The sequence below is a fragment of the Helianthus annuus genome, chromosome 14 (genome assembly GCF_002127325.2).
Source record: "Helianthus annuus cultivar XRQ/B chromosome 14, HanXRQr2.0-SUNRISE, whole genome shotgun sequence".
NCBI lineage: Eukaryota > Viridiplantae > Streptophyta > Magnoliopsida > Asterales > Asteraceae > Helianthus > Helianthus annuus.
Window position 1 is genome coordinate 111856659 of NC_035446.2, and position 60948 is coordinate 111917606.

Sequence of the window (60948 nt, forward strand, 5' to 3'; positions counted from 1 at the left end):
CCTCACTTTCGTGTATTTTCCGCTTCGTATGATCCATGATCTATCCGTTTAGGGTTATAAACACCACGTAGGGTTATTATGGAGTCTATTTATCCATTGTTGACACTTTGGACCCTTACGTTCCATAGTTTTCACTGTTTGTCAACTTTAGTCCCTTTAAAGTTTGTTTTCGCATATGCAAAGTCTATGACACGTGTCAATGCATTATTGGACGTAAATTTTCGAGGTGTTACAGTTTGTAACAGTGTATGTGTGTGCTACGGTGCTGAAACTCTGCCAAAATTTCATCAAAAAGCAATAGAAAGATTAGGAATTGAAAGGATAAGCTGTTGTAACTTCATATATGTTGATTCCGCCTTCATACATGAAGATGAACTACTTCGACTGACTTTTAGGGTCATAGATCGGTTCAACAAGTGGTATCAGAGCTCAGGACGAGGAGTTCATACTACGACAGCATAGATCTGCAGAAATCTCTCTTTTCTACTCACTTTCTCTCATACTTTTTCAGTTTCTAGTGGTTCCAACGGTCAAAATTGTCTGAAATTCGAGTATAACATGTAAAACCCACTATTAACAAACCCTAGAAAGAATCAGGTGAAAATACGGACTAAAAATGGTAAAAACTGGTTAAAAATAGTCGATCGCTTTTTCGGACATTAGGACCGCTTATCCGGACGTTTCTTGGATCGCTCGAAATTTATCCTTTGGATCGCTCATAGAAACCAATTTGGATCGCTTTTTCAGACAATATTCGGGTTGGATCGCTCGAACGGACGTATCTTGGACCGCTCGAACGATCATATTCTGAACCGCTCGGACGATCACACTTTGGATCGCTCATTTGACATTGCTAAACCGCTCGAACGGACACATTCTTGGCTCGCTTTTCTGACATTTGTGAACCGCTCGAGAGGTTATAGTTGGGTTCGCTTATTTGAACCTAACCTGATTCGCTTTTCTGTCAGTTGCACAGATAGGCTCGCTTTTGTGGTTCTGTGTTTCAAAATCAAAATTTTTCTAAGTGTTGTCTGATTTTGCAGGTACGTTCACGATGGATGATATGTTCTTGAATCCATTTAGTGATATGTACGCATTCACGGGAAGTTCAGGAAACAACGATTCGACATCGAACAATACAAACGAGAATCAACCAAAAGAGAAAAAGAAGGAAGCTTGGGAGTCTGAAAGTGCATTTGGAACGTTTAACAAACCTCCTAAGTTGATGGCTATAGAAGACTACAGCAGGTGGGCAACAAAGTTCGAAGATTGGTTGATGGCATTCGCCTTTCCAAGCTGGAAAAGTATGAAAACTGGATATGCTAATGGAAAGAAGAATGGCGAAGCATTGAGATCAGCTGAAGAAATTGAAGGTTTTGTCGCCGAGCAAAAGTGTGTGGCATTATTTTTTCAATCGGTGCGGGAAGATATCATTTCGTTGATAGACTACTCCAATGCTAAAGATTTATGGGATAAACTCAAGAAAAAGTGTATAGGGAGTAATGAGATTATAAAAAATAAGACGAAACTGCTTAAAAAAGAGTTTGACATGTTTAGTTGTCTTAAGAATGAATCGGTGAGCAAAATGATTGAACGGTTTGGTCATCTAAAGCTGGAGCTTGCACGACATGACATCACTTATTCTCCAGAAGAACTTGTTGATAAACTGTTTGATTCATTACCAGACGAGATGGATTGGAGATATTATGCGTTGATGTTGAAGAACACTATTGCTCCTGAAAATTTGAAACCAGATGTGGTGATTGAAAGACTTGAAAGCCATGAGCTAGAGTTGAAGAAAACATACAAAGTTAATCACTCATCTTATCAGCAAACTCTGGATTTGTACTATCCGAAGAGCTTGATGCCAAAAGCTACTTCTCCGAAAACTGCATTTTCTGCTGAGAATGTTTCTACAACAAACAAAGAGAGTCAAAGCAGTTCAAGCAGTGGAAACCACAGTGGATATCACAGTGGATCTACGTCTTCTACAAATCGTTCTGATGCGAAGTTTTCATGCAACATTGCTATAGATCTGAAGAACGCACAAAATTTTGATGAAGAGTCGGCCAAGCAACAAATGGTTTTTCTGGCGTCTGTGCTAGAATCTTATGAAGGGTTGGTGGCTGGTAAGAGCGGGAACACAAATCTGACAAAGGAAGACTATGATCAGATAGACCCCGAGGAAATGGAGCTTATTGACATTCGTTGGGCAATGGCAAGTGCTGTTCGACGTGCTCAACGTTTCATGGAAATTACTGGGAGAAAAACGATTGGTGGTCCATCCACAAAGTTGGGGTTCGACAAATCAAAGGTAACATGCTTCAAATGTAAGCAGAAGGGTTACTTCAAACGGGAATGTAGAAATGCGTATGCTGATGAGTCAGAGAATCCATTTCGAGACGACTACTACAAAAAGGCAATCTACCATCAGAATAAATCCGAGCCGCCTAGATTGAAGCAGTCTGATGATAACAGAGATAAATCAAGGGCGTTGGCAGTGATTTATGATGACGAGGGGTATGATTGGAGTAAAGAAGTGTTACCGGAAGAAGATGCGGTTGGTTACGCATTCATGGCAAATGATGATGAACCAATTCCATGGAAAGAAGATAGAACAGAAGAGCAACAGTATTGTTATCGAAAGATGATTGCTGAAAACAGAATTTTGAGGATCTCTCGTGTTTATCTGGAAGCAAGACGAGCAAATAGATGGGATCCAGATAGGGAATGTTATCTTGATTGTTATGGAAACATTGCGATTGATGACAGCACACTTGATATGGAAGCTATAATCAAGGAGATTAAAGAAGATGATGAGTATTGGCAGCACAAGTGGTGGGGAACACCAACGTCAAAGATGATTGAAGAAGAAAAAGAGAAAGAGAGAAAGGAGAAAGAAGAGAAAGAGAGGAAAGAAAAAGAAGAGATTGAGAAAGTAAAGAAGGTTGATACTGGTTTGATCGATACTACACAGGAATTGATAGCTGAGAACCTGGGAAATATGGCTGACAAGGTGCTAGCTGCAAAAGCACTCGAGGTAGATCCTGTTTCTGTTACTGAGTCAAAGGATCAGGTCAGTCAAAATGTGTCAATGAATGTGTCAGGTAACAAAATAGATGGAAATGCTGATTGCAAAAATTGCACTAAACAATGCAATTTTTGTAGCACTGTCACGTATCTGAACAGTGAGAAAATTAAGAATCTGACAACAAAGGTTAGAAATGTTGAGGATCAGATTCTCAGTCGTGACAGAACAGTAAAAGCTTCAACTGAACGAATCAAAGAATTAACAACTCAAATTGAAAATGATAAAACTGAACGAGAGAAAATTAAATGTGAAAATGAAAAGTTAATTCTTGAGAATCGACAAATTTCTGAAAAGTTTGAAAAATTAAAAAGCATTGTCAAAGATAGTGATGATCGAAATGGTAAAACGTATAAAGAAAATGAACATCTGAGAGCTGTTTTGAGATTAAAAGAAGAATCAATTAACAAACAACTGGATGAAATTGCTAAACTAAAACTTAAAGTTCAGGAAATTAAAATTGAAAATGAAAGAATTCAGTTAAAATTAAACAGCTATAGCTCAGCTAGCTTTGTTTTGCAGCATATTGTTCCCAAACCTATAGGGAAAAACAAAGCTGGTAAGGATGTGTTTTCTGATGGAACGGGTGTAGGGTTTCACAAAGTTCCACCGCCAATTTTAGACAACTACACGAAAAAGCAGTCTAGTTTGGTGGAAATTGAGGAAGAAAGTGATGTTACACTTCCTGAGAACATTGATGTCACGTTCATGTCTTCCAATGAAGAGGGTGTCCAAAATGATGTGGTGAAAAGTGTGATAGACAAAGTGCTTAAGCCGGATTGTGACACTTCTGAGGAGGATGAGTGTTTTCTAGATAAATACATTCCGAAGCAAAAGTCGAAAAACAACTTACATGATGAGTCTGATCTTGTCATGTACAAGATGTCGGGATCGGATAAGTTGTTTTCGGATTCTGAGTTTCCATTAGAGAATGTTAATTTGAACAAATTGACAAATGTTTTCAAACTGGTCGAAGTCGAGTTGTCAGCAGTGAACAATCTGAGGGTTTACAACAAGAAAACTGTTTATCCACCACGTTTTTACAATAACAACAGAAACAACTGGTCGGGTGGTTATCAAGGGGTAAACCATATCAGAAAAGAAATGTTCCAAACAAGAGGTTTGTCGAAAAGAAAAAGTTTGTGAACAGTTCAAGTTCACTTGCTGATGAAGAAAAAGTAATTTTTTCAAAATCGAACAAAGAATTTTTTGAAAAGAGAGCTTCACAGGCTCAGTCTGACGGCACGAGTAGGGTAGCTGATACTCGTACTTGTTTTAGATGTGAACAGGTTGGTCATATTGCACGAAAGTGTACATATGTGAAGCCTAAGACTGAAGCTGTGAAGGTTCAACAAAAGAAAGTTGATGTGAAGGGTAAAACACCGATGTATGTTGAGAAAAAAGTTGTTGGGAAGAAAAATGTTCAAATTGACAGTAAAAACTGAACCCGTAAAGAAGTTGGTAAATCAAAATGATAAATTTTATAAGAGGGTTGCAGTAGCTCAACAGGTGTGGAAACCTAAAATTGAACCTAAAGTTGAGAAGAAAGTTTCAACTTCTGAGGTGAAAAAGGCTGAAGAATCAATTACGGTTGATTATGATGCACAATTTCCACCTCTTAAGTCTAAGAATTTCAAAATTCAAATTGCTAAAGTCACGGTTACACCTAAGGCGGATGAGGCCTGGGTGGACACCATGTTTGACTAAACAGTTTGAATTGCCGGAGCTTCCTGGATCGCGAAGCATGTATCGGCATCTTTCTTGAAGTTGTTTTAAATGATGATTTGCTATGTGCAGGATCTTCCAAAACTTGTATCCAGGTGGATAATGGATAGTGGAGCGTCAAGGCATATGACAGGGAAGACCGCATTGATGTATGATGTGAATAACATTAATGGTGGTTATGTGGGTTTTGCGGGTAATCAAGGAGGAAGGATCATAGGTGAAGGAACGCTTTCAAATGACGTTATAATGTTTGAGAGAGTTAACTACATCGCTGAGCTGGAGAACAACCTGCTGAGTATCTCCCAGATCTGTGACAGGATGTATACTACTCATTTCACCGACAAAGAATGTTTGATCTTGAAACCGGGATTTGTGATACCTGAAGAGTGGATCATCATGAGGGCACCAAGAGTCAACAATCTGTACGTGTTGGACATGAGCGTTGCTACTACAACCACGGGTCAGGCTCATTGTTTTGTGTCCAGAGCAACGGAGAAAGAGTCAAGGTTATGGCACCGAAAGATGGGGCATATTCACCTAAGGAAAATGAATCACTTAGTGCATAACGACTTGGTCACTGGAGTGAATATTAAAGGTTTTCATCTGGAAGGGGAGTGCATAAGCTGTGTCAGAGGCAAACAGAAGAAAAAGTCACACCCTACAAAACAGGTCAATTCAGTTTCAAGACCTTTGGAAAGACTTCATATGGATTTATTTGGTCCAGTGAACGTCAAAAGTATAACAGGAGATTCCTATTGTCTGGTCGTGACTGATGACTACTCCAGATTTTCGTGGGTCATGTTTTTGAAAACAAAAGACGAAACCTTTGATAGTTTGATAGTATTGTTTAAGAAAATTTAGAATCTGTACTAGAGACCGATTTGTAGAATTCGAAGTGACAATGGTACTGAGTTCAAAAACAGTAAGATGGAGGAATACTGTGATGAAAGAGGTATACTGCATGAGTTTAGTGCTCCGTACACTCCTCAGCAAAATGGAGTTGCAGAACGCAAGAACCGGACGCTAATCGAGACAGCCAGAACGATGCTTGCAGATTCCAAGTTACCAATTAATTTCTGGGCTGAAGCTGTTTCTGCTGCATGCTATACTCTCAATAGAGTTCTTACTATGAAGAAGTTCAACAAGACGTGTTTTGAGCTAATCAATAAAGGCAAGCCGAATTTGAAGTATCTAGAACCGTTTGGGTCACCCTGTACGGTGATAGAGCCTAATGGCAAGTTTGGTTCAAAGAACTTTGAAGGAATATTTGTTGGATATTCGGGTCCTACACGGCGTGTCTTTGTTCCAAGTGAAAAGCGTATTATTGAAGCAGCGAATGTTGAATGTCAGGGGTACACTATGCCGCCACAGAATCCTGGTGATTCATGGCGTTGTCGTTATGACAAACTTTGGGAATCGTTTGATATGAGAGAAGAATCAGAGGGAGAGGAAGATTTCTTTGATGAGCTGGATATTTTACGAGAGTATGAATCGTCGCTCAGGTTTCCAGCAGAGTATTTTAGAAGACCTCGGGAGACTTCAAATGATGATGAAGCAGGTCCTAGTAATGCTGGTGAAAATAATGATGAAGTTGCTCCTGGTAATCAGTCGGAGGTGAATGATGATCAAGAAGCTGAACATATGACAGTTTTTGACCATGGTGATTCAGATCTTGAGGGGGAGCAGATCCAGTTGTCCAGTCAAACAAACCAAGTTGGTGAACAAGATGCAGAGCAGAATGTTACTAATCTGGAGGGAAATGTAGAAGTTCCAAGCGAAGTGATGCCGCGAACTCTTTCTTATCATCCAGAGGAGTTGATAATAGGAGAATTGCAATCGGGCGTTCGAACGAGACGTCAAATTGACCAAGGCTTAACATGTTTTTATTCTACAGTAGCACCTTTACAAACTGAATTTTCATTAAGTTATTTTATCTCACAGGTCGAACCGAGAACTTACAAAGAGGCACTTACTGAAGACTCTTGGGTCATCGCGATGCAAGAAGAGTTAGGACAGTTTGAGAAGTTAGGTGTGTGGAAGCTAGTTGATTTGCCGGATGGTCAAAGGAAAATCAATACAAAATGGGTGTTCAAATGTAAGAGGGACGACAGAGGAGTGGTTGTAAGGAACAAAGCTCGACTCGTTGTTCAGGGCTTTAGTCAACAGGAGGGGATTGATTTTACCGAAGTCTATGCTCCTGTCGCACGACTAGAGGCTATCAGAATTTTCCTAGCATTTGCGTCTTGGAAGAATTTCAAAGTATTTCAGTTAGATGTTAAATCAGCGTTTCTTTATGGGAAGGTCAAACAGGAGGTTTATGTTGGTCAGCCGCCGGGCTTTACTGACCCAATCCACAAAAACAAAGTTTATCTGCTAGACAAAGCGTTGTATGGTCTACATCAGGCGCCGAGAGCCTGGTACGAGACTTTGTCTCAACACCTACTCGCTAACCAGTTCATACGTGGAAAAGTGGATGCCACTCTCTTCACTAAAGTCGTTGATGGTCATCTTCTGATAGTACAAATTTATGTAGACGATATTATTTTTGGGTCAACAAATGAGAAATTATGCAAAGATTTCGAACAGGTGATGAAGCAGAAATTTGAAATGTCTTTAATGGGGGAGATGAAATTCTTTTTGGCATTACAAGTTGAACAACTTCCTGAAGGGATTTTCATTCATCAAACGAAGTACGTGCAAGATATTCTGGAGAAATTTGGAATGTCAAGTTCTACTCCAGCTGCTACCCCACTTGCGACTAATCATGGGATTCACCCAGATCTCACCGGAGACAGGGTTGATGAGACACTTTATCGATCCATGATAGGTTCTTTGATGTACCTAACTGCTTCACGTCCTGACATCATGTACCCAACGTGCCTCGCAGCAAGATTTCAGTCTAACCCGAGAGAATCGCACATGATTATTGTGAAGAGGATTTTATGTTACCTGAAAGGCACACCCACATTGGGGTTGTGGTATCCTCGCAAAGGCGATTTTACACTCGAAGGGTTTTCCGATTCAGATTTCGGATGCTGCAAAATCAACGCGAAATCAACAACTGCAGGATGCCAGTTTTTTGGTCCGAGATTGATCACTTGGCAGTGTAAGAAACAAACATCTGTGGCGCTATCTACATGTGAAGCAGAGTATGTTTCTGCTAGCAGTTGCTGCTCTCAGATCCTGTGGATACAGCAACAGATGCGCGACTACGGTTTGCAGTTTCTTAACACACCTCTGTTTGTTGATAATGAGGCTGCAATTAATATTACTAAAAATCCAGTACATCACGCTAAAACTAAACATATTGAGATTCGTCCTCACTTTATTCGCGATTGCTTCGAGAAAAAGTTGATACGAATTGAAAAAATCCACACTGACGAACAAAAAGCTGATTTGCATACCAAAGCTTTTGATAAAAATCGGTTTCAATATTTGTTAAAACTTAATGGTATGAAATTGCTTTCGGTGTCGGATGGGGTTGTGAGCGTTGATGAGAGTACTGTTGCGGATGAAGATGAGAATCAATCTGCGATGGTTTGTCGGTTTTTTACGTGTTTTGGTATTTAGGGGGAGATAGATAGTTGTACATATTTTATTTTCAGAAAAATACAAAAACAGTAAAAAAATGCAAAAATACAAAAACATGATAAAATTGAAAAAGAGCTTGTGTATATAGGGAAAATGATAGTACATCAGCTAGACAATTACAGTATGCTAAAGATTTGGAAAGACAAAATGAGTTAAACAGTCTCACTAACGATGTGTCGATAGGTTTTCATACATTTAGTAGATTTATTCGGGATATAAACCTAAAATTTCAAACTTGTGAAATTCGTGGGGAACACTACTTGGATATATAGGTAACCCCTGAAATCTCGTTTGAAAGGTCTCGTATTCTGATATACTAGGTGGTTATACTCTATGATGTCTGGGGTATTATTCCGGGACTTCTGCTGAACGGTAGTTCTGACCTAGTCCTTGGCTAATACTTTATCCAAAAATGCTTGAAACATAGCATAAAGCCCTCAGCTGATTAGACAATAAAATTGATAATCAGTTGTTGTAGCTGAAAAGATTCTCTAAAGGGAACACACTGCAAAGTCGAAGCTGATATCTCTCTGTTGAACGGAAGTTCTGACCTGAGATCCCTCAGTTCTCGCATACCCTAATTTATGTACAGACATCATTGTAGTATTCTTGCCTGTAAGACTGAATATTGGGATTCTGGATACGGGAGTATATTCAAGAGGTGGGACACATGAATTGATCTAAGTTCTTAAAACACTTAAACAGTATCCTGAATAGATTGAAGTTTGTATGAGAATTTAAGATGGATCAGTATATCGACAATCGAGGTGAATTGTTTAAGTCTGAGTATGTAATATAGCTTAACGATACTTGTAATTTGTCTGAAAAGCTGATATGATTCCCTGACACGCTCACCAAAAATAATATTTTGTAAATAGTTTACTTTCTGCAATTTAAGTTTTCTGTTATTTCATTTCTTAGTTTAGATCATCTTAAAATCCAAAAAGATTTTATTTCTGCTTTATTTTAGACAAACCAGAGTGGAAAGTTGATTGTCGGATTCTAGAAAGATGAAGCAGATGCAGGAGGTTCTGAGCTGAAGATTGAGGAGAGCTTATATTGTTGAAAATGTGGTTGTTTTCAAAGTCACAAACAAGTTCATTAAGTTGATACTTGTTATTTTTAAGAAAATTGGAAAATTGTTTTACTAAATCAGTTTGATTCGTCAAAAGATCAACCAGGGTCATTAAGTTGAACTTGGTAGATTAATCAAGTATTCAGGGTCATTAACTTGAACTTGTAAACTTGAGTGGATTTATAAAGCTGATTGAATTAGTGTTTATTGATTAAAAAGTTAGATTGTAATGTTATTGGTTGAGTAACAGGTTTGGATGTTATTTTCAAACGGAGGCAAATTGCAAAAAGCTTGAACCAGATATCTCAAGATCCCAGCAAACTGAGAGGGGGAGTCTGTGAGAGGGGGAGTCTGGATCAACTACTATTGGGAAGTTGAAGTTAGAGCAAGGTGATGCTAAAACCTGTGAAGAATGCTTGAGATGATAGACAGAGTTGGTGAAAAGACAAAGACTGAAGACTATGGATCTGAAGATGCTAAAAGACTACGTCAACATCCAAGGGGGGGTCTGTTGATGCACGGAATGTCTGTTGACTGCGTCTATAAAAAGTCTGAAGTCAAGATTAGTCTATAGGGGGTCAAAGTGTAAATATTGTGTAATATAGTCTTAGGATCGCTTATATGGCAGTGTATTGTCTTGGACCGCTTTTATGTCATCACCCTGGATCGCTTTTAGGACATTACTCTGGATCGCTTATGTGACAAAGTGATCTGGATCGCTTATTTGGACTGTCACATAAGCGGCCCTGGATCTCTATATATAGGTGTGAGCGGTTCATCATTTGTAACAGTGTATGTGTGTGCTACGGTGCTGAAACTCTGCCAAAATTTCATCAAAAAGCAATAGAAAGATAAGGAATTGAAAGGATAAGCTGTTGTAACTTCATATATGTTGATTCCGCCTTCATACATGAAGATGAACTACTTCGACTGACTTTTAGGGTCATAGATCGGTCCAACAGAAACACAAAACGTCGGAGCCAATCGATCGAGTGACTGCTCGATCGGATGGTTATCCGATCGGATTGCCACCCGATCGGATTGCCACCCGATCGGACAGCCATCCGATCAGTGACCCACTCGATCCTTGCACACTTTCCTTTTTGGGAAACCCTATAAATACCCTCAAACTGTCACATCACTTGATGTGACAGCCTCTCACTCGACCCAGCCGCTCTCAAGCCCTATTTCTCTCGATTTCTCACGATTCATGTAAGTTTTCAACCTAAATCTTGTACTTTCATGATCTACACACACTCCTTCATCTTTTTCTCTTTTGAATCTTAACTTTTAACCGTGAAATCACTAGATTTAAGGTGTTCTAGGATGATGTCATCATGGGGTTCTTTTGAACTTCATGTTTTGGCTTCAATCCACCAAGAACAACTTAGATCTAAACGATTTCTGATGTATTGCAAAATACATCTTTTATTCGTGTAAAGTTTGTATAGTTTCCGTTATGTTTAGTTTTGTTTTTCGTTAGAATATGCATGCTATTAGTTAAATCGTGTTTCGCAGGTCTTGATGTTTAAATATGCGAGAAACCGAGTAAAACGAGTAAAAATATTGAAGTGTCAAGTCTTGGAGCATGTTGGAAAGGTCGAGGAGTTGAAATAGAGTTAAAGAGCTGAAAAATCACTCTCTGGCACCCCATCACCCACTAAGCAAGTCTGTGGCACCAGGCGAGAGTCTGAAGTTAGTACATGAGCTGAAAAACAAGGTGGCACCCCACCACCTAATCCCTGATTTTCTGGCGCCCAGCCAGAACGTTCTGGCTGGCAATTATTACGAAAATTAAAAGGGTTTGTTATGAAAAGATATATATAAACATCTTAAACTTGGGAAAAAACCCTAATTCGACTTTGGGGACTTCTTGGGCAATCGTTGAGCATTCTTGGAGCTTTTTCGGAGATCTTGAAGCCTAGGAATCATCAGTACGAGTTCGGGGAAGAAGACTTGAAGATCTAATCGGGTTTTCTAGTTCTTTATTCTTGACTTTTCTACGAAACTTGTTATGATGAATTCATGTTTTGACATCTTTGAATTGTTTTCATGTTTTAGTATGCTTGGCTAAACTTATAAACCGCCTAGACTTGATGAATGGATTAATTTAGAGTTTTTACCGTTTATGTTATTTGCACGATTGTTATGGATTAATTGTGTTTTGTAAAAAGTTTGATTTAATGATTTGATGTGTATGCATGCTTTGAGTTGGTTTATTGTTATTATTTGCTTCGTATGATTCTTAGTGACGGTCTATATCACAACATAGAGTCATATTAGGGTTTAGGATTTCGGTGAGTGTCTATATCACATAAGAAAACCTTAACTCTTTAGGGAGAATTGGCCAATAACCCCTAGAAGTAATTAGTAATAATTTGCTAAGTCTTAGTGTTCTGCTAGTCCTAATACCTGGAAAGTGAGGGGCTATTGGTAGGTCTTACCCGGCGAATTGCTTTAGATAGTCCTTGGAAAAGGTCATGTCTTGGTTTACCTGTCGGTCTTATTAGTCTATCAAGTCAAATTAATTACTTCAAACTACCTTAGACCTAGTATTGGAAAAGAATAGGTCAACATTAGGGTACTTACACAATAATTAGACAACTGGAAAGGCGTCTAATAACCGGTAGGATTAACGGCCTAGGTAGTTCCACAGGTTTCTCCTTGAGAAGGGTCGAGGGGCCTCGTTGGTTCTTAATAGGTTTAGTACTTTAAGATCCCGGTTCCATAACTCGTGCATTTAACTTAATCGGTAATCTCTTAAAAACAATCCAGGATTCTTGTTTAGGTGGTCTCGTTCTCATATAAGAAAGGTCCTCAGTCTTTATTCGTCTTTAGTCTAGTTCTAGTTTAATTTAGTAGTTTAATATAGATTTTCTAGATTTTCCGTAACTCCCCCCCCCCAAACAATTAAAACAAGTTAAGTCGTGTCTGTCAGTGTCGATTAGAGTCTAATTTACGTGATACATAGAGTCCTGTGGTTCGATATCCGGACTTCCTAGGTTATACTACATTGATCGGTACGCTTGCCGACTGTGTGGTTTTAGGTCGAGTCTAGAATTAAAGCTTTTTAGTGTCTAGCTTAGAGAGTCTAATTTAATTAATTTTTATAGTCTGTTTAGCACACATCAAGTTTTTGGCGCCGTTGTCAGGGACTCTTGGCAATCGCGTTTATTAGCTTTGATAGACCTTATTTGACATATATGTGCTACGTGTTTAGTTTGTTTGAGTCTTTTATTTTCGTTTGAGTCGTAGTGACTACTGTTGCTTTTCTCACATTCAGGTTTTTGCGGATAGTGGATGCCACATCTGCGCTCGCATGGACCGCCACCGAAGCCACCAGTCACCGAGTCATCATCATCGTCTCGTTTGGGCCAAGGCCCATAGGTTAGTATTTCATCCACGTCTCAGTTTCCCAATTTCGATTCCACTCCATTACCCACCCCACTTCAATCACCCAAAACATCACCTAAGATTTCCCCACCCGATAGCCCTACTTTTAGCACCTCTAGCATCCCAGAGAACCTAGAACACATGGCCAACGCTAGGCAGACCGTTCACCAACAAGCCACCCAAGGCTTCACTGGTCTTGCGTCACCCATTACTGTTCCACCTATAGTTAGCGAGAACTCATGGCAGATTCCATCTTATGCTATGCAAGCCATCACCAATAGCATCCAGTTCCACGGTCGCGAGGACGAGGACGCACCGGCCCACATAAACCGGTTCTCCCGTATTCTCGCCACTTTTAGCCTTCATGGAGCCCCAAATGATGCCACTTACCTTCAGCTCTTCCCGTTTTCATTAGCCGGTCGTGCGGCTACTTGGTTGGACTCTCAACCAACCGGTACCTTTACCACTTGGGCGGGGCTTCGTCAAGCCTTTTTGAACAAATATTTCCCGCCCGCTAAAGCCTCACGTCTTAGAGACCAAATCCACTCCTTTCGCATGGAACCCGACGAGCCTTACTACCTTGCGTTTGAGCATTTCCAAAACATGTGTGCTCGTTGCTCCCAGCATGGTCTTTCCGACTGGGCTTTATGTGAGAAATTTTATAACGGTCTCACCCAAGAGACTCGTGATAGGTTCGATACTAATGCGGGAGGGCATATGATGGGTATTCTTACTGTTGCTGAGTGTTTAGAGCGTTTCGAGGCATTTGCTCAGTCTCAATCTCAATCGCGAGCCGATCAGTGGTATCAAAGTGGTAATTCAAATACCACTACTAGTGCACCCGCCCGTGGGGTGAACCATGTCGCCATGGACCCTAGTTTGGCTGCTGTATTGGAAAACATGACTCGAGAGCTTAAGGAGATTAGAGCTAAGGTTGATAAGTGTGAGTTTTGCCGAGGGGGTCACGACACGAGTGCGTGTCCGTTGCTAGTTGGTGAGGAGCAAGTTGATTTCGTAGGAGGAGGTTTCGGTAGAGGTCAACCTAGCGGTTTTGGTAATAATAATTTTGGTTCGGGTTGGCGTAATAAAAATAATAATTTTGATAATAATAATAATAATTTTCGATCAAATGGACCCCCTGGTTTTCAAATAGCTCAAAATCCAAATAGGGGTCTAGGTTCACTCTTTGGTGGGGGTTCAAATGGGCAGGTCAAGGATGGGGGGTCAAGTAGTCAGGTTCAAACAGGTCAAGGTTAAGCTATGATCTTGGGGGTAGTCTAGAAAGGATGGAGTCCATGATGAGTCAATTAATTGTTAGGGATCAAACGACCCAAAAGAAGCTTAGCGAACATGACCTTATGTCACACCCCGACCACGTAGGACAACAAACATCGGGGAGTGTTGTAACAGAAGCAATCGTTTCACAACCATGGATACAAAAAGTGTTTCGTTTTATTGATAATATTAAGCATTGCATTGTCTTAACATAGAATAAACCAGTTTTATATTGTCTATCATAGTTATTATGTCACTAAGGCCTCGTCCAGATCCTATGTGACGCATGCATCCTAGCAGTCATTCAAGCATCAACACCTGAAACATATGTAAAAACTTAGTCAGCAAAGAAATGCTGGCGAGTACATAGGTTTTAAAGGAGTGTCGAATTCATGGCTAGTTTAAATGTTGCAATACTTTATTAAAAACTTTGTTTTGAAAAGAGTATAATATTGCAACTTAATTAACCAACTCGAATCAAGCGGGTTATAGTTTATAAAACCTCGTAGCCATGATTCTTAACCCAAAAACATTTGCTTTTGAAAATCAACTTGTAAAAATATATCTCGTAAAAACTCGTATAATTTATATCTCTTAGAAAAACATCGTTGTGTGATATTGTTCAAAAATCGTTTCCTCGGTGAGCTAAATAACGACACGCAATGTAATATGATAGGAGCACTTATATATATAAGATGAACCAGCGGCGCATCTACCATGATACTATCATACTACACCCGCCCCATTAGCTAATTATTGCCCAAAACCAATCGTTTAATTCGTTTACTCGTTTCACCTCGTGTATCTCGTTTCAAATTGTTTAACTTGTCTCAAAATCGTATTCGTTTTAATAGTGAAACTACTTTTGGTCGTCTCGCTAACAACATTCAAACCTGTGTGACTCGTTTATTGTTCAACTCGTTTCGTATTAACAAACCACCAAAGGGTAAGTTAACAATCATCAGATTCAGTCGTTATCCACAACCCCCACACATAACCATGGGTGCAGTGCAATAACGGGATTTGTCAGATCCTATGGTACCATAACCTAATACTGGTCGGCTTGATCAATGCTAATGAATGTCATTCGTTATGTAATTACAACCAACAAGTCGTGTACACCTTATCGAAATCGTTATTAGTTTTGCATAAACCACCTTAATCGTTTTTGAAATCATCGTTTAAACTTTGAAATTCGTTTGGTACATATGAATCACCCCAAAACAATTGAAAATAGTAAAATAGGGGAACTATGTACTCACCTTCGGGTGCGTTTTTAAATGTTAACACAATCCCTCAATTGTTTATCCACCCTAAATTAAATAAGAATGATTTTAATAATCAAAACCACACTTTGACATGCAAAATATCACTTATGTCATTTCTGTTTTAATGTAATCGAAACTGGACTGTATTCGGACATTTAAATAAAATAGTTAACTTATTCTAAAAATTCACAAATTTTTACAGGATGTCTTAAACGATCCAAATTTTATTGTGTAAATATATCGGGGCCTAGTTCATTACCAATATTTTATAAAAAATCATTTTCCCGACTGCAATCAGATTTGTTACATTCTGATCGCAGTCTACGGAATAATTCACTAAAAATTAATCGTAAGTCCGTTTAACGTAATTCCAGTTGGAGGATCACGGCGACAACGGTGACCATCTACAGTATAAATTTCATGATCTAACCCTACACAGATTTTAAGTTGTGACTGAAAACGTATGACCCATTTTACTGCAGTTAAAATCAGCCTTAGCTGCTGTCACGAAAACAGACTTTTAAAATAGTAACCGACCTCAGAAAAATACAATTCCAGCGCCATTTTCTTCTTTCGAAAAGACACGATTTAGGCTTCAGAAATTCCATTTTTCGATTTATTAAAGTCCGTTTACAGCCTGTTGAAGGCGGCTGAAAAAGTAACTCAGCATGTTATTTCACGGTTTAAACATTACTAAATCGCATCAACGAGTGTCCGAACAATGGATTTAGCAAGAAAACAACTTTTAAACATCAAGTATGATTTAACCAACCCTCAAACCAACAAGATTCCGCTTCATGAATCAGACATAAGTAAACTTTTATGTAGCTTTTATGTTCATAACTCTTGTTTCACATTTTCTAGCATTCTTGTAATTTAGTGATTTAAACCACAACACATCATACTACAAAACATAATTTTGAACAAGATGAACCAAGGTAAAATGGGACTTACTACTAGCCTCTAGCTAGGGGCGAAATCTAGTGAAGAAATGTGAAGAAAAGATGGCGAAAAAGACTAGAACAATGCTCCTTTGAGAGTCCTTCAAGATGCAACCTCTATCTATTCTTTGAAGCTTTGTATGGCACTAGCAAATGAAGAAGATGAAGAATGTTGGAAGGTGGTGGTGGGTTCGGTTATGAAGGACCGAAAATGAGAGAGAGAGTGAGGATGTTGTGTAGTGTAAGAAATAGGGTGATATTTATAAGCAAGATCTAAAACAAATCCTTCAAGATCATAAGATCTCTACATGTATCCAAGAAAGATTGTGAAAATATATTGCAAGATCTTACCAAAAATTTGGTGGGTGTTTACAAAAGAAGCAAAAAGACAACTAATTCTACCATAAAATACAAGAAAAGGAACAAAAGTGGACTGCCCGGACCCTCAACGGCACCTCCCAAGGCAAAGGAGAAGAAACAGAGTCTGAACACGCCCCGTGTCCAGCGAACACGGGGGCGTGCCCAGGAAGCAGTAGAAAAGACAAACCAGTAGAAGCTTCCATTGCCCACCACGGGGCCGTGTCCAGCGAGCACGGGGGTGTGGTGAAAGTACAGCAGGCGCATTAATTGTAATTCGCAATTACAATTAATGAAGTGAGAGAATGTCAGACGGGCACGGGGCCGTGTCCAGCGGACACGGGGCCGTGTCCAGCCTTCTGTTCAGCCTATAAATAGAGGAGCTTGGCTTCATTCTCTCTCATCCCTTGGCACACCACCTCTCTCACACCTCATCCACCACCCATCACCACCATAACACCATCATCCACCACCATCATCCATTGTCCATCGTAGAGTGTGTGAGTCGTCTCGGGATCCAAGATTGATCGTAAGAGTTCTTGACAATCAAGGCCATGTTTGCCTAAGTCTCTTACATCACTTGGTGAAGACAAGTGTTTAGTATAATACTTTTTATTTTTAATCTTTTGCACTTTTTATTTGGTTTTGTATTAATGACTTTAATAACTAGTTACTTATGTTGAAGGTGATCTTTCCTTATCGTTTGTCCGTGGTGTCTTGGCATTATTTTACTGTCTATATAAAATAAAAGATTTTCACCATTCATATCTCCACGGTCTATATGGAGGTATGTTGGCTACCTGGTCGGGGGTTAAGGGAACGGTTTGGTAAGAGTCTTGCCCTTGTTCAGCGTTTAGAGGTCCTGCTTGGGACCTGGGTCAAATTTAGTAGGATCTCCTTCAATGCCCATAGGTATTGGATGGCGGGGATCCAAACTCTTTGACCCCCTCATAAGTTAACTACTATTAATACTATAACCCGGCTATTTAGGACTGTATCCCTGCTGACTCAGACTACTTAGCCGAGGGTAACGTCACCGCCAAAAGCGGGGCCTACCATAATTTGCATTAATAACTTAATTCATTATCTTTCAATAATCCGACCCTTTAGGATTGTATCCTTGCTGACTCAAACTACTGGGTTGAGGGTAACGTCACCTTCAAAAGAGGGGCCTACTACAATAACTAAGATAATCTCTTAAACAAGTGCAAAAGTGCGAAAATAATCAAAGGTTATACTAATACACGTGTCGGATCCAAGTGATTCATCTTGTCTATCTGTTTTTATTTTATTTTATTTTTCAGCATTTAGTTAGTTTTTATTTTCTTAGTTTAAAACATTTTTCTAACCTTTTTGATTTGATTAGACGTTGAGGATAAGCCGGTATTAAAAGCTCTTGTGTCCTTGGATGACCTCGGTATCTTACCAACACTATACTACGTCCACGATGGGTGCACTTGCCCATATGTGTGTTTAGTGTTAGTGAATATCGTGTTTTATAAATTTAAAACTTGGCTAAAAGTGTAAAAAGGGCTTAAATACTCATCAAAAATTATATACACACCGACACACATCAAGTTTTTGGCGCCGTTGCCGGGGACACAAGGATTTTAAGAAAGTTAGGAATCAACGGCCTAATCATATTTTTATTTTTTTTTTAATTTTTTTAGGATTTTTCTTAGATTTTTAGCTTCTGCAGAGCTCAACACGGGGCCGTGCCCGCTGAACACGCCCCGTGCTCAATCATTGGAACTGGCAATCCTGTTTTAAGTCAGACAGTAGGCTGAACACGGGGCCGTGTCTACTCAACACGCCCCCGTGCCCAAGATTCAGTTGCTGAAAACAGAACCGTTAGATCCCGGCGGTTGGTAATTTCTGACACGAACATGAGTGATAGTAATTCTTTTTACTTTCGGCACTCTTATGGTTTGTGGTGTCGAATATGTGGAGGCGAACATGAGGAATTAAAATGTTTTTTCCTCACTTATAGGCCCCACTATATAGACCCACCGATTCCTTGTAACCTTAAGAGGGGCGAAAGTAAAAATAAGCACTATTTCTCCCTCGAATGCGCCCAGCCAGATATTCTAGGAGAAATGCTCCTTGACGAGCTATTTCAACTAGAAGAACTATTTCTCAATTGGTCAAAAGAACTCAGGAAGGATTTTTTAGATCCATCCCAATATGATGACCATGAGGAAATGTTGGAACCGCATTCCGACAACCTCGTTGCTCCCGAAAATACCTTCTTACCTAGAAAAGACGCGGACGATAGTCGTCCCTGTGCCGATTGTGTCGTGAAGGACTCCCCCATCGACTTCGTTCGATGCATACATAGACCTGAGCGATTCGGCATACACCTTCTTTAACGAGAGCCCGGGAAAGGGTTGGACTTGTCCACCTAGAATGAAAATAGGAATTACCCTCACCGACAACCTCTTGCGTTCTCGCCTTAGTATAGGACAATTAAGGTATCTTAGGCACTTTGGGGTTGTTCCAACAAGTCAAGAGCCACCCGATATAGATTAGCTCCTTAGTAAAGACAAAACTTCATAAGACAGCTTTCCGACACGGGGTCGTGCCCGGCCAACACGCCCCCGTGTCCACCAAAAGATTCCCCTCTGATCAGAACGTCAGAATACGGACAAACTGTGTCAGAATTTCATCTGCACACGGGGCCGTGTCCAGCGGACACGGGGCCGTGTCCAGCAGGCTGTCGTTTTCTATAAATGCAGCCAAAAATCCTGCACATTTGGACCAACTTGGGGACAGAAATTTGAAGGAATCTTCTCTCAAACAATCCTAGGTAAGTCTAAAAGAAGTTTCCAACAACCCATCTTGTCCTTTCCTCTTCTAGACATTTCCTTCTTCTTCATCTTTCTTCAAGAACTACCATGAAAAGTTTGAATTTTCAATCTTTGTGGTAGGGAACAATGAGTTTTGATCATAGAATCTTGGTAAAAACATGTTATGTAACATTGTTTAAAGTTATTTACTGTCAAAAAGCTTGCATAAACTCAGAAAATAACTTAAAAACCCAAGATTCCTTGCTCTAAAATTCTGCAGAAAGATGAACACGGGGCCGTGCTCAATGAGCACGGGGCCGTGCTCAATGAGCACGGGGCCGTGTCCAGAAACTGTTTCGTCATATAAACTGCTTTTGGTTTATTTTTCGTAGAATGGCGAGTGAAAACAGCGAAACATCATCCGTTCATTCCTCAAACAGCCGAAGGGGAAGGAGGCCTTCCGTTGAAGCTACACTTGTGCACTACGTGATAGCACTAAGGGAAGCTCTCGACGAAATGACGTCAGTAGAGGAGGTCCTCATTGACCGTATTAACGATCTTACAATGGGACTTGAAAGCAGCTTCCAAGAGATTAACCTTTTGCACCAAAGGTTAAACATTTTGGTAGCACCCCCTATGGAACCAGTCCTTCCACAACAAGACTGGAACTTGGCACTCGGTGTTAACAACCCTACCGGGTGGGGAGACTTTCCCGCAGAACCTCCTATGGAAAACCCACAAGAAGTTCCAGCGGAAGTTGAAACTCCTCAAACCAATGCAAACGAGCCCTCTTTTCTCCTTCCAAGGGAGGTAGAGGAGTGGCTTGCCGACATATGAGGAGAGCCGCACCTGAAAGGAGGAGTTCTACAAAGCCTTATCTAACCAAGACTAGTAGCTTCTTGGAAATTTTGCTAAATTAAAATAAAACATAGGGCTAGAACTCCATAAGTTTAATATTTATGTAATTTTTATCTTTATGTAATGTCTCTCTATTAGCAATGTTATGATGGTTTTTAAGATTGATGGTTGTTTTGAGAATAAAACACAATCATGGTGGTAATGGATGAAAAAGGGAACGAGAAAAATGGAACCATGCACGAAGAACAGAGCAACCCGACAAAAATCTCCATCACAGAAGGCTCAACACGGGCCGTGCCCAACCAACACGGCCCCGTGCTGAGCCCCTGCAGAAAATTACCCAGTTCAGGTAACTGGACACGGGCCGTGTTCAGCGGACACGCCCCCGTGTCCAGGCTTCTGTTTCAATTCTGTAATTTTTGTTACTGGCACTTGACCACGGGGCCGTGCCCGGTCAACACGGGGCCGTGTCCAGGATGCCAGTAACATAAATCTTTGCTTTTTAACCCACTTTTATACATTCTAATCAACCAAAAACATTATTTTTGGACACATTGAGGACAATGTGTAATTTAAGTGTGGGGGGATGCTAAAACCCTTGAAATTTTGCAAAATCCTAAACACAAGCCTTACACAAAACTCTATTGGAACCGCTAAACACCCCAAATTTTTTTTCAAAAACTTTTTCATTTTTTTATTTACTTGTCTTAGTTTAAGTTGGGAATAACAAGTTCTAAAAAGGTTATATTTTTACAAGTTTACAACCGATAGCGTCGTGATAAAAAAAGAACCAACATAAGAAAATTATGAAACGGTATAACAAGTCTAGTTAAAAATTCGATTATATATGCTTGGTCACATTAAAAACCCATTCCCACAAAAGTGAGTTTTGAGCCTTTATTGAGCACAAAAATACACATATTTAGATTAAATGCTCATTTTTCGTTTCTTGTGTGAATAGCCGCTCGGTCCTTACAAATCTAGAACTTGCCACAACGATACATTCCCGGTCCTTACCAACTTAAACCCAAGTAAGTAAATGATGGAGGCATTAGGACTAACCATTTTTTCTTTCAAAACCATTATTTTTTATTTTTTTTTTACCTACCCAAAATCCCCCTAGATAGCCCCTTTGAGCCTAAACCTTTCATTTCATTACCCCAAAACCCTTTTTACCCACCAAAAACCTTTTTATTTATTTTTTTTAGTAACAAGTTCGCTTTTTCGTAAACTCACCTTTTTATGTGACGATTGAAAAAAAAATGATGATGATGAAGTCAAAAACAAACAAAAGCTATAAAAGCTTGTTTGGAGAAATACTTCAAAATAAAAAGTCACTAAAAACAAGGTACTTCACGAAAACCGACGCTTGTTACGATTTTCGCCCTTTTTACTAACCACTAACCAACCACCCACCTTTAAACCCAAGCCTTCACCCAAAAAGTACTCTTGATATTTACAAAGGTAAAAAGTTAAAAAGGAGGAGGATTGATTGCTTGGCAAGCCTATGGAAGACGTAAGTTCCGTGCCGCTCTCGAGTGATTCACTAAAATATACACCTTCGGCCGAGTGTTGAGTGATCTCCCGTGAGGTATGTGAACTTGTATATAAATGGAATTTTAATAAGGCATGCTATGCCCAAATAAGTAATTCATCTTATGAAACGTTCAAAATAAATCATAACGAATAGGATTGTAAATAAATAAAAATAAAACCTATAAAAACCTTGGATTCCCGACACTCTAGGACAAGCTAAAAAACTTCTCTTCTACCTATTCCATTTGGGAGTGTAAGCCACATTTAAAGAGTTTTGCTTGAGGACAAGCAAAAGTTCAAGTGTGGGGGTATTTGATGTGTGTAAAATGCAACATATAAATCACATCAATTAAGGCATAAAACTAACCCTTTTTAAGTGCTAATGTTGGAAAAAGAGTGTTTTTGTCTTCCTTTTGTATTTTCAGGATGAAATGAGCTCAAAATCACAAAAGAAGCAAAAAGACAACTAATTCTACCATAAAATACAAGAAAAGGAACAAAAGTGGACTGCCCGGACCCTCAACGGCACCTCCCAAGGCAAAGGAGAAGAAACAGAGTCTGAACACGCCCCGTGTCCAGCGAACACGGGGGCGTGCCCAGGAAGCAGTAGAAAAGACAAACCAGTAGAAGCTTCCATTGCCCACCACGGGGCTGTGTCCAGCGAGCACGGGGGCGTGGTGAAAGTACAGCAGGCGCATTAATTGTAATTCGCAATTACAATTAATGAAGTGAGAGAATGTCAGACGGGCACGGGGCCGTGTCCAGCGGACACGGGGCCGTGTCCAGCCTTCTGTTCAGCCTATAAATAGAGGAGCTTGGCTTCATTCTCTCTCATCCCTTGGCACACCACCTCTCTCACACCTCATCCACCACCCATCACCACCATAACACCATCATCCACCACCATCATCCATTGTCCATCGTAGAGTGTGTGAGTCGTCTCGGGATCCAAGATTGATCGTAAGAGTTCTTGACAATCAAGGCCATGTTTGCCTAAGTCTCTTACATCACTTGGTGAAGACAAGTGTTTAGTATAATACTTTTTATTTTTAATCTTTTGCACTTTTTATTTGGTTTTGTATTAATGACTTTAATAACTAGTTACTTATGTTGAAGGTGATCTTTCCTTATCGTTTGTCCGTGGTGTCTTGGCATTATTTTACTGTCTATATAAAATAAAAGATTTTCACCATTCATATCTCCACGGTCTATATGGAGGTATGTTGGCTACCTGGTCGGGGGTTAAGGGAACGGTTTGGTAAGGGTCTTGCCCTTGTTCAGCGTTTAGAGGTCCTGCTTGGGACCTGGGTCAAATTTAGTAGGATCTCCTTCAATGCCCATAGGTATTGGATGGCGGGGATCCAAACTCTTTGACCCCCTCATAAGTTAACTACTATTAATACTATAACCCGGCTATTTAGGACTGTATCCCTGCTGACTCAGACTACTTAGCCGAGGGTAACGTCACCGCCAAAAGCGGGGCCTACCATAATTTGCATTAATAACTTAATTCATTATCTTTCAATAATCCGACCCTTTAGGATTGTATCCTTGCTGACTCAAACTATTGGGTTGAGGGTAACGTCGCCTTCAAAAGAGGGGCCTACTACAATAACTAAGGTGATCTCTTAAACAAGTGCAAAAGTGCGAAAATAATCAAAGGTTATACTAATACACGTGTCGGATCCAAGTGATTCATCTTGTCTATCTGTTTTTATTTTATTTTATTTTTCAGCATTTAGTTAGTTTTTATTTTCTTAGTTTAAAACATTTTTCTAACCTTTTTGATTTGATTAGACGTTGAGGATAAACCAGTATTAAAAGCTCTTGTGTCCTTGGACGACCTCGGTATCTTACCAACACTATACTACGTCCATGATGGGTGCACTTGCCCATATGTGTGTTTAGTGTTAGTGAATATCGTGTTTTATAAATTTAAAACTTGTGTAAAAAGGGCTTAAATACTCATCAAAAATTATATACACACCGACACACATCACCCTCAAACCAACAAGATTCCGCTTCATGAATCAGACATAAGTAAACTTTTATGTAGCTTTTATGTTCATAACTCTTGTTTCACATTTTCTAGCATTCTTGTAATTTAGTGATTTAAACCACAACACATCATACTACAAAACATAATTTTGAACAAGATGAACCAAGGTAAAATGGGACTTACTACTAGCCTCTAGCTAGGGGCGAAATCTAGTGAAGAAATGTGAAGAAAAGATGGCGAAAAAGACTAGAACAATGCTCCTTTGAGAGTCCTTCAAGATGCAACCTCTATCTATTCTTTGAAGCTTTGTATGGCACTAGAAAATGAAGAAGATGAAGAATGTTGGAAGGTGGTGGTGGGTTCGGTTATGAAGGACCGAAAATGAGAGAGAGAGTGAGGATGTTGTGTAGTGTAAGAAATAGGGTGATATTTATAAGCAAGATCTAAAACAAATCCTTCAAGATCATAAGATCTCTACATGTATCCAAGAAAGATTGTGAAAATATATTGCAAGATCTTACCAAAAATTTGGTGGGTGTTTACGGTTAGAGAGAGGAGAGAAGGATAGATTGTGTGATCTAATAAAGATTGTGTAGAGATATAGAAGGATATGGAAGTATTTATAAAGATTTCATGTACAAATACTTGTCCAAAATAATCTACCAAGATCTTGCATAGGGATGGCAATCAAACCCGAACCCGATGGGTAAACCCGAAACCCGACACATTTGGGATGGGTTTGGGGTCGGTTAATCGGGTTTGGTACGGGTTTGGGAATAGTTTTTATTTTTTTCGCGGGTTTGGGACGGGTTTGGGATTTAGTTATATACCCGTTTACCCGACCCAATTACCCGATAAAGTGTACCCGTTTACCCGATTGTATACCCGATATAATTTCTTTTATATTATTAAATATGTATATATATGATACATTCATTTTTTACACATATAGGTATTCTATTCAGTATACATTGTAGTTATTTGATATATATTTTTATAATACCAATACAAAATGTAACCGGTTAACAGTTATCCGATAGATACCCAATGGGTTTTGAGATGAGTATACCCTACGAGTAATCTTTTTAAATTAACGGGTTTACCCGAAACCCGCGGGTATACCCGATACCCGATGGGTATTTACCCGCTAGAACCCGACGGGTTTTGGGACGGGTTTGGGACAAGCATATCTAACCGGGTTTGGGTTTGGGATTACCTAAACCCGTACCAAACCCGACCCATTGCCATCCCTAATCTTGCAAAATATATGATAGGGCCACCATAATTTGAAACCGTATGTGGGTATGGGGAAGGGGGTAGAGTGTAACTTTGATGGTAAATAAGATAGAAGTGGGTGTTTAACTGGGTACCGGGTATTTTATCTAGCGTTTAAACCTCGGTTTATGGTGTTCTAATTTATTTTTAGTATTCTATAAAAATAAACTTGTCAAAATATTACTGAAATAAATTTCAGTTGCCAAGACTGGCTGTGTTGTCCGCGTTTCGTAATAAAAGCACTGTGTCGCGCAGAAACACACGGTACACGCTTGAACATGAAAAATAACGTTTTTAAGCGTTTTAATTTATTTTTCAACATGGACCTGATTAAAAATAAATTTCTAATCATAACAGAATGTTTTTGGGATTTAAATATTATCCGGGCGGTCACCAACGTTCGTTTCGCAGTTTTGTTGTAAATAGTTCTTTAATCCAAATAGTCATGTTTTTGCCATACCGAATCCTTCAAAACTTATTTCTAAGTTATGTAAAGGATATTTAGGGTATGTTTAGCTTACGTCACAGTTCCGGAGTGTACGTTGCGTTAAACTGATTGCATTTAAGCACCAGTTTGCGTATAACCTTCCAGAAGGTGATTTAAAGCTTGAAATCGGAATCGAATCAAATTGTAAAATTGTCAAACACAAATACACATATATTAACACTAAAGCACATAATAACACCAAAGCATATTGTTTGATTGATAACGGACATTGTTTTACATAATACGATGATTACAGATCACAGTTGTCACAGTCTCCCCTACTTTAGGAAATTTCGTCCCGAAATTTTACTTAGAGGAATCTTGTGAAAACAAATGCGGATATTTCTCCTTCATCTGGTCCTTATGTTCCCAAGTAAACTCGGGGCCACGTTTGGATTCCCAGCGAACCTTGACCATGAATCCGCTTACCTTTCAACTGTTTGTATGAACGGTCCACTATCTCCACAGGTTTCTCGATAAAGTGCATCGTTTCATCGATTTGAATCTCGTCGAGAGGGACGTGAAGATCAGCGTCAGCTAAACACTTTCGCAGATTGGACACGTGAAAAGTCGGATGAATATTTCCAAGTTCTAGAGGTAGCTCTAGTCGATAGGCAACTTTCCCAACTCTTTCCACAATCTTAAATGGTCCAACATATCGTGGTGCAAGTTTTCCTTTCCTTCCAAATCTTACCACTCCCTTCCAAGGTGACACCTTGAGTAGGACACGGTCTCCGACTTGAAATTCTACAGGCTTGCGTTTCGAATCCGCATAACTCTTTTGACGGCTTCTAGCTGTCACAAGATTATCGCGAATTTTCTTGATTTTGTCCGTTGCTTCCAGAATGATCTCAGGTCCAGTAAGCTGAGCTTCACCGGTCTCATCCCAACAGACAGGTGAACGACATTTTCGACCGTAGAGAGCTTCGAATGGTGCCATCTTAATGCTAGCATGATAACTATTATTGTATGAGAACTCGATCAATGGTAAATGAGAATCCCAATTACCACCAAAGTCTATCACGTATGCTCTAAGCATATCCTCCAAAGTTTGAATCGTCCTCTCAGATTGACCATCTGTTTGGGGATGATAGGCAGTGCTTAGGTTCAGTTGGGTTCCCAAAGCAGATTGCATGGCCTTCCAAAAATGAGATGAAAATCGAGCATCACGATCCGAAATGATATCCAAAGGAACACTATGTCGTGATACAATCTCGTCTACATAGATCTTGGCAAGCTTCTCAGCAGATAAATCCTCACGGATTGGTAAGAAGTGAGCTGATTTCGTTAATCGATCGATAACAACCCAGATAGCATCATGACCTTTAGAAGTACGCGGTAGCTTAGTGATGAGATCCATCGCAATGCTTTCCCACTTCCAAACCGGTATCTCTGGTTGTACGAGCAAACCAGAAGGTCGTTGATGTTCAGCCTTAACTTTAAGATAAGTTAGGCATTTCGATACGTACAAGGCGACATCTTTCTTCATACCAGGCCACCAGAACTTAGTACGAAGATCTTTGTACATTTTATCAGCACCAGGATGGATAGAATATCGGGACTTGTGAGATTCGTCCATCACTAGGGTGCGGAGATCGTCTTGTTTCGGGACCCACAAACGATCCTTGAAATAAAGCAAACCATCGCTTTTTGCTTCGAGCTTAAGCTCAAGCTGATGTGGTAATTCCATAACCATCAAACTCTGTGATACACAAAATTGCTGAGCTTGAAGAACGCGAGATTGAAGATCAGATAGTGTTTGAACGGAATGAAGCTTGACTCGCTCTTTTCGACTAAGCGCATCGGCTACGACATTCGCCTTACCAGGATGGTAACGAATCTCGCAATCGTAATCGTTCAAGAGTTCAACCCAACGTCGTTGCCTCATGTTCAGTTCTTTCTGATTAAGAATATGCTGGAGACTTTTGTGGTCTGTGAAAACCACACACTTCGTACCATAGAGGTAGTGTCTCCAGATCTTAAGCGCGAAAACCACAGCTCCTAACTCGAGATCATGAGTCGTATAGTTCTTCTCGTGAATTTTCAGCTGTCGAGATGCATATGCAATAACTTTACCTCGTTGCATGAGGACGCAACCAAGGCCTAAGTTGGATGCATCGCAATAGACAACGAAATCATCGTTTCCCTCGGGCAGAGATAGAACAGGAGCATTACATAACTTTTGCTTCAGCGTTTGGAACGCTCCTTCTTGCTTGGGTCCCCACTCAAAAGGCTTATTCTTCTGAGTCAAAGCTGTGAGTGGAGCCGCAATCTTCGAGAAATTAGAAATGAATCGACGATAATAACCGGCAAGACCAAGAAAAGATCGAATCTCTGTCGGCGTTGTCGGTGTACTCCACTCCTTAATAGCAGCAATCTTGGATGGATCCACATGAATACCCTGCTCGTTGACTATATGACCTAGAAACTGAACTTCTTTAAGCCAGAATTCACACTTGGAGAATTTAGCGAAAAGTTGTTCCTTCTTAAGGAGTTCCAATGTTAAGCGAAGGTGTTGCTCGTGATCGGCTCGAGTCTTCGAATAAGTGAGGATATCGTCGATGAACACAATAATGAACTTATCTAAATAAGGTTTACAGACCCTATTCATTAAGTCCATAAAGATAGTTGGAGCATTTGTCAAGCCAAAAGGCATGACTGTGAACTCGTAATGCCCATATCTCGTGCGGAAAGCAGTTTTGGGAATATCTTCTTCGAGAACACGAAGTTGATGATACCCAGAACGCAGATCGATCTTAGAAAAACATGAAGCACCTTGCAGCTGGTCAAAGAGATCATCAATTCGAGGTAGGGGATCGATTCTTGATGGTAAGCTTATTAAGCTCACGATAATCGATACACATTCGAAAAGACCCATCTTTCTTTTTCACGAAGAGGACAGGAGCTCCCCAAGGTGAATAACTCGGACGGATGAATCCTTTATCAGATAACTCTTGAAGCTGTTTCGATAACTCTTGCATCTCTGACGGTGCAAGACGATAAGGTGCTTTCGCAATCGGGTTGGCATTAGGTACAAGGTCGATATGAAACTCAACTTGACGAACTGGAGGCAAACCAGGCAGTTCATCGGGAAACACCTCTGGATAATCCCGAACAATCGGAATATCCTGGATATTCTTACTTTTGCTTCTCTCCTCGGTGACATGTGCTAGAAAAGCAACATATCCCTTTCTTAAATATCTTTGGGCCTTTGTACACGACATAAGCTTCAAACCGCCAGATGGCTTCTCTCCACGAACTTCCAAAACATCGCCAGACGGAAGAGGAATGCGAACAATCTTATCGAAACAAACCACCTCAGCGTGGTGCTTGGTTAACCAATCCATTCCAATGATGATGTCGAAGCTTCCAAGTTGCATTGGCGTGAGGTCAATAGGAAAAAGATGGCTATCAAGGTTTAACTGACAATCACGAATAACAGAATCGAGAACAAGAGGTTTACCAGTAGCAACTTCGACAGATAAGGGTTTCCTTAATTTAGTTCTAGGTATCGCAAGCAAAGGTTCAAAAGATAACGAAACAAAACTTCGATCGGCACCAGAATCAAAAAGAATAGATGCGGGTTGATTATTAACAAGAAACGTACCGTTGACAACCTCGTTGTCGGCCCTCGCTTCGTTTGCATTCAGATTGTATGCTCGCCCTCGAGCAGGATTCACATTGGCGTTGACGTTCGCATTCGGATTCGCATTAGCATTTGCCAGCCTCGGACAGTTGTTGCGGAAGTGGCCAAACTCTCCACAATTAAAACATGAACCTGGTGGGAATCTAGCAGCAATCCCTTGTGCCGGGGCTTGAACCTGGGCAACTTGATTTTTCCCTGAACGACAAACATTGGCCAAATGCCCAAATCTACCACACGTCGTGCATTGCTTACACGCTTGTTGTGCAACATGATGACCGTTGCAGCGAGCACAATGTGGTGCGGTACCAGCATATGCTTTCTTTGCAGGAGGTTGAGTCGGTGGGTTCTGAGGGTTCTGAGCAGTCTGTGCTGTAACAGCAAAGTTATGTGCACCCTTTCGCTTCCTTGATTTCTTCGACGACTCACCTTCTATACCTTTACCCTTCTTCTTGTCTTTCGCAGAATCAGATGATTTCTTCTTGTCACCCTTGCGGGTGAGTTTACCCTTTCTGACTTGGGATTCAGTCAAGGTAGCAGATAACTCGATCGCTTGACGAAGGGTAGTGGGATTCACAGCGGTCACAATGTCCAGCATAGAATCGGGTAGACCATCTATATATCTTTCGATTGCTTTGTCTGGTGGGGTAACCATGGTGGGACACAATAGACTGAGTTCCTCAAAGCGATCCGTGTACGCACGATGTTCAGCCCCATCTTGTTTTAGATCGTCAAACTCTCGCTCCAAAGCTCGAATCTCGTGACGGGGACAGAACTCTCTCATCATGAGAGCCCGAAGCTCATCCCATGTTTGTGCCAACGCTACTTCGGCACCCCTATCGTGCATAATACCATTCCACCAGGTAAGCGCTCTCTTCTCAAACACGCTTGAAGCAAATTCAACCTTACGTGCATTCGGACACTGCACATGCCTGAATGTGTTCTCAATACTCTCGAACCACTGTAGGAGCGCAGTTGCTCCTTGCGACCCAGAAAACTTTAGAGGTTTAGCGGAATTGAAGTTCTTGAAATTACACTGCGCATTGTTGTTGTTATTATTGTTATTGTTGTATATCTCGTGAACTTGAGTTACAACACCGGGAAGCACAGCAGCTACTTGCTGAGAGACTAGGGCTGCGATTTCTTCAATGGTGAAAGACTGTGCTTCACGTCGTGGAGGCATTGTCTAACAAGGAAATATGAGAAACGAGTAAGGTTGATAATTAGGAAAAGCGAAAGATGTATCGACAAAACACAAGGAATGCGATCATTTGTTCGTTACCTTGAACAAACAAACAACACGCAGTGACTAATCAAAGTAAATGAATCAAAATAATGCATCACGAAGACATGCTCGCCTATAAGTGAACACTCACCCCGAGAGTTCCCAGGTAAGAGTGACTGGTCCGATTATGTGGATTTGTACGAACACTCTAGCCTTAGACAGAAAACTCAGGGTACAGGCATTCACTCTTCCAGTTTGCACGTGTTCACATTATTTTAACCCAAACTTTGACGAGATTTTGAAAATTCAAAAGGCACTAAGCCAAATATGAATCAAATTGGAAGGGTTCAAAACCATAAAACAGAGGGTTCAAAACCTAGTAATCAATCATCCTAGAACGGATGATTAATTTTCGAAGCAGATTCGGATTTGTGTTCTCGTTGTGGTTATCACCTAAGGATAGGTGACGGTATTGTTTTAAAATCTAAACACAAGTAAACTTGTGTTAGGGTCCTAAAGTTATAGTCTAGGTCAAGCATTACTAATAACCTAATTCCCTATAACCATTGGCTCTGATACCAACTTTTCTTCTGTCACACCCCGACCACGTAGGACAACAAACCGTGGCGGAAACATCGGGGAGTGTTGTAACAGAAGCAATCGTTTCACAACCATGGATACAAAAAGTGTTTCGTTTTATTGATAATATTAAGCATTACATTGTCTTAACATAGAATAAACCAGTTTTATATTGTCTATCATAGTTATTATGTCACTAAGGCCTCGTCCAGATCCTATGTGACGCATGCATCCTAGCAGTCATTCAAGCATCAACACCTGAAACATATGTAAAAACTTAGTCAGCAAAGAAATGCTGGCGAGTACATAGGTTTTAAAGGAGTGTCGAATTCATGGCTAGTTTAAATGTTGCAATACTTTATTAAAAACTTTGTTTTGAAAAGAGTATAATATTGCAACTTAATTAACCAACTCGAATCAAGCGGGTTATAGTTTATAAAACCTCGTAGCCATGATTCTTAACTCAAAAACATTTGCTTTTGAAAATCAACTTGTAAAAATATATCTCGTAAAAACTCGTATAATTTATATCTCTTAGAAAAACATCGTTGTGTGATATTGTTCAAAAATCGTTTCCTCGGTGAGCTAAATAACGACACGCAATGTAATATGATAGGAGCACTTATATATATAAGATGAACCAGCGGCGCATCTACCATGATACTATCATACTACACCCGCCCCATTAGCTAATTATTGCCCAAAACCAATCGTTTAATTCGTTTACTCGTTTCACCTCGTGTATCTCGTTTCAAATTGTTTAACTTGTCTCAAAATCGTATTCGTTTTAATAGTGAAACTACTTTTGGTCGTCTCGCTAACAACATTCAAACCTGTGTGACTCGTTTATTGTTCAACTCGTTTCGTATTAACAAACCACCAAAGGGTAAGTTAACAATCATCAGATTCAGTCGTTATCCACAACCCCCACACATAACCATGGGTGCAGTGCAATAACGGGATTTGTCAGATCCTATGGTACCATAACCTAATACTGGTCGGCTTGATCAATGCTAATGAATGTCATTCGTTATGTAATTACAACCAACAAGTCGTGTACACCTTATCGAAATCGTTATTAGTTTTGCATAAACCACCTTAATCGTTTTTGAAATCATCGTTTAAACTTTGAAATTCGTTTGGTACATATGAATCACCCCAAAACAATTGAAAATAGTAAAATAGGGGAACTATGTACTCACCTTCGGGTGCGTTTTTAAATGTTAACACAATCCCTCAATTGTTTATCCGCCCTAAATTAAATAAGAATGATTTTAATAATCAAAACCACACTTTGACATGCAAAATATCACTTATGTCATTTCTGTTTTAATGTAATCGAAACTGGACTGTTTTCGGACATTTAAATAAAATAGTTAACTTATTCTAAAAATTCCCAAATTTTTACAGGATGTCTTAAACGATCCAAATTTTATTGTGTAAATATATCGGGGCCTAGTTCATTACCAATATTTTATAAAAAAACATTTTCCCGACTGCAATCAGATTTGTTACATTCTGATCGCAGTCTACGGAATAATTCACTAAAAATTAATCGTAAGTCCGTTTAACGTAATTCCAGTTGGAGGATCACGGCGACAACGGTGACCATCTACAGTATAAATTTCATGATCTAACCCTACACAGATTTTAAGTTGTGACTGAAAACGTATGACCCATTTTACTGCAGTTAAAATCAGCCTTAGCTGCTGTCACGAAAACAGACTTTTAAAATAGTAACCGACCTCAGAAAAATACAATTCCAGCGCCATTTTCTTCGTTTTTCGAAAAGACACGATTTAGGCTTCAGAAATTCCATTTTCCGATTTATTAAAGTCCGTTTACAGCCTGTTGAAGGCGGCTGAAAAAGTAACTCAGCATGTTATTTCACGGTTTAAACATTACTAAATCGCATCAACGAGTGTCCGAACAATGGATTTAGCAAGAAAACAACTTTTAAACATCAAGTATGATTTAACCAACCCTCAAACCAACAAGATTCCGCTTCATGAATCAGACATAAGTAAACTTTTATGTAGCTTTTATGTTCATAACTCTTGTTTCACATTTTCTAGCATTCTTGTAATTTAGTGATTTAAACCACAACACATCATACTACAAAACATAATTTTGAACAAGATGAACCAAGGTAAAATGGGACTTACTACTAGCCTCTAGCTAGGGGCGAAATCTAGTGAAGAAATGTGAAGAAAAGATGGCGAAAAAGACTAGAACAATGCTCCTTTGAGAGTCCTTCAAGATGCAACCTCTATCTATTCTTTGAAGCTTTGTATGGCACTAGCAAATGAAGAAGATGAAGAATGTTGGAAGGTGGTGGTGGGCTCGGTTATGAAGGACCGAAAATGAGAGAGAGAGTGAGGATGTTGTGTAGTGTAAGAAATAGGGTGATATTTATAAGCAAGATCTAAAACAAATCCTTCAAGATCATAAGATCTCTACATGTATCCAAGAAAGATTGTGAAAATATATTGCAAGATCTTACCAAAAATTTGGTGGGTGTTTACAAAAGAAGCAAAAAGACAACTAATTCTACCATAAAATACAAGAAAAGGAACAAAAGTGGACTGCCCGGACCCTCAACGGCACCTCCCAAGGCAAAGGAGAAGAAACAGAGTCTGAACACGCCCCGTGTCCAGCGAACACGGGGGCGTGCCCAGGAAGCAGTAGAAAAGACAAACCAGTAGAAGCTTCCATTGCCCACCACGGGGCCGTGTCCAGCGAGCACGGGGGTGTGGTGAAAGTACAGCAGGCGCATTAATTGTAATTCGCAATTACAATTAATGAAGTGAGAGAATGTCAGACGGGCACGGGGCCGTGTCCAGCGGACACGGGGCCGTGTCCAGCCTTCTGTTCAGCCTATAAATAGAGGAGCTTGGCTTCATTCTCTCTCATCCCTTGGCACACCACCTCTCTCACACCTCATCCACCACCCATCACCACCATAACACCATCATCCACCACCATCATCCATTGTCCATCGTAGAGTGTGTGAGTCGTCTCGGGATCCAAGATTGATCGTAAGAGTTCTTGACAATCAAGGCCATGTTTGCCTAAGTCTCTTACATCACTTGGTGAAGACAAGTGTTTAGTATAATACTTTTTATTTTTAATCTTTTGCACTTTTTATTTGGTTTTGTATTAATGACTTTAATAACTAGTTACTTATGTTGAAGGTGATCTTTCCTTATCGTTTGTCCATGGTGTCTTGGCATTATTTTACTGTCTATATAAAATAAAAGATTTTCACCATTCATATCTCCACGGTCTATATGGAGGTATGTTGGCTACCTGGTCGGGGGTTAAGGGAACGGTTTGGTAAGAGTCTTGCCCTTGTTCAGCGTTTAGAGGTCCTGCTTGGGACCTGGGTCAAATTTAGTAGGATCTCCTTCAATTGAAGATAAATCTTCCGTTTATAGAGGCACTTCAATCGATGCCTAAGTACGCGAAGTTCTTGAAAGATCTCCTTAGGAACAAAGAGAAGTTAGGAGAGTTGTCGAATGTCCCATTGCATGGAGGATGTTCGGCCGTTGTCTCAAATCAGCTTCCCGAAAAGCTTACCGATCCCGGTGTTTTCACTATTCCTTGTCTATTCGGTAATAACACCAATACTAAAGCTTTAGCTGACCTAGGTGCTAGCATCAATTTGATGCCCTTTTCTCTCTACGAAAAGCTAGACTTAGGCGAGCTTTCACCCACCCGAATGACATTATCCTTAGCTGATAGATCCGTGAAACACCCTAGGGGCATAGTCGAGAATTTGCTTGTTAAGGTGGACAAATTCGTTTTCCCGGCTGACTTCGTCATTCTCGACATGGAAGCTGATGAAAACATACCGCTAATCTTAGGACGTCCGTACTTGAACACCGCTAAAGCTCTCATAGATGTCTTTTTAGGCACCATCACACTTAGAGCGGGCGAGGAATCGGTAATTTTTAAGGTTATGAATTCGAGAGGGCTTAGTGATAGAGTGGAGGCGGTATCGTTAGTAGGGGAGTGCGAGAAGGATGAGAGAGATGAAGAGAAGGTGGTGAGTGTTCCGAGCCTAGAAAAAGTAATAGAACTCAAGTGTGGGGACCCACTGGATAAGAAATTAGAGGAATTAGAAGAGAGAATGGTGCGTTTAGAATCTAAGCTAGAGACACTGAGCAAGGCTCAGTGTGGGGAGAGATTTCGATATGACGAGTCTATATTCAAACCGCCAGATGAGGAGTTGAGAGGTTATGAGAGAGATAAGGGTGTTTAGGTTGATTCGGGCAATAAGTATAATGGTGCTACAGCCCGTGAGTGTGTGTTTGGAGGTGAGCTGCATCTCTATGATCCTCCATAAGTATGAAAAAGTTGAAAACCCAAGTGTATATTTTGTACCGTTTGTATCTTCGTTTATTTTTCGTATTATTTGCGGTAGCTAACAGTTGTTTTTCGTAGTTTTTCGGGTCCTTGTTTGTGTTTTGAGTCGTTTGCAGGAGTGCATCACCGAGGATTTGCAGGAAATTGTAAGGAGAATAAGGTTCCAAGTAAGTTTTAAGTCTTAGAAAAAATTCAGTTGATTTTTGGAGGGTTTGGGAAAATATTAAAAATTTCTAAGGCAAGAAAGCATGGATTTAAGACACTATTTGCAGATGTGCCCACTGGCGAGCCGCCACCAACTCCACAGTTCGTCGCCCGGGCCAGAACGTAGCCAGGGTTACTTATTCGTTTTTCTTTTTCGTGTTGGCGGGCCGCCACCCTTTTTAGAAAACTCTCGCGGGCCGCTAGCACGTACAGATGTTTTTCCGGAAATCTGATACTAGGTGGCAGGCCGCCACCAACTATTGAAGCATCTGGTGGGCCGCCAGATCGTATGTCTGCTGCAAAAATAAAAAAAAATAATTAAACTCCCCTCAACACCGCCTGTTGACCAAACCCTTCTCCTCCCTTTACTCCCTCACCATTCATCGCTGCACACTCTCACCCTCCTCCCACCCGCCGCCGTACACACCCCATACTCCCCTAACCGCCGACAACCTTTCCCCTTTATCCACCGCCCCTTCACACTATAACCCTAAATATTCCTCCATACCTTCACCGTAAACCCCATATCCCTACTCCCTCACCATTTATCACTTACCTCTTAACCACTGTAATCCCGATTTCCATCATAAATCGATCATCACTCACCATAGTTCAACTTAAAATCGGATTTAACTTGGGGTTTTAGAGTTCAACCGGAAATTTCTCAAATCTTCTTGCTTACCTCGAATCTCAGGTATGTTTCTTGCGTCTCCTCTGTACATTGAGTCTGATTTTAAATATCTTAATGGTCGAGTCGTTGTAGTATAGTGTCGGGTCAGGTCTTCGTGTTTGTTCAGGTCAAGTTTTGTCAAGTAATGATGAGTTTTGGGTGCGGGAGGCTCGGTTTAGTTGTTGGTTGCTATAGGTTGCAGGAAGATGGATTAGCGATTAAATGTCATATCTTTGAGATTTTTTTGGGGGGGGGGGGGGTTTGTCCTGTTAGGTGATTTTCGACGGGAATGGTATAGGAGTCGGTTGGTTTTGGGTTAAGATGAAGTGGATAATTTTACATAGCAGTTGAATTGTTACCATGGTTTCAATATGTGGGTTGTATGCACAATCTGAAACTCAAGCTATTGACGCCTAACGTCCTTTATTGTGAGTTCGGATACCATGAGTGAGTTTGTCTAGGCCGTTTACAGGTTCTAGAGGAGCTGTTCGGGTTTGTTTATTGGATTTAACGGTTAATTTGTTTTAGGCATGGTTGAAAATAAGTGTGGGGATACGGGTTGTCGTTTTTGATATAAAAATTGGATTTTTACTACTTACACGGCCCGTGTCCATTGCTTCCGCACTTATGTTTTTGTGTTGATGAATTTCGGCACTTAGGATTACTCGAGGGCGAGTAACGTGCCGGGAGGAGGTAGAGGTTCTAATCTTGTATTTTTGGCGTCTACTTAGGTCGAGGTCTAGTCTAGTCGTTGTCTAGTTTAGTGTCCGTTAGGTCGTGCGTGTCATTTTTGAGTCGTTTTAGTGTCGTCTAAGTGTCATTATGCTTTGTTTTGCGTACTTTATTATTGATACCACTCGCCCGTACTCAATCTCCATTCGGGCGAGGTTCGGTTATGCTTAAAAAAGAGATTTGCAAAACGTCGCTTTAATGTCACTTTGTTTCTAAACTACGGCCGCGAACGAAATGCTATACGGCCGTTGTTTTTGTATATATTTGTTTATGTTAAAAAAATCAAAAAATAAAAAATAAAAAATACAAAATACAAAAAAATAGTTTGTGACTAATGTTCTGTTTGCTTCGTGTTGCCATTATTGAATTGTTTTGCAGAATGTCACGTGCAGGAACTTCAAGTCGGGCCAACAGGAAACGAGGCTGAGACACTCGCTCAGGAGAGGGCCCAGTGGGACACAGGCGGGTGATGAGGTGTTGGATGATGCGGAGTAGAGCAAGGATGCAGCGAGGATCACAGCTTATATCTTTTGTTTATTTTTATCTTTATGCTGTTTTCTAATCCTCGTCTATTGGTTTGTACTTAAATACATTAAACAAGTTGGTTGGGATTTTGGGGTTGGTTGATATAATTGTGGATGGTTGATGAACGTGATATTATATATTATCTTTTGCTAGTATTTGGTATTTGCGTGATTAGGTTGGTATTTGTAGCCGCTTTTGTTCGCGTGTCCGAGGGTAGGAGTTGTTTGCTGAGCGCGTTTCGAATTGGAGGGCTTATGTGGAAACGACTGGCACTTTGACAGTCTCACATATACAGCTAAGTCGTTTCCCTTTTTGTTGTTGTACATTTTTGTTTATTTCGTTTGTAGTTTTTATTTTTAGGTAGTTGTTGAGTCGTATTTTCGTTCTTGCATTAGGGACAATGCAATCTCTAAGTGTGGGGATGGGATACATGTAAATAATCGAGTCTAAATAATTAAAAATACAAAAAAATTAAAAAATTGTAAAATCCAAAAAAAATGAAAAATCAGAAAATGTCTTTTGAAATAAAAGAAGTTTGCATTTTTAAACGGAAAATGATAGAAAAGATAAATTGTTACTCGGGTTGAAATAATAATAATATGAGATTTTAATAAATCGAGCTTGCGTCTAGTTAGGGATATGTGGATAGGCCCGGGTTTGGTTTTAAGTCCCTTTGATCTAATATATCTTAATTGTCGGTTTACTAGTGGGTTTTCGCCTGGGAGATATGGGAAATTATACCCGCCAATAATAGTATAAGGGGCACCGTTATAAATTAAAACCGTTAGAGTTTTTTATCATAAAAAAAATATAATAAAAAGTGGGCTAGAAACTAAATGAAAGTAATGCATTCCTATGTAGTCTGAGCTGGGGATAGCGACTCTACAGCAAGATTACCGCTAGGGTGTGTGAAATCGACTGTGCAAAAAAGAGAAAAAAGTACCGAAGCTTAAGTAATCTGTGGTTGGGGATAGCGACTCTACAGCCGGATTGCCTCTTGGTTAGGGAAAGCATCGTCTACGCTCTCTTTAAAAAAAAAGCGAGAAAAAAAATGAAAAAAAAAATTGATTGTAAACTCTTTTGGTTTTGATATAAGACGGTTGGGAATTGGTCAAATGATCGTTTCTTTAGTCCTATAAGCTTTAGGCGGGAGTAGGTGGACTGTAGATTCTAGTGTGAGGCCCTAGGTAGACTGACTGCACTTAAATTAAATTCACATGATAAGGGCTTAGGATTGGATTCGGGTTTAAGGGGACAAGTATATTCGCAATCGCGGCTAACGCAAACTTTGGTTTTAATTAAATATACCTACGCTTTTGACCCGAGTGATAATTTGTTTCTGATTCTGTTGCATAATTCTTTTTCGATGACGAAAAAAGAGTAAGTGTGGGGATGTTTGATGTATTGCAAAATACATCTTTTATTCGTGTAAAGTTTGTATAGTTTCCGTTATGTTTAGTTTTGTTTTTCGTTAGAATATGCATGCTATTAATTAAATCGTGTTTCGCAGGTCTTGATGTTTAAATATGCGAGAAACCAAGTAAAACGAGTAAAAATATTGAAGTGTCAAGTCTTGGAGCATGTTGGAAAGGTCGAGGAGTTGAAATAGAGTTAAAGAGCTGAAAAATCACTCTCTGGCACCCCATCACCCACTAAGCAAGTTTGTGGCACCAGGCGAGAGTCTGAAGTTAGTACATGAACTGAAAAACAAGGTGGCACCCCACCACCTAATCCCTGATTTTGTGGCGCCCAGCCAGAACGTTCTGGCTGGCAATTATTACGAAAATTAAAAGGGTTTGTTATGAAAAGATATATATAAACATCTTAAACTTGGGAAAAAAACCCTAATTCGACTTTGGGGACTTCTTGGGCAATCGTTGAGCATTCTTGGAGCTTTTTTGGAGATCTTGAAGCCTAGGAATCATCAGTACGAGTTCGGGGAAGAAGACTTGAAGATCTAATCGGGTTTTCTAGTTCTTTATTCTTGACTTTTCTACGAAACTTGTTATGATGAATTCATGTTTTGACATCTTTGAATTGTTTTCATGTTTTAGTATGCTTGGCTAAACTTATAAACCGCCTAGACTTGATGAATGGATTAATTTAGAGTTTTTACCGTTTATGTTATTTGCACGATTGTTATGGATTAATTGTGTTTTGTAAAAAGTTTGATTTAATGATTTTATGTGTATGCATGCTTTGAGTTGGTTTATTGTTATTATTTGCTTCGTATGATTCTTAGTGACGGTCTATATCACAACATAGAGTCATATTAGGGTTTAGGATTTCGGTGAGTGTCTATATCACATAAGAAAACCTTAACTCTTTAGGGAGAATTGGCCAATAACCCCTAGAAGTAATTAGTAATAATTTGCTAAGTCTTAGTGTTCTGCTAGTCCTAATACCTGGAAAGTGAAGGGCTATTGGTAGGTCTTACCCGGCGAATTGCTTTAGATAATCCTTAGAAAAGGTCATGTCTTGGTTTACCTGTCGGTCTTATTAGTCTATCAAGTCAAATTAATTACTTCAAACTACCTTAGACCTAGGATTGGAAAAGAATAGGTCAACATTAGGGTACTTACACAATAATTAGACAACTGGAAAGGCGTCTAATAACCGGTAGGATTAACGGCCTAGGTAGTTCCACAGGTTTCTCCTTGAGAAGGGTCAAGGGGCCTCGTTGGTTCTTAATAGGTTTAGTACTTTAAGATCCCGGTTCCATAACTCGTGCATTTAACTTAATCGGTAATCTCTTAAAAACAATCCAGGATTCTTGTCTAGGTGGTCTCGTTCTCATATAAGAAAGGTCCTCAGTCTTTATTCGTCTTTAGTCTAGTTCTAGTTTAATTTAGTAGTTTAATATAGATTTTCTAGATTTTCCGTAACTCCCCCCCAAACAATTAAAACAAGTTAAGTCGTGTCTGTCAGTGTCGATTAGAGTCTAATTTATGTGATACATAGAGTCCTGTGGTTCGATATCCGGACTTCCTAGGTTATACTACATTGATCTGTACACTTGCCGACTGTGTGGTTTTAGGTCGAGTCTAGAATTAAAGCTTTTTAGTGTCTAGCTTAGAGAGTCTAATTTAGTTAATTTTTATAGTCTGTTTAGCACACATCAATTTCCACATAAATAAACAAAGATCTTGCATAGATCTGAACATATTCAAGATGAGAAGGATTGAAAGATAGTTTCTAACTTTCTTTCAACTCCTTTACACTCAATGCACTCAAAACCGATGGAATCAGAGCTGGTTCTGATCTTCTACTCCTTCTTAGTGATGTGTTGGTTCCAGATCTGTGTTCTATCAAAGAGACAACCGACCTCGGGTTAAACACGAACCACCGTCTTGAACAGCTGACCGACCGGAATAGGGTGGTTCCTGTCCGATCGTATCACCTGAGTATTGATAAAGTTCTGTTGTTTAGCACGTGGTCAGACCGTCTCGAGAAAACCGCAAAACTTAACAAATCTCCAAGTAGCAAAACGATCAGTCACGGGACGGATTGTCGTCCGATTGGATTGTCGTCCGATCGGACAGCCACCCGATCAGGTTGCACGTGGGGGTTAACACTTAAACTTTTATTTGATTATTCAAGTTATGCACGTCGAACGGATTGCCGTCCGATCGAACGACCACCCGACCATGTGATGTTTGGAACTCCAACACTTAAACAATTTTCAACATGTTCAATGCATTATCAGTTCTAACGGATTGCCACCCGATCGGTAGACTAATCGATCGAGTGACAAAACTGTTGTGAACTTGTTCTCTGAGAAATGTCCCGCCAAACGGATCGCCGTCTGATCGGGCCGCCGTTCGATCGACCGACCCAAAAGGTAAAGATACTTCTCTGTTTTCAAAATGCTACAACGAAAACTTCAAAAGGCAAACCATCATACACAAACACATTCTCACCCAAACAAGATGATAATCCAATCGAATGGCCATTCGATCGGATGACCATCCGAACGGATTGTCATCCGATCGACTGGCCATCCGATCGGATTGCCATCCGATCGGATTACCACCCGACACTTATCACTTTGCACCGTTTTACGCGCCGCTTATCGTTTATGCTATCGTTAACTGTTCAGGCTAATCTCTCTCAGCGCTCCCTTCAATCCAAGAGAGCGTTTACTTGATAAACACAATCTATGAGTATACTCGATCCCTTTTTGCTTTATGCACTTTTGGGTGTTACATACGTTATCTATATTCAAATCACAATCGCCACACAACGCAAACACTATTTATACGCTAACCGCTATTGCATGTTATACGTGACTCGATGAATGCCTGTTTGTTATGTTTACACATTGATTGCTGTCTACCTGCCTTAGCAACGATAGTACTATAATTTGGACTCAGCACTTGTCGTGGACAGGGGTTGTTAAGGATATTACTTCACGTGTTCGCAGTGGTGAACATGTGTTGCACACTCGTTACTCGCAGTCAAATCGCAGTCATTGGTATTGATAGAATCTTTGTCGATAACTTACATGCTTCACATTATACGTTGTACATGTTGGTTAAGCGTAAACTATTTCGAACTCTATTATGCTATTATCAAACTTGTATGCTCACCTTTACACTATGTGTATTAACCTCTATTTTAACGTATGTGACAGGTGTTTAGGATGTTATCTGCTAGGATGCTGTGTTTTTCCTGCTTTTGTGGAATCAAGTAGGATAGAGTCTAGAAACAAAGACAATTTACTATTATTTGAAATCTGAGTTGTCGGAACATTGATCTGTCTTTGAGAAAACAATGTTTGTAATAACTGCTTTTATTTGATATATTATGGTATGGGACATAATGATAAATATCCGGTAATTTTAGTTGTTATGGATTTCTCCTGGACAATCTGATTCGCTCAGTGTCGCGCCCCGATGTTTCCGTCATCGGTTGGGATTGACATATGGGCCTACTTCATCATTTAAAATCACAAACTTTTTGTACCAAAACACGTTATATGATGGTTATACATAATGAGAAATGGGATCGGGAGAAAACGATCAAAAGTGTGAGAACAGTAAGAACGCTTCCTGGCCCAACATGTGTCACGCCGCTTAGAAAAGGGCGGAGGGGCTTTTTTGTCCTTTCATCTTCTGCTTTTCCAGTTCCGCTTTTCCCAATGTTGTTTTAATTTTTGGTTTTTAAGATTTTTGGCGTTAACCAAATTCAATAATTAATGGCGTTTTAATGGTTTTATTGTATCAATATTATGGCGTTTATGGCGTTTATTCACATCGTATGCCATTGGAACCCAGGGGGCAGGAAATCTATTTGAATGACGTTTTCCAAGGGGTTTTAAACAAGATGGCCTATTGTTCTATTATTTTTTATAAACATTTTGGCGTTTGTGGTATCTTGGCATTTTACTATTGTTAAATTATATTTCAACCGCAGGAAAAAAAAAATACAACGGAAGGAAATAAATTAAAAATCCTAATCAGATCTCTTTTCTCAATCTTCACTGTCATCAGTCTCTCTCTTCTTTAATAGTACAAGAACTGTCACCAAATATATGACGTTTTATGTAAAACTTAACAAACTCATCGGTTTGATTTTTTTTGCCTGCTCGTCTGTTGAACTAGTTTTTTTTTTTTTTTGTGGATGTTTGGGGACATAGATCTATGGCGTGTGAGTGGGTTTTTCGCTTTTTCTTTATCTGGATCTTCATCTTTATAGTGAACCCACTCTTCAGTGTCATTGATCTCTTCTCCTCATCTAAACCTTCTTCAAGAACAAAAAAATACAAAATGCCATATGACTGGCATCAATATTTTTTTCTTGAAATTTTGTCCATCCCATGCAGCAAAATCTTTATGAGTTACTCCCCTCTGATAACAATTCATTCAGTTTATTTGTTGGCGTTTTACAGTGGGTGATATTTAGTAGTATTGGCGTTTGTTTTTTTGGTTTGATCAAATGGAAGTTGCTAAGACGTATCATTTTATAGGATGTCTTTTTGGCGCCTAAATTAGGCGGTGCATTATTATAATAAAGTATTCGTCTTTTCAGTTACTGTTTCGTAATTAATGTTTTTTATAAGCTTTATCTCTGAAGTTTGTAACACGTCCCATCTTTCAAGTTTGGCGTTTTAGATTCTTCAGTATTACTGATTTTGTATTTATTGTAGGGGTGTGCATGGGTCGGTTTTTACTATTAACCATAACCATAACCACTAGTTCGGTTATGGAGTTTTGGTAACCATAACCATAACCAAACTTCGGTTATGGTTAATCGGTTATGAAGTCGGTTATGGTTCGGTTTTGGTTAATTTCGGTTAAGTAACCAAGCAAGGTTTGAAATAAATAGGGTTGTGCACGATTTGAACTTAGCTTGAGCCTATTTTATAAGATAACGAAAACTAAACTTTTTGGTTAAACTACCGATTTAGAGTTCTTTTTTATAAGGTAATTCTCAAATAAAAACAATTATTGCCATAACACCTTAGTTCTTTATCAAAATAAATAACATCTACATCAAGATCATTTTGTTACTAACATACTTTTATCTTAGTAAAAACCCTCTATATGGTTAAACACAAATCTATTATATAAAGTTAACATCACAAATTCGGTTCGGTTTCGGTTATATTCGGTTAACCAAAGCTTCATAACCATAACCATAACCGATTGAGCGGTTATACAAAGTTCATAACCATAACCGTTGGTTATATTGGTTATCGGTTATTAGTGGTTCGGTTATGTCGGTTTTGGTTCGGTTATCGGTTATGGTGGTTAATTTGCTCACCCCTAATTTATTGTTTCTAGTTACATTTTCAAGTTTGCTTTTTATTTTTTATTTTTGGGTTTTTTATAATAATTTTCCAAAGTAATTTTATTATAGTTTGGGAGCATTTTGGTGGCGTTTAACTGGATGATATATCGTTTAAACAAGCATTTTGGTTGTTTTGGCGTTTTTATTATATAACAATTAACTGAAAAGGAAAATAAAAAAAGAATACATAAACAATTGATATTCTAAATCTTCTCTGTCACCAGTCTTTTTCTTCTTTTTTGAATCATGTTAACTGGCTGGTTCGACTTTCATATGATTCATTTTGTTTTTTTTTTCAAGTAGTTTTTTGTGTTGCTGTTTGGAAGCACACAGTCTGACATCAGCATCTTTTTCTTGAAGATTTGTCCATCTCATGCAGCAAAATGTTATTGAGTTTAGATCCTTCAGCCAACAATCTTGAATTTTTACAATCAACGATGTTTGATTTTTTAACTTTTTTGGCGTTTTACCGATAAAAAGAACGCCACAAAATAAGATCACCTTAAACCTCAAATTTTGATCATGCTAAAATCAATAATGTTTTGCTGTATGAGATGGACAACATTGTTAATCCTCGGTTAAGAAAGATAACTGACAATGTTGTCCACCCCATACAGCTAAACTTTATTGACAACAAACCTCAATAATGTTTTTGTATGTTTTGGCGTTATAAATTAGATGGAAGTTTAGGATAAGTCAATAAGATTTTACTCAATGAAATGGACAATATCCTCACTTAAGGATTTTGTCTATTTCATTGAGCGAAATCTTACTGACAGCCAAACTGAATTTCAAAAAAAAACGTTTTGGGGTAGAAGATATTTGATGTTCGGGTTTTTTGGCGTTTCTAAGGCGAATGGGTTATATCAAATATGGCGTTTGGGTTTTTGTGTGTGTTTTTAATTAAAGGTCTGAGATGTTGTATATATAGGATTTTTTTGGCGGTTTTTTTAGGCGGGATTTTACTATAATTAAGTTTGGCGTTTTATATTTAATAGCGTTTTACTTAGAATGGTCTGTGATTTTTGTTTTTGGCGTTTTGTGTGGAGTAGTCAAAAGACCCTTTTACCCTTAATGAAGCGCGTCCACGTAATAAAAATGATGTTATTTACGAAAACGTCACCGCACCAATCTAGTCCATAGATTGTTTTGATCGGACGATCGTTAAGCGTTCTCACCGTTCTCACACTTTCTACCGTTTTCTCTAAATCCCGACCCTACATAATGATGCACATGTGCATTCTTAATATTGGTAATGTAAAAATTAGTGTATTGTGGATTGTAATGTAAATGAAAGTGCATTTTTCTACTACTGGTAATATATTACGGAATTTGTCCAAGAAATGATACATATGCACATGTGCATCCATAACTGTTACTCGGAAAAAAAAAGTTTTTTTTTGGTAAAGAAATATAGCGATTTTTATTAGAAAAATATTAAAAAAAATTATGTGTTTTTTGATTTTTTTTAGGTATTTTTTTGTGTTCACATTGGTTCTCACGGTTCTCGCAATAAGGGTGGTTCTCAAATGAACCTTACCCTATATATATATAGGGGGTTGGTTAACGTACAATATTTCTTAATGTACGGTGTGTACGAGATGAAATTACGTACGTTATAAAATTCAAAAACCCTAATCACGCATGTTGAAAACCATAATCTGACATGTTGAAAACCATAATCACGCATGTACAAAATCAGAAATCACGCATGGGGTAAAAAACCTAATCACGCATGTTATAAAACTAATCACGTGTGTTATATTTTCACAACGTACGTTAAGCAAAATTGTACAATACACTTTCACCATATATATGATGTTAATTCTCTTTTATAAAAAATAGTGTATGAAAGTGCACATAACATTGGAAAGAAAATAGACATGTTTGAAAAATATGTAAGAATCTAAATATGTCAGCTGATATGACGCGTTTGTAAATGTTTGAAAGAGGATACGTCCGTTATAGTGTAACTAATTTATCTATTTAACTATTTTTGGAAGATTAATTTTCCCAAATGAAAGAGTTATGTGCTAATCTAAAAAAATTCACAGCTTCATAATTAATAACCTATGAATCATGTGTGTGCTTATTTTGACATTTTTGGGTGAGGAAATATGTGTCTGTGAATATTTGAAGCATTTAGATAGATATAAAGGAGAAGTAGTGGAAGAATTCATGATTGTAGAAGCAAAAGGCCAATGGGAAACAAACAAAGCAAAGGCATGTCTTGGAAGCAAAGAGTACATAAGTATAACAATCAAATTACCTCTGTCCCCATCTAAATCCTCTATCTTCTTTGATTCTACACCAACATAATTCTAAGGGTAACTAGGTTTATCACCGTCACGGTGTTGCGACGAATTTCTTTTGTATTTACTCCGTGTTTATATGTGTTTTGAAATAACTATAAACGCGTTGCGTACGGAACTGTTGACAAGAATAAAAAGAAAATGTAGAAAAAACAGTAAAAGATAACCGAAAGAAAAGCAACCAAAAAAGTTGTATGATAATGATATTGTTCGTATGAAACCCGTGGCCAGAGATGAGTAAATAGTACTGGGTACCGGTACCGAATTTTATCGAACAGAAAGATCTTAAGTACCAATTCGGTACCGACTTTTTGCGTTCCTGGTGCCGGTTTGCTACTGATTTTTACCCTCATATGCCGGTACCGTAACCGTATTTTCGGTACCAGTACCGATTCGGTATCGGTTGGTATTGAGCTCATCCCTACCCCTGAAACTAAAAAAAAGAAATCATTAAAAGTTGAAAAAAATCAACAAAAAAAAGTTGTACGATGCCGTTGTTGTTCTTACGGTACCCGTTATCAGGGATGAGCAAATGGTACCGGGTAGCAGTACGTACTGAATTTCCCAAACTAAAAGATTTTCAATATCAATTTGGTACTGACTTTTGGCGTTTTTTGTACCAGGCTGGTGCCGGTTTTTACCTTCATGTACTGATACCGAAAATGAGCGTACTGGTATTTTTGATACCAGTACCGGTTGACACCAATACCGAAAAGATTTTGTGTTTTTAAGTTTATTCAAATGGTATTGTTTATGTGGTGATCATATTTGGAGTTTGGTCTAGTAACCCACTAGCCTGATGTGATGTATTGCACTGTAAACTTTGGTGTTGGTTGTTAATGAAATTAGCTGTTAAAAAAAAAAACATCACTAGTCAACCGTTGGATGTTTAGTATTTTTATGAAATCAAATTTGCCAAACACAACGTATAACCGTTCACTAGGGATGTTTGATATTTGGACAAAGTCAAATACTATGGATTTTGAATGTATGGTTTTAAATTTTGTATATTTTTATAGGTTTGGACAAAACTTGAATTAATATTTTATCTATTGTAATTTGTATTTTCTTTTGTGATCTCTTTGGGTTCCTTCCCCACATCTACTTCTATGAGGTTACACATTTCATTTACACCCTTTGCGTCTTTAACTCATATTCCACATCCACCCTATTGTAAATTTGTAACGAAACAAACACCAAGTACAAACAAATGAGCAATGATCTTCATTGGAATACAACTGAAGTGGAACTTGGTTTTTTTAGCAGATCTTAGAATTCTTAATTAGCAAACAGTTGCATGCATAAAAAAAGTAATGCACCAGCCGGGAATCGAACCCGGGTCTGTACCGTGGCAGGGTACTATTCTACCACTAGACCACTGGTGCTATTTGATGAACCGTTTATAAATAATTTATTTAAAACAACACGGTTTTTAAAGCAGGTTATTGACCACGGTAGGATTAACGGATGATTAGCTGTCTTGGAACCAGAGTGTTAATCGTGGTCATTAGGTGGTAAGAGTAATCTTAGCTTGAAAGGAGATGTATGGATTTAAATTATGAGATAGAATCCAACATGACAAGGAATCTCACAATGTTGAAAACAACATCGACATGAAAAGTTTAGCGATTTACCTCATATTATAAATATGATAAACACTCCGTTTAACAAAGATAATACTGATCGAGTATATTTAGTATTTAAGTTAATAATCAATCATTATGTCAAGCTTAACATGTTTAATTTTTGAACATATCTTATATTGTTCATATTATTGCTAAAGCATAGGTTCACCCAAAATGCATTAACACCCATCTATTTGTAAAACTTGTATAAAATAGGTTGGGAATTTCAATTCAGTAAGATATTATGTATTAACCATGTGAGGTTTTTTGGCAAACTGTAGTAATTATTAAATGAATTATATCCAAAAAAAAAAAAAAAATTCAAACTCTCATTTTCTGAGGTGTTACAAAAAGATAAATCAAAGTCAGTGAAGAAGAAAGTCAATATGTCCCCAAGACTAAATGAATTGCAGCAACCATGTTTACAGATTATGATATATATTACATATCTACACAATTGCATATTTATGGGGGAGCATATGGTATAAATATACTAAGGAACATTACAAGGATTGACATGAGTACATAATTATAGGGTCAGGGAAAGGACATATTTAAAATGGATGTTCTTCCTCTCATACTGGTGAAGTCATCCACTCGGCTACACTTTAGTTTGTCTGGTTATCCAACAACCGCCTCACATACTTGTCATTGATCTCAAACACAAAACTCATCCCCCGTATCTACCATTTCGAAAATAAAAATTAAAAATAATACGCCAGTCGTACTTCTAAAGTTAAAAGAATGAATGCAATAATGTGATGCAAAATGGACGGGTGTTGGGTAACGGGTAGAGGTGCACAGATCGGGTTTTTTTAATACCCGTTTCCGGGTATGATCGGGTATTGAAAGAAACGGGCAGGGTTCGGGTACGGATATGGAGAAGAAAATCCACACCCTATGTAGGGTATGGTCGGGTTCGGGTATAACCAGGTATGGTTATTAATTAATACCCGTTTTTTTAAAAATTGAGTTTTTTTTTAATTAATTTACACAAAAGTAAATTAGTTTAAAAATTAAATTTGGTTTGTAATTTGTTAATAACTTCACTTAAGTACAAATTATTTTCTTTATAATATGCATTTTTAAAAAACTTAAATATAAAAGTTGTAAACATAAAAATATACTTTAAAAATTTGGGTATTCTATCGAGTATTAAAAAAACGGTATCGGGTATAGGGTATAACCGGTTCCGGGTATTTTCAGGTATAAATATAAAAATATACTTTAAAAAATTCGGGTATTCTATCGGGTATTAAAAAAACGCTATCGGGTATAGGGTATAACCAGTTCCGGGTATTTTCAGGTATAAATCGGGTATGGTTTCGGGTACGGGTATTGAGCTTGAAATGTATACCATGTCCAGACCCTACGGGTAGGGTCGAGTTCAGTTACGGGTATAAAATACTCGAGTACAAAAATAACTGGTTCCGAGTTTTTTTCTAGGATCCGGTTCCGGGTACGGTTTTTTTGTGCACCTCTAGTAACGGGTCAAAGCATAATAGCATATGACTTTTTTTATTACGGGTCAGGTTGACCATACACGCTTTTGTTCATTATCAACTACCTGGGAGTAGGCGATTAGCCAAACTGTAACTAAGAGTACAGGTTAAGAGCATTCGCAATTAATTCCTTATCCATATCCATATATTTACACTAAAAACAACTACTTTTTCTCTTCCTTTTCAATTAAATAATATTTTTTATACCTTTTATCATTATTTTTTCCCTCTCCTCCACTCACAACCATTTCTAAAAATATTAAAAAATTCATAAGGTTTTCTCTCTCCAGATTTTTTTCCTCATATATTTACAGATGAACAGTAATTTCCCCATATATTTTCTCTCTCCTCCACTCACAACCACTCAAAAACACTAACAACTATTCTTTATCATATAACTAAACTCCCTCACATATTTTTAAGGTTTTCATTGTGTATGCTCTAAGGGGTAAAAAGATTACAAGCAGTAAAAAGTTACCGACCCTAAAATGACATATAGTTAAATTTATGAAGAATATTAACTAAAACTAAAAATAGGAAGGCATGATTACCTCAATTAAACAACTTGAAGCAAGTGCAACCAGCTGTCCATGAGCAACTGTTTTGCCATTAATCGAGATCGAACTCGCCCCAAGATTTTTGAGACTGAATGATCCATCTGTATCCATCTTTATGATAGCCTGAGAGCATAAACAAGGTGTGATCTATACTATAAAGAACATACAGTAGCAAGACTATATAGGCATAACAGTCATATAGTTGTATGTATTTATGTTACTATCAGAATATTATAGGGACCATTTTGTAATAATAAGAAGTTGTAATAAGGTCTGGGGGGTTTAATTGTAATGTTGTGATAGTAGGGGGTTATATTGTAAATGGTTGGTTAGGATTAGTTGGTTGTTAGGGTTGTTAGTTAACGGTAGTTGATTGTGTACTTAAGGAGATTAGTTGAATGAGATGGTTACGCTTGGTTTGATCGAATATTCCTCTCTGTTATTTTTGTTCAATCGTATCAATTTAGCATATTTAAGTACAGTCCTGTATTTGTTAAACAGCATGGATTTTATTGATCAAGGTATCAGCATTATACAGGGTTAAAATGGTCTTTTAATGATTATGACCTGCCGCCTGGATATCTTGTTGGCACGACCTTCTTTTCTTAGATCAATATCAACCTCGGTGTCGTCTGTCGATCTGCCAATTGTGACCTGCAAATCAATAAAATTCTTCTGTTGTATCATACCATATACAATGATTCAGGATCTGGGCTTCAATCTAACAAAAGCATTAACAATTTTAATAACTAAACTAAAAGAAACTAATCTGCATACCTCAGATTTCTTGATATATTGCTTCAAGCGGCGGCCGTAAAAGATGGCAAGGGCTCCTTGAGATGACATGGCTCTTTGGAAAGAAGAACGAGCCGCCTGTTCGAGCCTCATGATCATCTTTTTAGCGTCCTCAAACTGATACCTTGCAACTGCAGATTAAGACAAAACAAAATACATAAAATGTATACAGTATACCTGGAGTTATATCGGCAAGATTGATAATAAGAAGCTGATACTAAAAGAGTTACCTTCACTTGTGAAGGATGATTCCGGACCATGGGCCAAGTCCATTTCGAGTATCTGTAACAATACATCAACGCTATTAAAAGGTGAAAACTCCAAAAAGGCAAACGAAAATACGAACAACAGGGTCACGAAATTTTACCATAGCCTCAACATCAGAAAAGTAAGGTATGTCACCATCACTATCAGAGTTGTTATCGTTAATAAAAGAATCACCCATTGATTCTGGATCAATCATTTTGATAGTACCAGCTTCTAACGGTAATGGCATCTCGTTGTACATTGCTGGGCTACCTAAATCCTGTGTACAATTAAAAAAAAAACTCAGTTAAGATTGAGATGATATCACATAATTTCAGATTTGTTACAAGGTAATATTACCTGAGGTTCAACTTTACTAGCATTTTCCTCCAGTATTCCATTCCCACCAATCACTAGAGGTGTATGCACGGACCTAGTTTGACTAGGAATTCTAAGGTTGTTAGGCTTTCCGGGAAGCGGGCCCACGTATTCGCCATCAGGAGACTCACGTTTGAAAGCAGGTAATGCAGTTGGTCCACCTGTAAGTGACCGTGAGAAACTTGGTGCGGGATCTTTCCCTTTTCTTACTGTAATCGGCCCCTGTTCACCGTCTTTCTCATGTGATGACGAGGATAACGGACCTATAGAATCCGTCGCAATCTGCAGTCCAACCGAAGGAGCAAACTGAGTAGACGGGTGAATCAGTAAGAATATATCATCGTTGCATGGTATATCCGGATCTTCTCTGTTTAATGTGCAGATAATTTGCCCTTCCGTAAGCTCCTGATGACAAACATCATGCTGATTATTCTGAAATGCGGAATCTTTTAAATCTTCCGGACATTGATTACCGGGAATTTCTACGTTAGGACTTGCAACTGATGATGTGGCAGCATCGGGTAAATCAACTTCTTGTACATCTTCATCTACTGTATCTTTTGCATCAACATCCATGAAAAGAATATCATCCTCGTTCGAGAAGTTGAGAAGAGATTCCGGTAAATCAGTATATTCACCCTCCTGAACGCCAATAGAACCGATTAACTCGCTGTCTCCCAAAAGGGAAACTTGGTGGGGCCCATCACACCCTGATGTTTCTTTCGTAACCTGATGACTTTCTGCATTGTTATCGTCAACTGGCATATCAGGTGCGGAAATATCTTCCATTGTTTTCCAAATCGGCTGTCTAGTTGAAGGGGATGAAAATCCACCCATTGTGTGAAACGAAGCACTGCCGTCTGAAATAGGGGAGTTAAAATATTGTTTCCCGCCAAATACCGATTTATCATTTTTCGTTTGTTTTTCGTTGGGAAGAGTTTCAGATGGACCCGACGGACCCGACTCATCAATACAGGTGGCACTTTTTACCATCAATTCATTTCGTGAAGTGGGAACGTTTATAGAACCATTTATAAAATCAGTTTGAACTGATTTATGAAAGGCATCAGCTGGATTTTCAACAATAGCGGTAGTAGTAGTAGCGGTAGTAGAAATGCTTGTTAACGATTCCGGAAACGCCCGGCGCAAGATCTCGAAATCTTTTTCCTCAAACCCTAAATTATTTGCAAGACAATCATCCAGCATGGCATCACCACCATGAGTTGTATCTTGAAATTTGTGCCCTTGGTGGTTGTAGTTATGATGATTGCGTTCTTCAAAAAACCCGAGATTTTGAGAGCTAAAAAGTTCATTTTTTAGTCTTTTACGCATGGCGTGATAATGCCGGCGGATGCTTCCGGTTTTTCTTTTATCGTGGACTTTTTCACTTCCTTTTAAACTGTCTAATCTAAATTTTGATGTTGGATTAGAACCGGATAATTCAAGTTCTGCCATGCGGGCAGAAGCTTGAGTGGAAACATCAGGATCGTAAAGAAGAGAATACCACCGATCTCGAATTTCACGAAGCGTATATCTGTGTGAAAAGTTTACTGCCCCTTTAGCAAGTGCTTCGAGAGATGCTCCAGCCTGTAAGAGAAAAAAATAAATAAAATTAACAATCAAATTTCATACAGGATAATCTTGAATATTGTTTCATCCGTATTATGACATAACCACCAAAGACCAACTAGCATTTGTCTTAACGAAGAGTATAGTAAGTTAGACTTTCAAACTTCGTAGACCTAAATTCTGAAGATCCTATTATGTCACCACTCAAGGTTTCAGCGCATATTATAAAAGAAAGGATCAATTTATATTTCGAATCTCTATCACACTACTACCACATGTGACTCCCGTTGATTCATCACCAATACATTAAAACATGCTAGAGATGATCAAAATTCTAACCGAGTTAAATTACAATATGATGACAAACATACTTTCATGAACATTGCATTCGTCCTAAAGCTAGGTCTTTTCTCATTCTTCTATTGTGATATATGAAGATGTTTCAATTTCATGGTCAAATAACTAGACAAAAAATGAAACGAAAGCATCTATCTATCATAAACATAATACACACATAATGCATATATTAGAGCCGGTCTTGGTTTTAAATTGTGTGATGCGCTCCGATGCGTTAGGTCCAAAAATCTAATGCGGAGCGCATCACGTATGCGATGCGTTCTTTATCAAAAAAATACTAAACATTTATTATACATAACTTATAAAAAACACTTGAACTAAAAAAAACTCATGTGATAAGAAGATAAAGAATTGTACTTTTTGGTTCAAATTAAGCATACTAAGATATTTATACATATCGGTTACAACTTCCTTCTCTAATGGTCCAAAATCAACCCGGCCCATTTCAAAACCTCCCCAAAAAAACCAGAACAGAACATGCCGTGCACATCATAGCACATTATGTGAAATCGCCGCAATATCCCCACATCACGGAAACGCAACGCAACAGCTTTGGCGATGAGCTCTCATCAGTCATCAGTGCAACGGGCGCAGCGCCATATGCATGGCACACATTTTACAACCAAGGGGCCAGTAACCTAGTATTGTGCACACAATCTGAATCACTCCAAATATTCGTAAACTGAAACAAAAATGTTCTAAGCAAGTTATGTCCACCGATAATGATGCATCTACTTCTGATAAACATAATACATATGTATATACATTATACACCTATTAGGACCATTAGGTGACCCGGGGCACTCCCGTGATATTATCACGGAACAAACTTTGACGCGTTATAGCCCACCGCCGCTACCACTTCAACGCGTTAATCTTCCACGCGTTAATCATTTTCGTGATGTATTCAACGCGTTATGGTTTATTTTTGTGAGGGTATTTGTTGGTTGGGGGGAAATTGTTGGGTGTGGTGGTGAGTGATGACCACCCCCACTAAAAATGGTTGTGAGTGATGAAAAAATGGTCAATGACATGGCGAAACTTGATTGGTGCTTGTGAGTGATAAATTCTATCACTAGTGAACCACCCCTAGTCCCCTTAGTACACAAACTGTAAGAACCAAATAAGAGTAATTTTGAATATCAATACATCAAAATAAAACTATGTCAAATTACACACTGATATGAACATGATACATGTGTGTATGCACATTTTAGGGCCAGAAATAACTAAATTGTGTCACCAAATGATTTCCACTGACAATTAACAAAAATTAAAACTCCTTAAATTATAAAATCCTATTATCCTATCATCAAATCCAACAAAAGTGACCTAAAAATCTACAATAACATTAACAACAACAATTGAAAGGATTCAATTCATGTATCCAAACCTCAATCGAATTCTTGAGCAGTAAGTCATCCTCAGGAATCCATGGAGAAGAAACAGTAGCCATTGCTGTGATCTTCTCCACTGAAATGAAAAAAAAAACCCTAAATTCTGTTTCGAGGAGCTACAGATGTGGAATTCTTTTGAAATTATGATGTAATTGAAGAGAAATTTGAAGGTGAAGCTCAGAAAAGCAGCATCGAGTGAGAGAAAAGTGAGAAAATCGTGTGGAAGCTCGTCATGACGCGGGTAACGTCAGTGACGAACAAAAGTACCGAGTGTTGTTTTTACAGAGAGAGAAGAAGGTGGTTTTCACTTTTTAGTTTTTAAATATATGTATTAATGTTTTGGGATTTTGTCCTATTTTTGTAAGAATTTTTTTTATTGAATTGTACTTGCTAACAAATAGAAAAATCCAATGAAAGCCTGAAAGGAAATATTATCTAGTTGAGTTACAAAACCAAACATCAATATTCAGATCTAAACCATGTTCTTTTAAATAAGTTATACTAAAATGCAAAAATGGTCCCTAGGTTTAGGTAATTTTTGTCACTTAAGTTCAAAAATAAAAAAAAATAAAAAAAAAATATATGGGTCCCTGAGATTTCATTTTTGTTGCCATTTTCATCTAATTGGCAAATAGGGTTATAATTTTCTATTAACTTCTCCTTTTTTGTCGTTTTCTCATTTAATTACGTCCCGCTTGCGGTATGCGCATATAATGTATATATGTGTGGGCCATCGGGGCAAAAGTGAAAGTGCACTAATTTTAACATTATTTTACTAAGTTCGTGATAATAACGTTAAAAGCTGAGAACAATTAATCATGCGTCATGTGGTGGCGTTGATAGCTGAAAGACAAAAGGGTACATGCACTAATCGGTCTTTGTCCCGATTGCTGCGTGTTATGTGCCTTATGTCCAAGGCTTGATGCAAAACTACTATCGAGTCGGGGGTCTCATTGGAAGCAGACTCTCTATTTCTACGGGGTAGAGGTAAGGCTGTCTACATCTTACACTCCTCAAACCCTACGTTTGCTTTGTTATTGATGGGATTTACTAAGTATGATGATGATGAGGACGACGACGACGACGATGATATTATGAAATAAAATGACGATTGTACCCTTCATTTAAATGCGGAAAACGACGAAAATAAGAGAAGTTAACATAAAATTCTAACCCAGATTGCCAATTAGATGAAAATGACAACAAAAATGAAACCTCAAGAACGCAGATACAAAAGGTTTTATTTTTAGACTGAAATGACAAAAATAACTTAAATTCAAAGACCATTTTGGCATTTCACTCTTCTAGCTATGTATTTATAAAGATTATTAATTAATAGTTAGACCACTATGTTCTTTTTAATCATGATATTCACATCCAAAACAGTTTGGCTGATGACGAGGTATGGTACTAGACCCGACCCGAACGGTCGGACTTTTCTACTATTTATCACTTTTATATTAATTATATATATTATTATTATTATTATTGTGTACTAACCCGCGAAGCCTAACGCATTGTAGTTTATACTACACTAGGCTGTGGGCTCATAGAGACAACCCTTAACTGGGCCTGGCCCATTAAGGTTAGGGTTTTCCCATATCTCCTATATAAGGAGGTCTCCATCTCCTCATTAAGGCATGAGATATAGGGCAACACTTTTGTAGCTGGAAATAGGGGATTCTTCCTCTACCGGTCGTCTCTACATTGCCCACGTTTCTCTTTTCTTGCTTACAGGTCTAGGATGAAGTGGAAAAGACGAGGTGTAGCCATTCATCACCGTAGAAGTACCGACCCGCTCAGGTCCATGCTTCTTCATTGGCGCCATCCGTGGGACCGGTAACAATTGCATCTCGTTTCTTTGCTTCAATCTACATACTGTATTTGTGTTTTTTAGGATCCACACGCGACTCGTGGGATCGACAATGATCAGTTTTGTACTCTCTCAAAGCTTGATCTGGTATGCTTTTTTCTTTCATTGAAATACCTTGAAACCATGCAACCATGGATGATCGATGGTAGATACGTCAGATCCTCCAAAAGTGTGATTAATTATAGATCTGTTGAATCTATACTAAACAATTGCCATGCTTAAGATTTTCAAATATATTCGTATGTACATACGATCCGTCCTTTGAAACACTAATTTTGTGACAAAAAGTAAAAGTCAGTTATAAACTTTGGGGCACAAAATTTTGTACCAGGAATTAACGCAAGAGAAAAAGTATAGGTGGGGTATAATGATTTCTTTGTTCACTTGAAAAGGTTTTGTACACATGTTAAAGCACAAAACACCATATGTACAGCCATAATGTGTTCAAACATTAGCATCTGATTCGAACAGAGAGCCCGCATTATACTTCCGTGTTTGCCGGATTTGTTCAGTCACGTACTAAAACAAGTCCCCTGAGCATGACCTTTCTTTCCGACATCTCTGGCGGGCAACCTTCTTTGTCGTGCCGTCCCTGGCTGACAATATTTTGGTCACACCATCTTAGGTTGATGGTTATCTTGGTCATGACACCTCTGGCAACAGATAAAGTCATTCCGCCCATTTCTAGCAGATTACCATCATATCCCGCTACAAGTTCGGCGGGTTACAATCACATCCGCCCACAACCTATCTCCGGCGGACTACCACACCGTTCCGCCATCTATGGCAGACCACCGTCATGAAATCTGCCCTCATGGGCGCAAACTAGTTCACGTCGCAGGCATCCGCGCGGCGTTGTTCATTCCACCGACGTTCAATAATGATCGCCTACACACATGAGATGTTTGTTAGATGACCGCCATGCCGCGCCATCTCGTTGCCAGGTAGCACCCTTCTTGATAATCGGTGATTGTCGTCATATCGCCTCTTTACGCGCTACCGGTGTTCGGGCCCTCACGCCACCTAGTTTGCATCACCGGCCCTCACGCCACCTAGTTTGCATCACTGACCCTTTACGCCATGTGTGTTCGCCCACTAGCACACAGGCCACCAGCACTCGCGCAGAAGTTATAAATGGGCTTGACGTCTTCACCGGAGAGGATTTTGATCGCCTAGTTTCAACTCAGACCGGATAAGTCTTTTAACTTTTATCGACACATATACTTTGAAAAGGCATGGAGTCCATCATGTTGTTCAAACTTTTTATTCATAGTTTTGTCGATAATCATTACACGTCGGTACAATTTCACTGAGTAATATAAACCTCCACCTAGAGCATATGGCCCCGACGGATGTACTCTTTGTTTTATTTCGGTGACCACGGTGGACGGGTTTTCTTTGTCACTCTTACTTAATTCGACACTCTTTCTCAGTCGGAAGCCTTCGACCGATCTAGCGGCTACAATAATAGCAGCACTAGAAGCTAAGCCTATCAACATCCATACATTTTGTAACATGTATAGTTAATTCATGGATATATAAATAGCATTTCAACTGTTTTTGAAAGGCTCAGTTACGTAAATCCTTTGTTATATGGCTTTCAAATAAAAGTTTGATCTAGTTATGTTGTCTGTGCAATACTTCTAATATATTTGGCTTCCTTGAACCTTGGGAGCAAGCATAATATAGTATTGCTGTGACCTGACTACATCAAAAACGGTTATCTCAAGCATAATATAGTATTGTTGTGATCCCCACTCAAGCATTGGTTAAAACTCGAACGCCCTACTATATGACACCTCGTTACCGGTTTGGTTGTGTGGTTGTTCTTGCACGCACCACTACCAACGGAAGCTCTTATTCAGCCCGCCAATACCGACGGAAGCTTTTATTCAACCCGTCACCACAGGCGGAAGCCTTTGCTCGCCCCGGAACGTCTCCAACGGACGATTTTATCTACCCGCGGCATTTCCAACCGATTACTCAATCATTCCGCCACCTATGGCGGATGCTTCGGTCTACCACGTTGCCCTCAGCAAACACTTTATCCATTCCGCCACCTCCGACGGATACTCTCGGTTCCCTGTGCCACCTTGGCAAAAGTTTTTGTCCACCTACGCCTCGGGCGGGAGCTTTCATTCTACCCACCATCTTGGCGGATTTTTTCGTTCACTCTCACCGTCTCTGGCGGATGTTTTCCTTGCTTGCGCCATCTCCGGTGAGCACCATCCTAAGTCACGCCTTTAGTCGCGCTTATAAATTTATTTTACTATACAACAAAACACGAAAGTACCTGTTGGAAATCCTCAGCTTTCATACAGAAAGATATATCTTCAAACCTTCTTGCCTATTATTATAAATGGAGTTGTGGCGCATTCAGTCACGCCACCGCTGTAGCGCCTACGTCGCCACTCATCCACCCGCATATGTCTTACATACACCGGCGTGTTGCTTTAATTCATGTTACTAAAGCTTTTAACGGAACCAAGTCACTTATAATGGTTCAATACTTTCCTCTTTATACTACAACACATGTTACATGTGCCGAGGCTTTATAGCCCGAGATCGTACAACCGTTGCTGCACTACTTTTAAACATGGCCTTGTTATATGGCATGCTCCTCAGATGACCTATGAGCAATCAGTCTTGACCTCATGGACTACCATTACTGGACGTGGTCATCAGAATCGGATGATTCAGTCCTAACATGGCATATCCCAGTTGAAGGGCATAAATTTTGCAATGAACCGGAGGACTAACATGGTGTCACATAAATGATGGAATTATTTGAAGACAAATGTACACTTTATACACGGTTTGGCTCTCTATACAACTACGCACCATCTTATCATTCGCTAATGCGACACATTAGTAGTTGGTCGTGCACCACATATTTATTGGCAACGTGTTAGGTACTCCACATCCTATTGGGCCACCATCACATTTTCTGCTGACTATGAACTGTGCTGATAGAATATGTGTACTCCCCATATCACTTGATCTACAACTACAACGTTTGGTACACCATACACTATTTTGTGGTTGAAACAAATGCACGGCAAAGCAAAACTAACATATTTAATAAATTCGACTAAGTATTCCACACGCTATGCGACAGGAAAAACACTTATTCGGATATATATTGTCCATGCTGATAGGCCCTATATTGGTCACTCAAACGAGTATTCTAAACGCCAATGCGCGGGTGGAAAAGTATATGATAACTCTAACAAATTTTCATTCACGCTGAGACGCATAAAACACTTAATCATTTTGGGCAAGTGACTCACACGCCATAGCGCGACACCGAGGATCACTTATAAAAATTTAAGAAAACATTCCACGCAATTGCGTGATGGGAAATATGTTCGGTCACTAACATCCTCAAGCTAGATAGTCTTCCTGATAATGTTCTCGTCGTCTCCAACATGACACATCGAGCACATGACTCTCCTGCTAACATTATCTAGCAACATTAAAATAAGGGACGGGAACGATGTAACACTACAAGCCTACAGAACGTAGTCACCAAAGCCAAAGATCCTGGTTCGGACATTCGATTCAGATACCTGATAACCCTTCTTCAATAACGTGATTTCGGTTGGACAACTTCTTGTCAAACCAAGGTACAACTTTGGTAAGGATAGACCTAAGCCAGAATTCATTATGTGAAGCTACATATTTCGGAACGCAATTCTAGGTACAATCCTATTTTATTGCTTTATTTAGTAGCGCGACACACTTTTACTTGTTCAAACGCGCTTGGCATCTCATCGCACGCCCTTGGTCCACTCGACTATATATATAAATATCTATATAATGGTCCGTATATAACCTGACATGGCGACGCTACCTCAAAATTACAAAATCCTAAACGCATGAATGGAAGATTTCATTGCCCACACATGGATGGGGCCACGCTCGATCGGCCATCTGACATGTTGC

At 39.0% G+C, this 60948-nt stretch overlaps 1 protein-coding gene and 1 non-coding gene across 3 annotated transcripts; both read right to left on the bottom strand.

The window, feature by feature from the left end:
* Positions 1-48018: 48018 nt before the first annotated feature.
* TRNAG-GCC lies at positions 48019-48089 on the bottom strand. Its single transcript has one exon. It is a non-coding gene; the product is annotated as a tRNA-Gly (tRNA).
* Positions 48090-48698: 609 nt separating this feature from the next.
* LOC110909016 lies at positions 48699-55452 on the bottom strand. 2 transcript variants are annotated; one of them, XM_022154020.2, is made up of 8 exons: positions 55127-55452; positions 51790-53394; positions 51551-51709; positions 51414-51465; positions 51166-51314; positions 50956-51042; positions 50383-50511; positions 48699-49012 (listed from the first exon to the last, which is right to left on the bottom strand). In XM_022154020.2, exons 1-8 carry the CDS (start codon positions 55187-55189, stop codon positions 48938-48940), a joined length of 2319 nt encoding a protein of 772 aa, XP_022009712.1. In that variant the 5' UTR covers positions 55190-55452; the 3' UTR covers positions 48699-48937. The 2 variants fall into 2 exon arrangements, 1 of the variants encoding a protein (XP_022009712.1); XR_004878362.1 differs by having other exon boundaries at positions 48717-49012; positions 50925-51042; positions 55127-55431.
* Positions 55453-60948: the final 5496 nt, after the last annotated feature.

What these genes read in the sequence shown, in the direction of transcription:
- LOC110909016 (XM_022154020.2), bottom strand. Translation starts at nt 55,189, where the DNA reads ATGGCTACTGTTTCTTCTCCATGGATTCCTGAGGATGACTTACTGCTC. An exon ending in TTTCTGATGTTGAGGCTATG is followed by an intron (nt 51,466 to 51,550) that starts GTAAAATTTCGT and finishes GTATTGTTACAG; the next exon opens with ATACTCGAAATGGACTTGGC. An exon ending in AATATATCAAGAAATCTGAG is followed by an intron (nt 51,043 to 51,165) that starts GTATGCAGATTA and finishes ATTGATTTGCAG; the next exon opens with GTCACAATTGGCAGATCGAC.